Here is a 70,530-nt window from a genome sequence, read left to right as displayed (position 1 = left end):
TCCAGGTACTCGCAGCAGAAGTCCACTGCAGTCCAGATCTGCAGCAGGTGGGCCGTCTCCAGCACGTAGTCGATGTTGCCACCATCCAGCACCAGCTCCCCGCCGTACAGGAAGTCCACCACGGCCTTGAGCCCGATGTAGGAGGCGCCGATCAGCTCCACCTCCTTCTGGAAGGCCTCGCGCATGCCCAGGGTGAACATGGAGTTGAAGTAGTCACTGCACACAGCCAGCAGGTTGCGGTGGGCCGGCAGGCGCTGCTCGTCGGCCACCAGGACCACGTCGCAGAAGAGGCCGCGCAGGCGCTGCTCGTTCAGCCGCTGCAGCACCGTGCCCGAGTGCTCAGCCCAGCGGTACACCTGCAGTGGCGAGAGCGCCTGTCAGGAGGGGAGGGGGCCCCGGACCCACCTAGCACCACCCGACCAGCATTTAACACACAGCAGAATGAGAATGGGAAATAAAGTGCCAGAGTACCTTGCAGAAATTGGGGGGGGGATGGGGGTGGTGTGTGTGTGTGTGTGTCTGTGTCTGTGTGTGGCTATATATTTGTACTGGACTTCCCTGGTGGCTGAAATGGTAATGAATCTGCCTGCAATGCAGGAGACCAGGGTTTGATCCCTGAGTCAGGAAGATCCCCTGGAGGAGGGCATGGCAACCCACTTCAGTATTCTTGCCTGGAGAATCCCATGGGCAGAGGAGCCTGGTGGGCTACAGTCCATGGGGTCGCAAAGAGTCAGACATGACTGAGCAACTTTTAGTTCCATTTCTTTACAAATAAAATTTACTCAATCTTTCTTTTTTCCTTTCATCTCCCGCCCCCCTCCTCCTCTATAGACAGAATTCCCCAAAGTGTTCTTCATTCCCTCCTTTCCCGTCTCTGTGTCCTTCTCAGCAAGTGTGCGTCATGGCAGAGGTCTGCAAACGCTGTCCTGTGGGGAGGGTGAAGTTATGTGGGGCGGAGCCTCTCCAGTGGGACAGGAGTCGGTGGAGCCCCAGCTCCGCAGCCTCTGAGGCTCAAGCAGCCTCTGAGCCTCTGTTCCGGGTCTCATAAGTGAGGCTGAGTGTGTTTATCACCCAGGTTTGTAGGGGTCATGAGACAGAACCTGGTACAGAGCTGGCCCCATGGGAGCGGCAGCAGAGTCACCTGCTGGGCCCCTCAGTCCCCACAGAGGCGCAGTGCTGACACCTAGGCCACAGAGACCATCCAGCAAGGTCATGGGGCCCAGAGACTAACGTGCCTGGGCAATCTTACTTTCAGAAGCACGGCCTCAGCAGTCAGGGCCAGGGTTAAAAGAAACGTATGTAAACTGCAGGAACACTGTGCTACACACCGCCCTGGACACGTGACTGCATGCTCTTGTTCGAGCATCATGGGAACCCTCCAAGGGAGCGTCAATTATATTTCCAGATGAGGGAAAGTCAGGCTCAGAGAGACTACATCTGTCCAAAATCCCACAGTGACTGAGAGGCAGGGCTGGGATTTGAACCTATATCTGATTCCAGAGCCCAAACCTTTAATCACCATGCTACACAGGAATTAACAAATCAATTGATAGGAATAATTAATAGGAGTTAATTCAATACATTCAGGTTAGTGGACATTGATTGACTGTTGTCTGCCTGCCCTGGGCTTTTAAAGATACAAAGAGAACTCAGAATTTACATAACAGTTTCTAAATCCTGGATGGAGTAATCAGGATATTTCACACTGCTCTATTTACTCCCTATAAAAACAACAAGATGATTCAACATATGAGAAAACAGACCATTCAGAAACATCAGCAGGGTGATTCAAGGGTGACTGGGAAAAAGGGCTGGGCATTAAGTCTGGTGTGTGGGAGGCGGGGGTGGTGAGGCTGGGCAGGTGCAAGCAGCTGGCTGACTTGCACACAGGTCCCTAGAGGTTACTTCTCAACATGTGTTCTAAGGCAGGGGCTTAGTTTCTCCTTTCCTTCCAAATCTGCTCTCTACCACCTCCAATGCACCAGTAATGGGCCACTTTATTTCCCTGTGGTCCTTCCCGTCCAGCCAGTTCCAACATCCATGGCTCCATCCACATGAGTCTCAGGCAACATCCTCACATTCTGAGGACACCATGCAGCCAATCCCTACAGCTCCCTTCTCTTCCAAGTCCACAGAGCCAGGCTCGTCTGCCTAACATTACAGGGTGGCTTCTTGGAGGTCCACACATGGATATTTCTGCCTATTCTGGTTATCCAGAGAGCGCTGGGCTAGCCTGGTTTTGGCTTATAACTGAGCAGGAAAGGTCTGGGCTCCAGCATAAGCTGTCTTGGGGCCCCTCTTGGGTGCAGACTGAAGTAAGGAAATAAAAAGGCAACACAGGAGCGGGCTATCAAGTGACAGTGAAGGTTAGTGTCCTTGAGAAGCAATTGAGGGGCCTCAGGCGGGCTCTGAGCCCACCCTGGTCTCCTGGTTGCTTCCAAGCTGGCGGGGGCACTGGCACTATCACAGTTAAATAGGGGTACAAAGGCCCCTAGCTGCGGTGTGAAAAGGAAATAGCCCTGGGGAGGGGCAAGGATAGGGAGAACCCCGGAGGAGAGCTGCCATGGGGCCATCTGCGGCAGGCAGCCAGGGCAGACGGCTTCACTGCTTCTACAGCTGAGCCTCCAGGCTAGGTGGGCTCATTTAGTTCTTCACCTGGGTCTCCACCACAGCCTGTTTCCAGATGTTTAGTGTAGCAGCAGAGACAAGAACTAAAAACAGACAACCGTGACTTCCCGACTTTAAAGGGTCATCAGTAACGAGCTGCAGCACTTCACATAACTTAGAAACTCTGGCCTTCGACTTTCTCCCATGACGTGAACACTGTTCATTCCTCCATTTATTTTAGCACCTTCATCAAAGGCAAGGCAAGGTGAAGAAACACAGGCACTCAGGGTCTAATGCTGGGCAAACAGGAGCAGGTACGGGGTTGTTGCTGTTTAGTTGTGAGGTCGTGTCCGACTCTGCAACCCCATAGACTGTAGCCCGCCAGGCTCCTCTGTCCATGGGATATTCCAGGCAAGAGTACTAGAACAGGTTGCCATTTCCTCCTCCAGGGATATTCCCAACCCAGGGATTATACCTGTGTCTCCTGAACTGGGAGGTGGACTCTCTGCCGCTGAGCCTCCAGGGAGCCTGAGGTATGGGGTACTTGATACTAAAAGAGAATCCAGGGACTTCCCTGGGGGCCCAGTGGTTAGGACTCCTCGCTCCCGCTGCATGGGGTGTGGGCTCAATCTCTGGGCGGGGGACTAAGGCCCCACAGCCACGTGGCACAGCCAAAATAAACAAATAAACATTGGAGAATAAGGAACTCAGCATCAAACTGGAGCGGCACATTTTAGAGTAGATAAATGAGCAGTGGGGGCCACAGAATGGAAGACTCCACTGATCTGAGACAGGCAAGGTGAACCGCCACAAGCAGTAATTGGGGTGACCCTCCGAAGCAGCGTAACGAGAGCAAGGAGCAGGCACACACACCCACCCCTGACTCCACTCATACAAGCTCAAGGGCAGGTGAAACTGCTGAAAGCTGGGGGAGTGGCTCTCCCGACTGCAGGGACCTGGAGGGGTCTGGTAATGTTCTTTTTAACTTATCCAGGTTCTGGCCACACGGGTGTGTGATCAATGTCTAGAAACTCAAGGGCATGTTATGATTTGGGCACTTGGTAAATATGAAATGTTAGGAACATAAATACAACGAACCAAGGGATAGAGAAGCCTATTCCTGAAAGCTTCAATTCAAAGAGAAACAGGCTCAGAATCTGGCTTGAAGGGACAAAGGTTTCTGGCGCTGTCGAACTTAGAAAGCTACGCTGTCTCGGCAGCCAAGCTCCGAAACAAAGCCCCTTTGAGGCAGCAGTGAGACCTTTCTGGGTTTTCACAGCAGATAAAGCCAGGCTTGCCAAGAGCCTTCTCAGTCAGCTCAAATGGAAACAGGAGAGTTCTCAGGGGGATCAGCCTCCCCTGAAAATTACACCCCATGTTTCCTTTTCACACATCTGTTGAACCTCACTCCTCTTTTTGTCCTCATCTATAATTTGCTCGCAGCTCCCTTTATCTAAAATGGTATTTCTTCATCTTTCTTCCTTTGTCTGCTTTTAAAATATTTTTTCCCTACTAGCTTGCTATGTCATTTAAACACACAATATACAGTCTATATATCTGGGCACGTATTATATGTACTTTGAAAGAGTAAATTCTTTCCACACCCTCAAGAACACATTGCAGTTCCTTGTGAGCAATGTCAGCTCCATGGAGAATGCATGATATAGTCCAACCATGACATTTAATCGTCAAAAAAGGAGACTTTTAAAGAAAAGGACACTATTGATATTTATAAAGAGACAGGTATAAATGGGGACTGTCCCACAAACTGGTCCCCTGAACCTTATCTACAGCGGCTGTGGGGTCAAGGGCCACTCCAAGTCACCTGAGGAGTCTGCTAAAGGTTACAGATTACCAGGTCCTGCTCCCAGACTTGAACTTAGCAGGTCTGGGGTGGGGCTGGGTACATGTACTTCCAATGAGACACCTGTCCCCTCCCCCTTCCCAAGACGAGTCTGATGCAGTCAGCGTGACACAGGTAGGTAGCAGCGCCCTGGGGGCCCACCCTCCCTCACTCCTAGGGTCCCAGAAAGTCACGACCAGGAAAGGCTCTGGCCCTTCACATCAGGTATGCCAAGTGCTGCCCCCACTATAAGGCTGGGGGCTGGCTTCTTGACAGACATCTTTGGAGCCTCAGGTGAAAACAGTAATCCCATGTCATCCACCCTGTCCTGTACACCTCTCAGGGTCGAGGTGCAGGATAAAGGAGTCCAGTTGTGTTTCTAACATCCACCACTCCCTTCAACCCCCACTCTCTCTGATTTTATGATTTTTCCACTCCTTGCCTGTGCCACCTCTAGTCATCGTTAAGGAGATTAACACCAATGCCAAGAATAGAAAATCAGCCTGTACAATGAGAATGAGCTTGTTAGAAAACCCTCACGCTTCTTGGGCAATCGGCACAGTGACCCGTTCACAGACCTTTGAGGACTCGCTGATCTTGTACGGCCGAGACACTCGCGTCTGCCGGCTCCCCTCCATCATAAACGAGATCGCAGCCCTACGACAAGAACGGGGTTTCTGAGCATGTAGTATTAACTCGAGGTCATTCACAAATCGCAGGCTCTGCTGGCAGGTGTCAGTGACAGCAAGAGTGAAGGGAGGGGAGAGAGAGAGAACACTGTACTTCCAAGCACTCTGTCATGCCAAGTGCTGAAAACATTCGGGTGTTAAAATCAGACAGAACATGTAGGAAGTGTTCCCTTCTCACCTAAACTCCCACCACGTCTTGTCGCTAAGCTCACCTACAAACACCTACCTTTGGATGTTTGATCAGAAGGATGTCTTTCCAATAGATCAAGACCACAATATCAACAGTTGTCATTTTAGAACCCAGACTATGACCCTGGGACTACGTTAAGGGACTGACACCTGCTATCACATTAAACTTCCATCCGGCTTGACCAAGCTGATGTCACTTAACCCATTTCACAGATGAAGATGTTGAGGTCAAGGTCACAAAGCTAGTGAACGGCTGGGAATCAAACCTGAATCTGTTCAGCTTCAAAACTGGACAGACACGGGCCCTTGAATGGGGCCTAGGCTTTGAGAGTCTCATCCTTGTAAAATTTCGTGACATTCAGGATATGGTTCAGTGATGACTGCCAAGTATAAAATATGTTCTGGACACAGGCACTGTCTTGTTTTCTTTCTCACTGATTTAAGCCCCACAACATCACCAGGAGGCCAGCACTATTATTACCCTCAGTTTACAGAGGAGGAAGCTGTCATAGGGAGGGGAAGGAACTTGCTCAGCTTCACACTCAGGAAGCAGCAAGAGTCAGGATTCCAAGGTAAGGAGGCTTGCACGCTCTCAACCCCTAGGCTACTCCACCTGGCCATTAAACAAACACCCACAGGCAGGAAACCTCCGTGAGAGAATGGGGGGAGGGGATGGGGGTGTGCCCTGCCTGGAACATCCAAGATAAACTTGAACCAGCAATTTAACCTTTCTACACACTTCGTGGTGGAGTCTATGGCAAGGGCTGGTGTACCCACACCATGACAGGCTTCTTCCAGTTTTTGAAATGTCAATAACTCACTAAGAGCACAGAGCCGGGCTCCGCGGGACCTCGGAGGATGGGAGCACACGGAAGAAGGATTAAACCAGCAACATGGGCACAAGTCATATACTGGGACAGAGGGTTTACAGAGGGATCTATCCCCTGCTATCCGAGTTGAGAAGAGTCAGCTTTTGCTATTAAATAACAGTGAGACAAGGAGTCCAGCGCTGTTAAGATAATCAGGGAAGACAAGAGGGGGCTCCAGTGATGCGGGGGAGTAGGGGGTGGGGGCGATCCCGGTGCAGTCCACCCTGCCAGTTTCCTGGGGGGAAGGAAGGGATAACTAGATTTCTCTCAGCAAATCAGCAACTTTGTGACAAAGACCAGCTGTAGCCCTCCCCCCAATCCTTCCTGACTGCCCCTACGGTGCTGGGGGCTCAGAGACGGAAGGGAAGGACACCAGCATCCATCCTACACTTCATCCCTGACTTCCTTGTTTCACCCTCACCCTCACCCTCTGAGACAGGTGTCAGCGCCGCTCCTGATGCCCAGGCTCAGGTGGCCGTGGAGCCTGCCCAAGGTCACCCGCAGCAGACGGTCTCCACCACCCGAGGCAGCCAGCCAGGTCTCAGGTCTGCCTTCAGTGCTAAAAGCTTTGTTTTCTAGGCCAACGTTTCTAGAGAGAGTTCTCCCCGTGCGGAGGCTCCCTTTTGTCTGCGGGCAAGCGGTTCGGGGGCCCAGCTGGTCCAGGAGTGTGGATGTCAGGTGCCTCCTGTGCTTTCTGCAAGCAGGTGAGGGGTCAAGGCCATCCGCAGGGACGGTGGCGATACCCAGTAAGGCGCTGAGAGGTCTTTTACTAAACACGGAACGGTTTAGTAACGCCACGTCCGGGCGGCCGGCAGGTCCCCAGGGAGCCCGGGTTTCAGCCCCTGAAACCTGCCGGACCGCGGCGCTCGGGGGGTGGGGAAAACCGCGTCGTGGAGGTGGAGGTGGAGGTGGACCCGGACGGCCGCCCGCACTCACCGGTCCCGGCTCTCGGCGGACGCCGCCGTGGCTTCCTCGGACCCGACACCGCTAGGCGGAACCGCCGGCACAACAGCCGCCCGGGCGGGCTCGCGCCGGCCTCGAGGCTGGGGAGGGCGCGGAGCGGGTTGGCGCCCGGGGAGGGCGCCGGCGGCGGGACGCGGGGACGCTCGCCCACCTGGGCCGCGCGCCGCCGCGCAGGCCGCACCCGTCCCACCTGCGGGGGCGGCGGCCCCCTCCCCAGCCCCGCGGTCCTCACCGGCGCTCCGCCGAGCACAAAGGGCTCCCGCGGGCGGAACCGCGGCGCCGGCGACCCTCCCGGAGCAGGCCCGCCCCCCGCCCCGGCCCCCGGACGGCGCGCGGCTTCCGCCCCGGCCCGCGCAGGAGCGGGGCGCGCGCGCAGGCCCACCTGGGAGGGCGCGCTACTGGCGCGGCGCGGGGACCCCCGGCGGCGGGGCCGAGCGGGCGGGGCGGCGGGGCCGGAGCGCCGGAGCCCGCGGGCCGGCCGGGAGCGCGGCCATGGCTCCGCCAGGAAGTGCGAGGCCGAGGGCGGAGGCGCGCGCGGCCAATGGCGGCGTCCGGGAGCGGGTGGGCGCAGGCGGCGCGGGGGCGGGGCCTGTGCGGGGCGGGGCCTGCGCCGGGGGCGGGGCCTGCGCGGGTCCGGGCCTGCGTGGGGTCCTCGCGCACTCCTCGGCCCGCACACATCCTCGACCCGGGGACTCGCTCGCGGCCCCGGCGGGCCACTCGAGTCAAGCATCGCGACCTGCTTCCTGGGTGTCGACCGCCGTCCCAGGCGCAGGGACAAGGCGTGGACCAGACAGGCGAGATCCCGGGCCTGGGGGAGCTGAGTGCTGGGAGGGGGCATCGCGGGGGAACCTTTGCACCTTCACCCTCTTCCAGCCTTACTTCGGCCGGCCCCATTGCTTTCACTTACACCGAGGCCTTCGCTGCCCCCCTGTGTTAAAGTCACCATTCCTCTCTTCACTACCAAACAGCTCTGTGCTTGCTGCTGCTGCTGCTAAGTCGCTTCAGTCGTGTCCGACTCTGTGCGACCCCGTAGACGGCCGCCCACCAGGCTCCCCCGGCCCTGGGATTCTCCAGGCAAGAATACTGGAGTGGGTTGCCATTTCTTTCTCCAGTGCATGAAAGTGAAAAGTGAAAGTGAAGTCTCTCAGTTGTGTCCGACTCCTAGCGACCCCATGGACTGCAGCCTTCCAGGCTTCTCTGCCCATGGGATTTTCCAGGCAAGAGTACTGGAGTGGGTTGCCATTGCCTTCTCTGAGTTCTGTGCTTACCTCCGTCTAATTCTTCTCAATCAGTCCTTGTTCATTTGACTTACTCTTCTCTCTCCCCACCTGGAAACCCGCTGAGGCAGGGTTTGCTGCCAGCCCCAAGGCTGGCACCTGGTAGCCTCTTAACTACCTATTTGAGGAATAAATGAGCTTTAACCACTACGGATCTATCATTGTCTAACTTACACTACAGCCTGAATGAACCTTGGAAACATTATTCTAAGTGAAAGACACAGAAGAACGGGTATTGTATGAGTCCATTTATATGAAATGTCCAGAACAGGCAAATCCATAGAGATGGAAAGGAAATTAGTGGTTACTCAGGGCTGGGATCAGAGAAGGCAATGGCACCCCACTCCAGTACTCTTGCCTGGAAAATCCCATGAACGGAGGAGCCTGGAAGGCTGCAGTCCATGGGGTTGCTGAGGTCGGACACGACTGAGCAACTTCGCTTTCACTTTTCACTTTCATGCATTGGAGAAGGAAATGGCCACCTACTCCAGTGTTCTTGCCTGGAGAATCCCAGCGACAGGGGAGCCTGGTGGGCTGCCATCTATGGGGTCGCACAGAGTCGGACACAACTGAAGTGACTTAGTAGCAGTAGCAGGGCTGGGATGTTGAGGGAAATGGTGTGGCTGTTAAGGGATGATTTTGGGCAGGAGTGTGATAAAAATATTCTGAAATTCGGTCATAATGATGATTGCACAACTCTGAATAGATGAAAAACCACTGAATTGTACAGTTAGAAAGGGTGGATTTGGGATTTCCCCAGCGGTCCAGTGGTTAGGACACGGCACTTTCATTGCCATGGAGCAGGTTTGATTCTTGGTTGGGGAGCTAAGATCCCACAGGCCGCAGAGCACAAACAAAATTTAAAAAATAAATAAAAACTAAGGAAGTACTCAGTATCAAAAGGGACAAGCACAAAAGGGAAAACATTACCCAGTCGAGGAGAACAGCTGTCAGTACCTAAGTGCAGAGCAGCCCTGTGTTTTTTGCATGCCTGTGTTCTTCACAGATGCATGCCTGTGATTCTGTGTGGTGCAGGCCCTTTGGAGAGGTGTCAGTGAACTGCCAGCCCTGTCCCAAGAACAGCTGGGCCTGGGGTGGGGGGCGGGTGGGAGGGATAGGGAGGGAGGTGGTGTTGGGAATGGGGTGAGGCCTAGGAGAACTGCTCCTTGCAGCTGCAGCCCTAGCTCCCCAGGGAGCCTCCAGGTCCCTGAGTCTCTTGGAGGAGGGGGGAAGGAGGAGGGAGGCGGCTCTCTAAACACTCTTCTCACCAGAGGTTTGTCCTTGGCCCAGCTTTCCTCCCAAAGGCTGAGTAATCTAGAAAAATTGCAGCCCAGCATAAGTGAGCCACCCTGGATCACGTCTGCAAGTGGAGTTCTTGGCTCTGTCCCTCCAGTAAATTTGTAACTGTTTAGATTGGAGGGTAAGAAGCAATAGACCAGTAAATGGGTGAAGCCACAGAGGTTTGCTGCCCAGGCCTTGGTCGTCCCTAATCTCAGATTAAAAGAGAAAAGACTTTCTTTCCCTCAGTTGGCATTTCTGCTTTCTGCTTCCTTCTCCACAAAACTTGCCTCCCCAGCTGTGCCTGGATTTGGGCCCTGGCTTGGTGCCAACTGGACCAGCTGCACCATGTGCCTCCATTTCCCACCTCCAAATGGGATAGCCTTTGTTCCTTTTGTGGTGTTGACAAATTAATACATGATGAATGAATGATATAATGAATGAATGAATAATAAATGAATTAATACATGCTGACACTTCCAGCAGTGCCCCGTGCATGTTAGTCGCTCAGTTGTGTCTGACTCTTTGCGACCCATGGACTGTAAACGGTTAGGCTCATCTGTCCACAGGATTTTCCAGGCAAGAATACTAGAGTGGATTGCCATTTCCTTCTCCAGGGGATTTTCCCAACCCAGGGATCAAACCCGGTTCTTCTGCATTGCAGGCAGATTCTTTACCATCTGAGCCACAGGGAAGCATAAAACCCCATGCACAAAGCTCCATAAATTTGAACTTTTGTTGATGATGCCTGTCTACCAGTTAGAAAACTCTTCCTTAGCTGAAGACTTTGTTTCCTGTTAAAATAGAAATCATTTGAAAATGGATTCTGAGTCATTGACACCTCAGCATTCATTCATCAGCTTCAGGCGCTTTCTCAAGATCATGTTGTTTCATGACTAGAGGGAAAGGAAGAAGCCAGCCCCTAAGAAGGTTAGAGAGAAGAGGGGAGGGGAGGCAGATATGAGGCACTAAATGTACCCGAAGCTTCCTGCGTGTCTCGGCTTCTCCTGGAGCTGATGCTGACTTGGGACCTGTCAGGTCAGAACTGCTGGTCACTTACTGCTGAGGTTTCTAAGGAAGCTGGCCTTGCCCACAGCTTGACTCTGTGTGCCCTGGTTCCCTGTTTGCCAGCTGTGAAAATGAAATGCTTGGCATTTCAGGCTTGCACAGCTGGCTGTGGTCCAAGGTCAGCAGGTAACCCTGACTAGCCATGTCTCCCCTGGAATCTTCAAGCCTCTCGTGTGAAACCCAGCGTGTGGATAAAAGCCTTCGCAGAACTGTGTGGCCAGGAGAACCACATAAGTAGTACAATTACTCGTGATTCATTCACTGCTACACCCCCCTGCCCTTCCTGATGGAATTATAACTGAAAAAACTCTCAGTGTTTTCATTTGACTTGGAAAACCTGGACCTGGTATTTGGTATCGGACTAAGGTGTTGCGCTCTCAAGCTCTAGAGCTGTGCTGAGCCATTTCTATTTCAATTAGTTAGAATTACACGAAATTTAAAATTCACTTTCTCAGTTGCCTTACCTCCATGTCGCATCCTGACTAGTCACCTGTAGCTAGTGCGTAGCACAGATTATAGAACAATGCCATTTCTCAGAACATTCCAGAGATGCTGCCCTAGAGGAGCTCTTATTAACTGCATGACTTTGAGGAAGTTACTTGTCTCTCTGGGCCTCAGTTTCCTCATCTCCAAAATGAACACAGATAAATAAAATGGTGGGACTTGCCTGGTGGCCCAGTGACCAAGACTCCACGCTCCCAATGTAGGAGGCCTGAGTTCCATCCCTGGTCAGGGAACTAGACCCTACATGCCACAACTAAGTGTTTCTATGCCCCAACTAAAGATCCCATGTGCCACAACGAAGACCTAGCGAAGCCAAATAAATAAATAAATATGAAAAAGTATATAAGTAGGTAAAATTGTGACTCTTATAGAGCTGCCATAGGGGTGGGACCAGAGTCCCTATCTCTAAGAGTTATCTTGAGGATTAAATAAAATAGAACAGGCAAAGCATTTAACAGGACACATTCCAAGTTCTTGAGAAATGTTCATTCTGTTATGACTACTAATCTGCCCAGCCCCTTCTCCCACACCCCTGCCACCTGATGGTAACAGATAGCACGCATACCTCTACATCTGGTAGAGTACGCATGGCAGATATTGCTAACTGATCACAGCACTTTCCCACTGGCCCAGAGATACTGATGGGATTCTAGGAACAGCCTGGAGCAGCATTCTCAGACACATCCTTTTCAACACCTCTTCCAAGCTCCCCCATGAGCTGCAGGCCCCCTTAGTTCCTGTCTATAGAGTTCAAGCTCAGACTTCAGGCCCAAGCCTGACCCTTCTTAGGGAAAAGAGCAAGTGCCTGGTTGATACCTTGTCAGCCAAGCAGCTGGTCCTGCTTTGACTTCCTGCCAGCAACTGGCTTCTTGCTCCAATGCTTCTTGGAATGGGGTCCGGCTGTGTTCTCACCAGGGTTCCTGCAGTCTTGAATATCGTTTGTCTCCTTTATTCAAGAAAAGTGGATTGTCCCTAGGTGGCCAAATAGTCCTGGCCAGAAACATTTGAGTGAAACCGGGCCTGGCATCCGAAGTGGGAGAGAGAGACATGAACTCGCAGTTGTAATATAGTGAGATAAGGGGAGGGTGGAGGCTGGCCCCCAGTCGTCGGGACCCCACGGAGGAACACTAGGTCCCCAGGGAAGGGGCTGCTCCATGGGAAGGGGTGTCATCCTTCTCCATCTTTGAACTGCCTGTCCCTGCCTTGTTCTCCCCCACTGCAGGGACTGACCTGGACAGCCCACCCTGACTCAGCAGGGCTGTCCTCTCTCTGGATCGACCATCATTTTGGTTCTGGTGGTTGCATTCATTCAGTCATTCATTCAGTATGCCACGTGGTTGCAACACGTGGTGTGAAGATACCAGAGTTCAGCCCTTGCTTCTACCACTTGCCAGCTGTGTGACCTTGGGCAAATTACTCAGCCTCTGTACCTTGCTTTCCTCCTCTGAGAAATGAGGTTTACAGTAGAGTCTACCTGCCTCCCCTTCCATGGAGAGGGCTTAGCATGATGACCTGTGTGTGATACTGGCTCACTGATATTTTCATTCACACATACATCTTCAGATCCCCAGAGACTTTTTTTTTCCCTCTTTTTTTGCTCTGTTGGCATGGTTAATTCCAGGAATGAACAATTTTTTTTTTTCAAATGCTAAACTTCCCTGGCACCCCCGAGATAAAGCTTTTCTGTACATGACAAAACTGTGGGGCAGTGACCCCCGAGCTGTGTTTGAAAGGGTAAGTGGGAGATTCTAGGCAGATGAGAGTGGTGAAGGGGGTCCCAGGCAGAGGAAGCAGCCGGTGCAAAGACCCGGAGGAGTGAAGCAGTGGACAGTGGAGGAGGAATTCGGGTTGGCTGGACATGGGGTGTTTGCAGGGGTCCATGGAGGGGAAGCTGGACTCTATGAAAACAGAAACCCTTTGGCAGTGAGCTGGGTGCCTGGCTAGGGTGGTTGAAGTAGCTTTACTTGTGTATATATGTATGTATTATTTTATTGAAGTATAGTTGACTTACAATGTTGTATTAATTTCTGCTGTACAGCGCAGTAGTTCAGTTATATGTGTATGTACATTCTTTTCCATTATGGCTTATCACAGAATATTGAATACAGTTCCCTGTGTCTACTGTAGGACCTTGCCCCTACCCTCTCCCTCTGACCCCCTTGGTGAGCTGGTACCAATACGGCCCTGGCTGGAATGTCCTTCCCCTGCCCCTTTCTTCTGAATCAGTCTCAGAGAATTCATAACACCATAAAGGAAAAAAGAATTATATCAGTGATGCCAGTTGGCAAGTGGGGTGGGCTCTGGTTGTTACCCATCTGCTTGTGCTCAGATTCATTCTTCACTTTCTCTGTGTCCTAGAAGTCTGACCCTGACGGAAAGCATCACCTGGGCTCCCTCCCCTGTGACTTCCTATTGGGTTCAACCAGGGGGAGGCACCAGATGGAGACTGGAGGGCAGGAGGAGAGAGGTGGGGAGCTCCCTATAGTCCCTAGATTCTTTTCAGGGACTTCCCTGCTGGTACAGTGGCTAGGACTCTGCACTCCCAGTGCAGGTGCCCCGGGTTAGATCCCCGGTTAGGGAACTAGATCCCACAGGCGCAACTAACGGATCCTACATACAGTATGAAGCCACAACTCCTGAGCCCCTGTGCTTAAGCTACTGAAGCCCACACACCTGAAAGTCTGTGCTCCACAAGAAGAGAAGCCATTAAAATGAGAAGCTCATGCGCTGCAACTACAGAATAGCCCCCTGCTCACCGCGACTGAAGCCCGCGTGCTGCAATGAAGACCTTGTGCAACCAAAACTAAAATTAATTAATTTAAAAAGGGACCCTGCATGCTGCAATGAAGACTGAAGACCCTGAGTGTCCCTCCTAAGACCCAGTGCAGCCAAATAAATAAATGTATTCTCATGCTCAGTCATGTCCGACTCTTTGCGATTGCGTGGACTGTAGCCCACCAGGCTTCTCTGACCATGGGATTTTTCAGGCGAGAATACTGGAGTGGGTTGCCATTTCCTCCTCCAGGGGCTCTTCCCCACTCAGGGACTGAACCTGCAACTCCTCTGTCTCCTGCATTGCAGGCAGATTCTTTACAGCTGAGACACCCGGGAAGCCCTAACAAGTAAATAAGTACATAGATATATACATACACACTTATTTCAAAAAATAAATTCTCTTCAGAATCCATCTAATGTCCCTTCTGCTTGCTGTCAGCACTCTGACTCCAAACACTGGGAAAATTTGCCTTTCAATCTATTTATCTGTCAGTTTTCCAAAATGGCTTATAGAATAATCTGCTTTCTCCCTCATGCTGTCAACATGGAGAACCTGAACTTCTGGTTTAAGGGGAAGAGAAACCTGAACCCTCCACCTTACATGGTAGGAAGTACATGAGGATGTACAACCAAAAGACCTGGCACTTGTCCTTAAATGTGTGTGGCAATGTCAGCTGGCTGAGCCTCAGTCTCCCCACCAACAAAATGGGCATAATAGAGTGACCCTACCAATCAGCCTGTAGCCAGCAATATGTCTAGTATTGTGAGATCACAGAAGGAATATTTATTGAATGAAAGAGCACATGATGGATGACCAAGTAATATCAGCTAATACACACACACAAAAAAGGCACTTTGAGTTTCAAAGCTTTTAATTTTTTTCAAAGCTTTACTTGAGTTTCAAAGTTTTAATTTTTATAGTTATTTTTTAAAGACACTCTCTTAACTAGCTTTCATTTAACTGACTCACTAGGTTAATGAACTTGTCCTATTTCTTCTGTGAAACACACGTGCACACTGAACTCTCCACCCACATACTTCTTTCTCACCTTTCTCCTCTACCCTTAGGCAGAGTCAGTGTGTTTGCTCCCAAACTTGTGTATGGCAGTTGTGTTTATTATCATCAATTATTGATTCCATTAAATGTTACAGAAATCATGGAAACATGAGGGTAAAAAGAAAGAATATTGTCTCTATGAAAACGGAAATGAAACTTGGGAAAACTTGAAGCCACTGATTAAGGAAATTGACATCAAATGAACTGTAGAAACCAGGGAAGAGAAGGTGGAAGGGACTGTGAACTCCAGGTAAAGGGCTTCATTCTGCACATTGATGGTTTTGAAAGATTCTTTAGGTTCTCTAACCACCATAAAGAATGGGAAACAAGAAATCATAGTAGAAAGTTATAGAAGGTCCATGCAAGAAGAAAGATACACGGCTATAAACAAGAATGAAATAACGCCATTTGCAGCAACATGGATGGACCTAGAGATTATCACACTAAGTGAACAAGGTCAGAGAAAGACAAACACCATGTAATATCACTGATCTGCAATCTAAAAAATAATACAAGTGAGCTTATTACAAAACAAACTCAGGCATAGCAAATGTATAATTACCAAAGGGGGAGGAGGGATAAAGCAGGGATTTAGGATTACAGATATGCACTACTATATAAAACAGGTAAACAAGAACCTACTATCTGGTACAGGTAACTATATTCAATATCTTATAATAATCTACAATGGAAAAGAATCTGCAAAAGAGTAGATACAAAATAACTGAAGTACTTTGCTATACATCTGAAACTAACACAATATTGTAAATCAACTATACTTCAATTAAAAAAAAATACACTAGTGTATTTCAGCCAGCCTGTGCTCAAAGAACGTATACATGCACTTGTTGCTGCTGCTGCTGCTAAGTCTCGTCAGTTGTGTCCGACTCTGTGCAACCCCATAGATGGCAGCCCACCAGGCTTCCCCATCCCTGGGATTCTCCAGGCAAGAACACTGGAGTGGGTGGCCATTTCCTTCTCCAATGCATGAAAGTGAAAAGTGAAAGTGAAGTTGCTCAGTCGTGTCTGACTTTTCGGGACCCCACGGACTGCAGCCTACCAGGCTCCTCTGCCCAAGGGATTTTCCAGGCAAGAGTACCGGAGTGGGTTGCCATTGCCTTCTCTGGCAGGCTGCTGTTACGGGGTGCTAAAAGCCAAAAAGATGCTTATTTTAACAAATACCACAGAAAATTGTGGCTTTTTATTTGCATGTTGTTCACATTAATTTATTCCTCTCTATAGACCTTCTCTGGATAATAGTTTCCCTTAGCCAGCATAAAATAAACACTTTGGGAAAAAATTTATTTGACCCTGAAATTATATTTTAAATGTCCTAGGGAAAATTATTGTTTAAAGGAATTAAATGATAGCTGTTTGTTTGTTTGTAGTGGAACCAAGAACCAAAATTCTCACATATTATATTTGCTTAAAGTCAGGCCGATCCACATACATGTTCCTGTCTGTGAGAAACTTACAGCCTGTGAACGGCTAAACACATCACACCACACCAGGGGAAATAACACAGGTTTTCACAAAGCAAGCTTAAGATTTTAACTGACAATACCGGATCCCCTGGGTTACTGGAACTTCTTTGTCATGTCAAAAGTAGAAGCTAGTTCAAAATAGCAACGGTCACTAGATCAAGAAATGACTCTCACAAATCCTTTGCTGTGATGGGGAGCTCCCTACCTCCCAGGAAAGCCAAATGCATTTCCATCAGAAAAGAGTTTTCTTCTTCTCCTTTTTTTTGTTAATCAATATATTTTGAAAATTGAACTATAGTTGATTTACAATGTTGTGTTAATTTCTATGAAAGAGAAAGAGCTTCTTTATATTGACTCCAACTCTGTCTTCCTGTAACTGGGTTAGATCTGCTCCCAGGAGGGTAATATAAGACTACCTGCAGGACTTCCCTGCTGCTTCAGCGGTCAAGAATCTGCTTGCCAATGCAAGGGTTGTGGGTTTGATCCCTGATCTGGGAAGATCCCACATGCCACAGAGCAATTAAGTCCAAGTGCCGCAATTACTGAGCCTGACCTCTGGAGCCTGCGAGCCACAGCAGAAGTCACCACAGTGAGAAGCCCATGCACAGCAATTAGACAAAGAGAGGAACCCCTGCTCGCTGCAACTAGACAAAGCCTGTGCGCAGCCACAAAGACCCAGTGCAGCCAAGTCTGTCTTTCTTTTTTTAAAAGAACACTATTATCTGCTGTAAGAGGGACTTCCTCCCAAGTGAAGGGGCAGTTCCCCTATCCTCCACAAAACCGCTCTCCTACAGGATAAACCACATCTGTGGCTTCTCATCCCTCCCAGTGTCTGCTGGGGTCCTCCTTTAAGCACAATCCCCACATCAGAACACAATTCTCAAGGCGTGGTCTGACCAGCTCGACCATGTCTTCTTCCCTGGTTCTGGACATTAGAACGCCTCCTCCTAACTACCCTCCGCCTCCTCCTAACTACCCTCCTTGACCCTGAAGGGCTAGGGGGATGGTGGTGGAGTGGGAGAAGGGGGTCCCCCTTGCAGGTTGCTGGGTCTGATAGTGGGAGACCCTGGTGAGAGAGTGGAGGGCAGGAGGGAAGAAGCGGCAGGGGTATTTCTACCCCTCTCTGGAGCAGATCTCCAGTAGCCATGCCTTCTCTGAGCTGCAGAATCCCTTGGGTAATCTCAGCTCTACTCTAGTGTCCCCCAACCCTGTCTCTCTGACCCAGGGCTGTCACCCATCTCTCGGCTGTGGCTGATTTCTTGGAGTGCTTCACCAACCTGCTGGACTTCTCTGCTCTCTGCTGTAGTCAATATCCTGCATTCAATTCTTCCTGCTTATATACTCCTCCACTCGCTGAATGAGATCTATATATACAGTTTCTGTTTCCCGGTGGAGTTTTGTGTGCTACTTCTAGTAAGGCAATTTAAAATTTCATACTGATTGGAAAGGGGAGGGGGAGGGTGGCTGGCACTTAAAGTATCAGCTGCTTTTTGGGACTTGCCTGGTGGCCCAGTGGTTTAGACTCTTTACTCCCAATGTAGGGGGCGTGGGGCGTGGGTTTGATCCCTAGTCAGGGAAGTAAGATTCTCATGCTGCATGGGTGCGACTAAAAAAAAAAATTTTTTTTTAAGTAGTTACTTTTATTGCCTTTGATATGATTTTCCACATGTGGTCCTCACTTCATGGAAGAGGAGACTGAGGCTCAGGAAGGGAATGGCAGGGCCAGGGTTTGGGAGAGAAATTTTCTGAACCTTCAGCCATTAGACCACACTGCCCCACTCAGAGGCTTGGACCCACCCTGCCCTTACTCACTGGTAGATAAAATCCTAGATCACGTTGCCCTTCCAGTGTCTTCTTGCTGGATTGCTGGAGTCCAAGCGGAGTTCTCTCTGAGTGACTCACAGTTCCTGAGAAAGACCATTTGGGAGGAGGTAGGTATTACATTCCCTCTGTCAACAGCTCACCACCTTCACTTCCCAAAAGCTCAGGGGCCCTCTTTTCAGAGATTTGACAATGAGTGAGCTCAGCACCGATTCTATAAATACCTTTTTCTATAAATATCTATTCCATGTAAGGCACCTACTTCAGAATGACAACCACCTTGCTGAGAACAGCAAATTTCAGGCTTATGTTTTATTTCCATCTCTAATTACAGCTGAGATGGGATTTCTTTCTTCCTTTCCTTCTTTTAATGTAGAGCCCCAAGGAAAATGTGGGATCCAGGACACTGACCTTCAAAATTCTGTAGGTTATTATTTGCAATGACAGAAACAAAGTGCATGCAAAAATGATGGTCTTAAAAAGTCAGCACAGTGTTTCTAGTATGGAGCACACATAGCTGAGTTACTTTGGGTCAGTTTCACGGTGTCCAGACTCTGCCTCTTCCCGGGGAGGCTCAGACCCCTGACGTCATGCCGCCAGGGTCCTAACAGTGTCTCTGCAAGGTTCTTGCTGTGTGACCTGGGGAGATGGTGGCACCTCTCAGCGCTTCAGTTCCCTCCTTTATGTTGCGGCGGTCAGTGACACTGTCTTCTTGGGCTGACGTGAGAATCACTTGAGAAAATGGTTGTATAGCACTTAGCATGGTGGCCGGCACGGAGAACACAACCCATAGGAAGCTATTACTCACTCTGCATGAGTGCTAAGTCTCTTCAGTCGTGTCCGACTCTTTGCAACCCCATCAAAGGTAGCCCACCAGGCTCCTCTGTCCGTGGGATTCTCCAGGCAACAATACTGGAATGGGTTGTCATGCCCTTCTCCAGGGGATCTTCCTGACCCAGGGATGGAACCTGTGTCTCTCTTGTCTCCTGCGTTGGCAGGCAGGTTCTTTACCACGGAGCCACCTGGGAAGCCCCCTGATTACTATCCCTAATACTGCATAATATAGTTACTATATCATGAATAGGGTATATAGGTGCTATATTAATAATATATCAATATAAATTATATAAGTTGCCTATCTGGCTTAATGGTGGCACTCAAAAGAGGCAGTACCAGTGAATTGCTGGGGAACCTGCCTGCACTGGTCTCTGACCATTGTCCATTTTCTGGGTCATTAACAGACTTAAAAATTTATTTGTCTACTGTCTCATTCAGAGAAGGCAATGGCACCCCACTCCAGTACTCTTGCCTGGAAAATCCCATGGATGGAGGAGCCTGGTGGGCTGTGTCCATGGGGTCGCTGAGAGTCGGACATGACTGAGAGACTTCACTTTCCCTTTTCACTTTCATGTATTGGAGAAGGAAATGGCAACCCACTCCAGTGTTCTTGCCTGGAGAATCCCAGGGACGGGGGAGCCTGGTGGGCTGCCGTCCATGGGGTCGCACAGAGTCGGACATGACTGAAGCGACTTACCAGCAGCAGCAGCAACTGTCTCATTGCCCCTCACCACTCGCTGTCCCCTTCTTCTCCCCTGCCTAATATCACAGGGCTGGGTCCTAGCTTGTCCCATTTATAAAAATATTTATTTATTTATTTACTTTTCTGCATTGGGGCCGGGTTGACACGTGTGGCATGTGATCTTTAGTTGTGGCATGTAGGATCCAACTCCCCAACCAGGGATCAAATCCGGACCCCTTGCTTTTGGAGTGCAGAGTGTTAGCCACTGGATCACCAGGGAAGTTCCCTTCCTTTGTGTATTTTTATTACCTTAAAAACTAATTTTATTTGTTTATTTTTGGCTCTGCTGGGTCTTCATTGCCGCGTGAGTTTTTCCCTAATTGTGATGAGTGAGCTTCTCCCTGCGGTGGCTTCTCTTGTTGCGGAGCACAGGCTCCGGGGCACAAGGGCTCAGCAGTCTCAGCTCCCGGGTTCCAGAGCACGGGCTCAGTAGATGTGGCCCACAGGCTTAGTTTCTCTGTGGCATGTGGGAATCTTCTGGGATCAGGGATCGAACCTGTGTCTCCTATACTGGCAGGCGGATTCTCTACCACTGAGCCACCAGGGAGGTCCCCTTTCAATATTTTTAAATTTGGTTACCTGTCTTTTATTTTTATTAAAACTTGCCTGAATTCTACTAACTCTGGGCTTTCCCAGCACAGAGTCATTGCTTTCTCTCCACTGTCCAGGCCTACTTGAACTGAGTTTTCATTTGGGCTTCCCTGGTGGCTCAGAGGATAAAGAATCCCTCTGTAATGCAGACAATGCATACAGGAGAACTGGGTTGCATCCCTGGGGCAGGAAGATCCTCAGAGAAGGGAATGTCTACCCACTCCAGTATTCCTGCCTGGAGAATCCCATGGATAGAGGAGCCTGGTGGGTAGAGTCTGTGGGGTCACAAAGAATCAGACATGACTGAGCGACCAACGCTCACGTGTTAACAAGTAAGAAGACTATCCACGCCAAAGTGGCTTATCTCCCTCCAAGACGGTGATTCCCATGAGGGCACCGAGCATGTTGTCTAGTTCAAATATGCATGCAGGCAGCTCTTACATGTAACATTGTTACTGCTCAAGTTTAAGAATCTAGAGATGAGATTTCACAAAAAGATTCAGATTTTTTGCTCTTCTTAGACAACTGGAAGGCTTGGGCTCATCATGCCAAGATTCCTGCATAGCAACTGGGACAGATCTGAGAACCAGCGGCTCTCTTTAAAGGGCAGTTCTGAAGATGAAACTGACACCCAGAGGAGAATGACCTTCAGGAAAAAATGTTCTTGGACTCTGTACTTGGCTCATTCACATTACGTGCCTGCCCCCTACAGGCAAGTGTGTTTGTGATCCCTTTAGACACACAATGGGCCCAGTGCCAGGAATAAGTGAATGAGTGGATGGATAGATAAGTGAATGAACAAATGAATGAATTTATACCTGCTCTCAATTTTTTTTTTTTGGTCCCACCATGTGGCAAGTGGGATTTTATTTCCCTGAAGTGAAGTCGCTCAGTTGTGTCCGACTCTTTGCAACCCCATGGATTGTAGCCTACCAGGCTCCTCTGGCCATGGGATTTTCCAGGCAACAGTACTGGAGTGGATTGCCATTTCCTTCTCCAGGGGATCTTCCCAACCCAGGACTCGAACCTGGGTCTCCTGCACTGTAGACAGATGCTTTACCGTCTGAGCCACCAGGGAAGTCCTTTATTTCCCGAGCAGGGATCAAATCCAAGCCCCCTGCCCTGGAAGTACAGAGCTACCGATCACCAGGGAAGCCCCTCTCCCAATTCCTAACAGGGTAGCTAGCACCTTGTTGTTGTTGTTCAGCCCTTAAGTTGTGTCCAGCTCTTTGTGACCCCATAGACTGGACTGCCAAGCTCCCCTGTCCTTCACTATCTCCCAGAGTTTGCTCGGATGCATGTCCGTTAAGTCAGTGATGTCATCCAACCATCTCATCTTCTGTCCCCTCTTCTCTGGCTGCCCTCAATCTTTCCCAGCATCTGGGTCTTTTCCAATGAGTCAGCTCTTCGAATCAACTGGCCAAAGCATTGGAGCTTCAGCTTCAGCATCAGTCCTTCCAATGAATATTCAAGGTTGATTTCCTTTAGGATTGACTGGTTTGATCTCCTTGCTGTCCAAGGGACTCTCAAGAGTCTTCTCCAGCACCAGAGTTTGAAAGCATCAGTTCTTCAGCACTCAGCCTTCATTATGGTCCAACTCTCACATTTTTACATGACTACTGGAAATACCATAGCTTTGACTATATGGATCTTTGTGATGGTTTGGCAAAATGATGTCTCTGCTTTTTATTACACTGTCTAGGTATATCATAGCACATAATATATGTCAAATATTTTGATTTGATTTTTCCTAAAGAAACGTGAGTTTGATTAGATTGATTTTTATATTGTGTGGATCTCAGATTTAAACAAATATTCACACAGCACATTTATTACTGGTGCGCAGTTTATTGTTCTGCCTTAGCTGGGCATGTTGACCTCACAATGCTCAAAATCAGGTTTTGTTTACACTTTCAGTCCAGTAGAGGGCGACAGCAACTACGAATAGGATAAACACAGTTAAAGGTGGAACCGTCAAGGCACCCAGGCAGGGTCCCTGAATTCTGGAATCAAATTCAGACTAGAAACCACTTTGTTGTTGTTGCTTAACATTCTTAATATATAGTGCATTCATATGCTCAAAAACAGAACAGAATAGGTAGAGGTAAAATGGTATATGGTAAAATCTCTCTCTTCTCCTCTTCCCTTTGTACCTGGCTTCCTTCCTCATCTCCATCTCAGGTACAACTCTTTTTATTTTTCTTTTGTGTGTTCTTCCAGAGGTATTTATGAAAGAACACAAATATCTCTGTACTCCCTCCGCCGACTTTAAAAAGGTAGCCGCACAAGAAGGTGTTTTGGGCATACTGTTCTGGACTTTGCTTTGTTCCGTCATGATGTAGACTCTCTATCATTAATGTTCTATCATTAATGTAGACTGTAGATCTGTCAGTAACAGTGCATAGAGAGAAGCCCCCTACTCTTTGTTTTTCCAGCTTCAGATTTCTCCATGGCACACCTGTATCATTATCTCTTCATCCAGCCCCCCATCAATGGGGGACTTCTGCTACTAACAGTAAAGCTCAGTGATTCAGTTCAGTTCAGTCGCTCAGTCGTGTCTGACTCTGTGACCCCATGGACTGCAGCACTCCAGGCTTCCTTGTCCAACTCCCTGGAGCTTGCTCAAACTCATCCATTGAGTCAGTGATTACTTGAATGATGATTACTCAATGATTACTTGACTGTGTCTATAGCAGCAGCCATCAGCTACAGTTGCACATGAAAATGATGAAAGGGGATTTAAAAAATCCCACCCCTTAAGTCATACTTCAGATGAACTACATCAGAATCTCTGAGTGTAGGACCAAGGCACACGGGGCGCCCTATGTCCTGTTGATGTTTCTAGGGGAAACTGGCCAAGAGCACAGAGATTTCCAACTTTGCTATATATTGACAAGTGGCTTCCATGCCTGGTTGTGCTCACTTGCACTCCCACCAGCTTGTATGAGATGGCCTGGGTCTTCATGGCTTCATCAACAAAGCATGCTTGTCAAATTTTGCTCTTTGCTAAACTGTTAGGTTTTTTTTTTTTTTAAGTTATCTCAGTTTTGCTTCAATTTGCATTTCTCTTATTAGGGCTTGAGATTGAACATCTTCTCATTGTTTAAGAGCCTTCTGATCTGTCTGGTCATATCCTGTGCTCACTTTTCTTTTCTCTGCCTTCTCTCTGGCTGTGCCACAGGGCTTGCAAGATCTTAGTTCCCCAAACCCAGCCCTCCTCACCTCCCCAGGAGTGGAAGCATGGAGTCCTAACCGCTGGACTGCCAGGGAATTCCCTCTTTTTTCGAGGTTGGTTTCTCTACATGTCAGTGAGATAAATTTTTCCTGATTTGAGTTGCAAATACTTTCTACTGCTCTACTGCCTTGTTTTGTTTTCTTTTTCTTCCCCTCGAAGAAGACTTTTTACATATCTGAATGTATCTATCTTTTGTTATGGCTTTTGGATTTTGAGTCATGGTTAGTTTGGTTTCCCATTCCAATCTTATAAAGGAAGCTTCCCATGTGTTCTTATGGCACTTTTGTGGTTTCCTTTATTTACAGGCAAATCTTCGATCCTTTTGGAATTTACCCTTATCTGCAGTGTGAGGTATGGATCCATCTTTGGTTTGATTTCTAATAGCTAATTATCTCATTATCTTCATCAGGGAGCTGCTTTGAACTGTATCCAACTGGAATTGTTTTGCCTTTTAATTTACAGCAATACCAGCTCCTACTTTTCCCACTCACCTCCCCCCATGTGTCTGTTCAATGCTTGATTGATTTTTGTTTGTTTACCATTGATAATTAATTTTATTATTAATTAAACATTGTCCCTGACCTTTGGGGTTTCTATTTACGATTTATTTTAGTTGATAACCAACAACAATGACCTTTTGTTGAATGTCTAACATATTTGTTTACAAGTTTCATTAAACATTAATCATAAAGCAAACCTATGATGTCAGTTGTAGTTGTTGTTTAGTCGCTATGTGCGACTCTTATGTTGTCGGTACTATTACTATCCCATTGGAGGAAAGTAATCAGAGAGTTTTTGAGGCTTGTCCAAAGGCCCACAGTTAAAAAGAGGCAACACTGGATGCAATTCAAGAGCCGAGTCTTGGGGGGTCCAGCCTTTTTACTTGCCTCAACCCTGTAACTGGTCTTTGTGGAATTATTGCAGGAGGGAATGAATGAGTGAGTCAGTGAGGGAAGGAAGAAGACAGAATGAGTCAGCTCCTGCCCTCAGTGGAACCCAAAGGGGGAGATAAGATGTGAATGCAAATAACCAGAGCACAGAGTAAACAGTGATCCCACCAGTGTTTCAGAAGCAGTCCACTTTCTATCCCCTCCTATTTAACAATCTTACTTCTTTCCGATTTCTCCCTACCTAGAAACCACGGAGCCCAACACTGGGGCGGGGCAGTTTGATGCAGTAAGTCACCCATGTGGAGCTTCCCTGTGGAGCTCTGCAGCCCAGGAGCCCTGGTGGGGAGGAGGGAGGTAGAGGAAGGGATAGGGAGGAGGGGGGATGCAAAGTGAGAGAGAGAGAGAGGACAAAAGCTTGAAGACAAGGAATAGGAAGGAGGTAAACGGAGTTGTTGTTTGGGGGCGATAAGGAGGACTAGGGGTAGGAGGTGGGGGAAGGGAGGGGAGGTGGGAATAGGGAGGCAGGAGGGAGAAGGGGTTAGGGAAGTGGGAAGAGCAAGGGGAGGAGGTGAGGTGAGGAGCGGGTAGTGAATGAGGAGGGAGACTCGAGGAGGGAGACTCAAGGAGGGAGGAGGGAGAGGAACTAGAGAGAGGGAAAGGAGAAACAGGGCTTGGGGAGGAGGAAATGGGGGAGGAGTTAGGGGAGTGGGAGAACATCGAAAGGGTTGGGGGAAGGAGAAGAGAAGAGGAGGAGGAAGGAGAAGGGGGGAGGGAGAAGAAGAGGGGAGGAGAGAAGGGGAGGAGGGCGAAAAAGCCCCCCTCTCCAGCCCCCTTCGCAGGGTTGCGCAACCCACTCGGGCTGGTATTGGCCGCTGGTGAGTAAAGACGCCACGCCCCCGATACGCGCTAAGACCAATAGAAATAGGGGGCGGGGCTTAATGCGTCCTGGAAGGCCAATGGGCGAGGGGGGCGGGACTGCGTGGCCTGGGTCTAGCTTGCGCTCCTCGCGCATTCGGAGCCACAGCTGCTCTCGGAGCTCGGAGCTCGCCTTCTCTCGCTGCTGTTGCCAACCGCCCGCCCGCTTGCCCGCCCGCCTTCCGCGCGTCCCCGCCCCGCTCCGCTCCGATCCCTGCAGCTGGCCCCAAGCGCGCTCATCTTTCGCTGCGAGCACAGTATCCCCACTGCGGCCCCGCGGCGATGGCCACCAAGATCGACAAAGAGGCTTGCCGAACGGCGTACAACCTGGTGCGCGACGACAGCTCGGCCGTCATCTGGTGAGGAACTTTGCATTGCTCTTCGAGCCCCGCTGCCTGAGCTCGCGAGGGCCCTGGTGCGCTGAGCCGTCTTCCAGACGGGACGGATTAAGGGTCATCCCCGTGCGGTCTCCCCGCAGCCTTAACCCGGGACAGCGTGGAAAGCCAGCGCTGGCTTTTCGCTAGCCAGAGCATCTCTTAGATTGTTCTGTGGAAGCTCGGCACCGTTCAGGCACCAACGCTGATGTGTATGTGTATGTGTGTGTTTTTCTCTTCTCCCAATCCAAAGGGTGACTTTTAAATATGACGGCTCCACCATCGTCCCCGGCGAGCAGGGAGCGGAATATCAGGACTTCATCCAACAGTGCACAGGTAGGGAGACACGCCTTCTGGGGGACTCCCGGTCTTTTGGAACAAGGTCAATGCTAGGGAGGAGCCTGAGGCTACCCTGGGCGCCCCCAGCGCTGGAGGAACCAGATTGGAGCGTTCTAAAGCCTCCACAACGCCTTCTCCCGTCTGGGCATCCAGAACAACCAGAGGTGACCGGCAGCCTCCTCCCTCTCACAGTAACCTTTTCAGGCGGGACAGCTCCTTTGCCCCCACGGTCACTAGCTTTCCACCGTTAACTCACGGAGTTCCATACTCCAGGGTCCAGCCCTCCCGGGTTTCCCCTTTCATCAGTCAGAGAGCCAAAATAAAAACAATCCTGGTGCTTATCGAAGGAGAAAGGAATGGTTAGCGACAGCCCCCTCCTTTCTCCTGCCGTCATTGTCCATGTGCTGGTGATGTGTTTTTGTTTGTAGAATATAGAGCAGAATATGAACACATACATGCCATATGATCCCATTTATGTGAAATTTTAGAAAAGGCAAAGCTAATCTGCAGCGTGAAAAGTCAGAAGAGTGGTCCCGCTTGTGGGTGGCTAGCCACTGACTGGGAGAGGCACATGGAAGGTGGGGTGGGGTCTCAAGGGGTTGGGAATATTCTGTGTTTTGAATATTCTGTATTTTGGGAGGCAGTTACACAGGTGTGTACATATAAGAAATCTGTCAAGCAAAATCTTCAGGATTTGTAAACTTTGTGCCTTTCCCTGGGTTGTCTTGAATCATTAAGTGGAAAAACCACATGCAGGTACAACCACAACCTCCCGTCCTTGCCCCCAACACACACCACTGAAGCAAAAGGCCCAGCATCACTGGCAATAAGCCCCTTTAAAGCTAAGATTGGAGGATGGACTCTTTTTCTGGGCTCTGGGCTCTGGCTTGGAAATAGATATTTTCAGACAAAGGCAGTACGGCCTGAAAGTTAGGGTGGGACCTAGAGTCAGCATGGTGGGTTTGAATCCCCTTGTGGCCGCTTTCTAGTTGTGTGGTTTGGGGCAAGTTACTTAACCTCTTGGGGCCTTGGTTTCCTCCCCTGTAATCTTAGAGGGCTGTCGAAAGGATAGGTGAGTCAGTGCCTGTACAAATGACATGGTTGTTTGTGAAATAAAAAAAAAATACAACACTGTGCTCAAGATCACGCAACGGCCCCTTTTCTTTATTCAAATTACTATTTTGAATTTATTCTAATTCAAATAATATCTATAAAGTGTCTGCTGTGGGCTGGGTGGTGCTGAGATTTACCATCCCTGCCCCCCCCCCCCCCCCAAAAAAAATCTCCCAACTAAAACATCTCCCAGAGCTACCTCTAGACCTTCACTTACTGCTTTTGGACAGGATTGTTTAAAATGTTGTTTAGTTAAGTCGTGTCCAACTCTTTTGTGACCCCATGGACTGTAGCCTGCCAGGCTCCTCTGTCTGTGCAATTTCTCAGGCAAGAATACTGGAGTGGGTTGCCATTTCCTTCTCCAGGGGATCTTCCCGACCCAGGGATGGAACCCAAGTCTCCTGCATTGACAGGTGGATTCTGTACCACTGAGCCATCTGAGGAACCCTTTGTTTAAAAGCAGATGTGTAAAGTACTATCACAACTCACATCTGCTGAGGTGCACGGGGCCAGGATTGAAAGCCAGGCCCCTGACTCAGGAACCCTGTCTCTCAGCCACCTCTGTCCTTTCACCACCGTGATGCCTGCTTTCACAAGTGGAGTAAGTGCAGACTCCTGGGGTTTGGTGTATAACTGGGAGGTTCAGCAGTATTTTTTGCCTTGCCGGCTCTGAGCTTTTCTCACAAGCCAGCTTCCTTCCTCTCTGGACAGTAAAGTAGCAGTTTCCTCCTGCTAGCCATCCATCATCCCCACCCCCAGCCATCAGACTGGGGTCTTCTCCTCCCACCCACCCCCCAGCTTAGGAAGCTATTGTTCTGTCCATTGAATAGGAGAAGGTGACCCCAGGAATAAAGAGCATCCTGTGAGTGGATTCTGAATTGGGGAGGCTGTGGTCAGAGAGCACTTCCTCCCTCCCTGGGGCTTTGTGGTTTGCTACTCCATCCCTTCCCCCAGTGATAGGGATGGCAGTGGGGAGGGCCTGGTGGGAGAACTAAAAATGCTTTCCCTGCTGCTTGTTGAGATTATGAATGGGCCGTGGGATCTGAAGGCTCCGTCTGCTCTGGCTGGAAGTCCGCCTTCCTTCCCCAGCCATCTGTTGGACAAATGTATAGGCGAGCTATGGTTGCCATGTCTGCTCCTGTTTGTCTTAGGAAAGCCTGTTCCATGGTGCCACTGTGTCCTCCTAACCCAGTGACCAAGGATTCGGAACGTTGACTAGTAACTTTCTACGTGCAAGTCACTGCACTGGGCACACCTTGTCTCCGTTTGTGAGCTTGCTTCCCTTCTGTAGGTGGGGAAACGGAGACCCAGAGAGGTTAAGTGACCCGCCTGCAAGTCACAGCAAGGTCGTGGCAGGCCCAGGCCTTGAACCCGGGCAGGGTGGCTTTGAGGCCTGTGCTCTTGACCTCTTCTCACTGAGAAAGTGGTTTAGAGGCCCATTTCTGAGTCGTGGAGCATCTTTGCTGGACAGCAGGTTCTGGTTGGGGCTGGTGGGATTGTTGGCAGTTACAGAAGGCACATATGCCTATTCCTGTGATGCGGGGAGGCCTCTCCGTGGCCCTCATCTCTGGCCAGGTGTCCTGACAAGCCGGAGGGTCTAGTGCTCTTGGTCTGGCATAGCTTTCCTATTTCCAAACCTCTCACAAGGTCACAGGGGACCTGGAAGCCTAAAAACAGTACCTGGTTGCTCCTCCGTCTGCCCTGGGGGAACGAGGGGGTTGGAGGGCCCCCCCACCCCCACTGTGGGCTTTTTCTCCTCCTTGACATCCTCACCATCCCCCCACCCCCGTCCTTGCTCTGAAATACCCTCTTTTGCCCCTCCTTTGCCCTCTGGCTACTATCTTCCTTCTGTCCTTCCCTGGGGTTCTTTGGAATGGAATCTGCCCATTAAGCCTCTCCCTGTCACCCCTCCTCCGCCCCCCAGGCTGGCCTTTCCTTGTCCCCAGGCGCTGGTTCCTGAAGGTCATGAACTGGAAGGTCGCTGGGCCTCCCGTGTCCTCCGGTTTCTTGCTGACAGGATCTGGAGCCCTCTGGGCCCCGCACTGGCTCTTCCGGCGCTGGCCTCACCTGGCCCCTTCCTTCTGTACTGGCTGCTCCATCACCGCCTCTGCTGTTGCTTCTCACCCCAAACTTCAGTCCCTGTGGGATGCTTGGATCTGTCAGGTGCAGTGAGAGGAGCCCGGTGCAGTTAGCTTACCCACTCCCCCAGCCCCGAAGAAAAGAAATCAGTTTCAGCTTCTGTGGTTGGAAAGTCCAGGTAAAGTACTAACTGCAGTTAAGGCTGTCCGAACTCACCCCCCTCTCCCAGCCCTGTTTTCTTCCTTGATCGCTTGTCTTGGGGGCAGGAGGGCAAGTTCTCCCTGAGCGGTGATGTGATAACCTCTAACCAGCCGGCTTCCAGGCTTCGGGGAGGAGAGAGAGACCGACTGCCATCGATTTCCACAGAAGTCTCCAGACTGACAGACTCTAACTGGGTTCGTGTGTGCATGGGAACTAATCCCTGTGATTCTGGCTGACTCTACCTGGAGCAGTGCCCATGCTTGGAGTGGGGGAGGGGCACCCCACCAAACCAGGAGACAGTGGGGGAGGGGTAGCCCCACCAAACCAGAGGTAGAGTTGGGGAGAGTGGGTTCCTAAGGGAAGAGTGAAGGCGAGGGCATGCTGCTTGCAAAAGAGGGGCAGACCCAAAAGAGGCCCATGGTCGCCCTTTATCGCAGCAGTCTCTCAGCCCATGGTCTTTCTTGCCTTAAATTCATTCTATCCCCCTCCACCCCCCAAAATGGGAGTGAAAGTGAAATTGCTCAGTCGCGTCTGACTGTTTGCAACCCCATGGACTGTAGCCTACCAGGCTCCTCTGTCCATGGGATTTTCCAGGCAAGGGTACTGGAGTGGGTTGCCTTTTCCTTCTGCAGGGGATCTTCCCAACCACAGGGATTGAACCTGTGTCTTTTGAATTGGGGGGTAGACTCTTACCACTGAGCCACCAGTGGTAAGCCTACAAAGTAACTTTTCCTAAATTGTGGGTCTCCTCAAGTTCCTTCTCTGCTCATTAACCATCTATAGCTCCCATCTGCCCACTAAGTACAGGCTGTCTACTTGGCCTTCCAGTCTGTCTGTCCCCAGCTGCATCCCCTGTGCAGTAGCTCCCACAGCTTCCTTTGTGCACCTGCAGCCTGACCCTGTGTAACACTCTCAGTCTGCAGGCCAGTGATTCCCTCTGGGTGGAATTCCTCTCCCCTGTATCTGTCCATCTGAGACTGAGCCAGCAAACCCACCTAGTGCAATCCCTTCTGTATTTCAACAGCCAGGACCTTTGGAATCAGAGAAATTCTAAATTCGCATCCCAACTCTGTCTCTTGCCATGTGACCTCAGGCATTTCTTTGTCTGTGCCACAGTTTTCTGGTCTGTAAAATGGGGGTTCTGATGGTGCCTGCCTCTGATGCTGACTGCGAAGGTTCACTGAAGTTATATGTCTAAATGGAGAGCCCAGACATAGTGATGCAGTTGGCTGTTGTTACTCTTACTTTTCTTTTTTTAACTGTCCTAGTCATATTGGTTGTTGTTACTATTACTTTTTATATCATTATTTCTGTTCTCCTAGCGTTTAGGATGGAGAAGGCGATGGCACCCCACTCCAGTACTCTTGCCTGGAAAATCCCATGGATGGAGGAGCCTGGTGGGCTACAGTCCATGGGGTTGCAAAGAGTCAGACACGACTGAACGACTTCACTTTCACTTTTCACTTTCCTGCATTGGAGAAGGAAATGGCCACTCACTCCAGTGTTCATGCCTGGAGAATCCCAGGGACGGGGGAACCTGGTGGGCTGCCATTTATGGGGTCCCACAGAGTCGGACACGATTAAAGCGACTTAGCAGCAGCAGCAGCAGCGTTTAGGATGACAGTGTCCTTTCTGCTCTGAAGTTTCTTGTGCATGCCCTAGCTCAGCAGACAGTCAGCACTCAACTCTGAGTTCACTTAGTAGAGGTGCTCAACCCCAGACTGGCACACAGTAGGTGCCATGTGGGCATGCTTGAAACCTTTGACCCAGGTCTGCATGCAGTAGGTGGTCAGTACAGGGTAAGAGGTGGTTAGCACAGTGGTTAAAGGTCTAGGCTGCTTTGGATGGTCTGGGTTCAAATGCTTGCCAATCAGGTGACCTGAATTATTCACCTGCTCATCCTTTTGCTATATATAATGTGATTATTAGGAGGATTAAGAAAGCAAGCTCATGGTGCCAAGGATGTAGTCCGTTCTCCATAAATGGTAGTCACTGTGATTGTCATTTCATTGGTGGAATTTAACTGATGTGGAAGTAAAGTATGTGACCAGAGAGATGAGGGGAGGGAAGAGATGATGGGGAATGGGTACTGAGCTGTCTGGAGGGTCTCTGGTTGCCCTGACAGAACCATGGGGAGTGAGGAGGAGCCAGGGCTAAGCTGGGAAAGGAGAAAGGAGCCATTTGCCAGACTGCCTGGTGGTATGATCTCTCTGATCTCTGTAGGAAGGGCTTACAGATCATGTGTATGTGTTGGGTCAATGGCTCAGGGTGTCTGTGAAATGTTTTTTTCCTTCACCTTACAAGTGGTACAGGTCTGTGGCAGAATATTCAGAAAGCAAGATTAAGCAAAAGGAAGAGAGTAAAAACCAGATATAATTCAAATGTAGTTTAACACTCAGAAATTTGTTCCTTCATTCATTCATTTCCTCCTTCCTTCCTTCGATCGACTACTCTGTAGGTTACTGGTCTAGGCAGTGAGGGTAAATCTAGAAGCAGAGAAAGCCCCTGTTCTCATGGTGCTGATGTTTTATTGTCATCACCCAGCCCTTAAAGTGGCTCCTAATCTATCTCTCGTATAAATGTAACATTGTTTAACAGATCTTTTATTGATGAACTGACCCCAAAATACTCTATTGCAAGCATTTTTATTTTAGAAAGAATCTAGGCATCTGGGAATGAATCCAGTTTTCTGTTGGTACAGATTTTAGAGCCAGTCAGTTACGAGCATCGATGGTAGAGCCAGGGTGTCTTGCTTTGACTCGTAGCCTTGCTGTGCTGTGTGACCTTGAGCAAGTCTCCCAGATTCTCTGTTTCTTCATCTGTAAGATTCAGTTAGTGATTGCACACTGGGTACAGGATTGCTAAAACTGAGGATAAATTGACATGATACACGTAAAGCTTATAGGCAATGCCTACTGTACAATGGGTGCTCAATTAATGTGGTTATCAGTAACATAGAACCTTGCAGCTGCTTCTCAGGGACTGAGTTTGGCAGCGGGATGGTTAAGGAAAATGGGGGTGTCTTTACTGTTAAAGGCAAAAACATTCATTCTAACGCTTGTTAAAGAACAGTAAGGCAGAGACTTCCCTGATGGTCCAGTGGTGAAGACGCCCACCTTCCAATGCAGAGGGCATGGGTTAGATCCCTTGCTGGGGAATTAAGATCCCATATGGTACATAGGAGAAGGCAATGGCACCCCACTCCAGTACTCTTGCCTGGAAAATCCCATGGACGGAGGAGCCTGGTAGGCTGCAGTCCATGGGGTCACTAAGAGTCGGACACGACTGAGCGACTTCACTTTCACTTTTCACTTTCATGCATTGGAGAAGGAAATGGCAACCTGCTCCAGTGTTCTTGCCTGGAGAATCCCAGGGACGGGGGAGCCTCGTGGGCTGCCGTCTATGTGGTCACACAGAGTCGGACACGACTAAAGCGACTTAGCAGCAGCAGCAGCATGGTGCATAGCGCAGGCAAAAAAAAAAACAAGAACAATGAGGCAGACTTTATTCAGAGGACTGTTGTGATAGGTGTAGGGACCACCACAAGGGAGAGAGTTCAAATTCAACTCTGAACACCACAAGGAGAAGTGGGAATTTGGAGTCAAGGAGCCAGGTAGGGATCAATGGCTGGAAAGTTACCAAGAGGAAGGGTCTGGGGTGAAGGGAGAGCTGGCTAAACTGACTTAACAGGATTCTTGCTGAAGGCATGCCAGGGATCAGACATCACCGGGAAGAGTGAGAACAAGGAGTCTGATTAGATATTGAGGGGTGATCAGATATGGCGGACAGGGAATTCTGGCTTAGTTGACTTGGTGGGATCCTTGCCAAAATCAGTGAAGGCCAAGACGAACACAGAAGTCCAGAAGTTGAGACCCAGGTGAAAAAGAGCTCAGAAGAGCGTGGTTAGAGTTCAGTCAAAGAGAGACTCTTCGCTATTATTGCAAGAGGGACAGGTTGGGAAAGAGACAAGTTCGGCCTCTGCGTGTGCCGCTGTGCAGCACACATACGTAAGTCGGTCTCTCTGTTTTGCTCTTCTGCACTGGACTTTTTTCCCCAAGCTGCACATATGCATTTTTTTCCCCTCTAGCTTTACTCAAATTTCTAAATTTGAGTGAGAAAGGAAGGAGAGAAATTATCTAGTGAGTCAAAGGGAATATGAGGTCAGAAGAAGCTGTAGAGCTGTGACAGGGCTTTGGACCTTGTAAAGTGCTAAACAGTCTGTCTGTCATGCAATCAACAAACGGGGATTGATTGATACATTATTTCTGTTGCTCCAAAAACAATGCTGGGTGGTGATTCTTCAGTGGTACCTGAAGTGCTCTGGAAACATTATTTTCACAGTTTTCTGCAAAATTCAGTCTCCCGCTGCCTTCTTGGCTCATGCATGTGTTGTTGGGGGATCCTGAGCCGCGTTGTGTGGCTTCTTTGTGTCATAAGATGCGTAGGCTTTGTAACAGCTCTTCTGGGTGATATTTCCATTTGCTGTGGAGTTTGTGGCCATACCTCCGTGGAGAAGGTTGCTAGATATCCCTTTCCCTGCTAAGTAGGGTGTCTCTGCTTCAGCGAAAGTGTTCAGTTAGTTGAAATGAATTGAGTTTTCCCTCCTTGAAAGTCTTTTTTTTTTTTTTTTTAATGTATTTATTTATTTTTTCCTTGAAAGTCTTTAGACGTTAATGCAAACCTTTAGAAATTATTGCTGGTGAATCATGTAGATGTTACATCCATCTCCTCATCTCCCACCGTTTTTTCACCTCGTTACATCCTGGCATCCCACCACCCCACATCTGGAGCCTGGCACCCCATGCCCAGGTCTTCGGTCACGTCCTGGTGGCCACATGGAGTGGACGTTTCTTTGTATTGTTCCCTTTCTCTCCTTCTAGCCTTCGGCAGTGACGGCTAGTTACTAAAAACGTGGTTCTCCCTTCCGTCTGCTTCTGTACTGCAAAGCTCACCTACTTCTCTTTTCCTGTTTCTCATCTCCTGCTCTCACTTCCGTCTGCTGGTTCTGCTTCCCTTCGTGCCCCAGAAGTGTGGGTGTTTCCCAGGCGCCACCCACGACCCTCGCTTTTCCTTCTCCGGAGCATTTCTTGAGTGCCAGCCCTTTGCCCAGGACTGAGTTGACTCCTTCTGAACCTGGTGAGCTTGCAGTCCAGGTAGGGGTGGGGAGGTGGGGAGAGCTTTTCTCTCCCCTTAACCTTCTGTCGCTTTTGCCCACAAGGTCCAAATGCTTAGAAATGACCCAGAATGCCTGTTAGGATGGGATGCTCAGCAGCTCACCCCTCTCATGCACATCCCAGCACATGATTCTGACCCCATGGATGCCAACTGCCCTGCACTAGGTAGGCGCTTTGCATGTATTAGCTCATTTAATTTTTCTTACCCGTGAGTGGTGTGTATGTAATAAGAACAATGACACCAGAGTAGGAGTCATCTCCATTTTACTGATAAGAAATCTAATTGTTTCCTCAGAGAGTCCAAAGTCACTTGTTAGACTCACATATGACCGAGAACAAACTAGTGGTGGCAAGTGGGGAGAGGCGAGGGAGGAGGGGCAAGTGAGGGGTGTGTCCTAAGTCGCTCAGTCGTGTCCAACTCTTTGCAACCCCATGGACTGTGGCCCGCCAGGCTCCTCTGTCCATGGGATTCTCCAAGCAAGAATACTGGAGTGGGTTGCTATTTCCTCCTCCAGGAAATCTTCCCGACCCAGAGATCAAATCCAGGTCTCCTGCATTGCAGGCAGATCCTTTATCACTGGGGAAGATAGGGGTAGTGGGAGAAAAATGATTATTATGGGATTTTATGACATCATGTGGGAAACTTTTGAAGGTTGTAAAGCACTACAGAACTTAAAGAATCTTTCATTCAATAATAAAATAATAAAAAGTCACTTGCTTGTGATGGTTCAGTAGGTAGAGAAATTGGACTTTGAATCCAGGTCTGTGTCTGAGGCTGCACCACCCTGCCCTCCCCCTTCCTTGGAACTTGTGCACAGTTTTCCTTCTTTTGGCGTGTCCTCATCGGTCTTGCTTTCCTGGAGGACTTCTATACATCCTTCAAGGCCCAGTGTAAATATCCCCTCCACTCAGATGGCCTCCTTGCGTTTGTGATGTTCATCCCATTCTGCGGTGATTACGTGTGCATCTGTTTCTTCAATTCAGTGGTGAGATCGTGGAAAGAAGGACTTTTGTCTCTCTGGTGGTGGTAACCTCAGTGAAGCATCCTCACCCCTTACGGTTACCTAGTCCTAATCTCTTTTCCCCCAGTGCTTGTGTCACTGTCTTGTGTGGACCCAAGTCATGGGTAGCAAGCCCTTAGCGACTCCCCAGGCTATATCCAAAACAGGAGCTTTCTGGTATCTGGTGTTTGACTCTGCTGCTAGATAGAATCTGAGCTCCTGGGGGTAGAAAGCTGGTTGGCCTGGTTCTCTGCTGTGCTGTCAGCACCTGGAACAACACCTGATCTCCCCAAGTGTGTGTTGAATAGATGAGTGAACACGGTCCCCTGAGATGTGTGAGAGCTGAGCTCACCCCTGGACAGTCCACCGTGCCCTCTGCCAATGTAACAGCCCAGTGGCCTGTATGGAGAGTCTTTAGGTGCTGAGGCTCTGAAACCCTTGTTCCCCTCTGGCCTCTGGCCCACATTCCTGCCCTGGAGCCCCTAGGTGTTTTCCTCTCCAACTGAATTTGATGGCCTTAGCTTTTCAGATTCTGCTCATGGCCTCAGCAGGGCCAAGTCCCCAGAGGCTTGTGTGTAAGGCAGGGCTGTTAACCTTAGCATTTTCTGTTTTGTTTCATCAGTGCATTTGAAATTAACTTGCCTGACATCCTGTTTTAGTTCTGGGCTTAATTTCCGGTCACCTGTCTCATTTTTCTTCATGCACTTATTCTTTTTTTTTTTTTTTTTAATCATTTGTGCATTTCTGTAACTGTCCTTGCCAATCACAAATTATCATAATCCTTAAAAATAATGACTAACACTGGGCTTTTGTTGTGTCAGAAATTGTGCTGAGGTTATTGTATCAGTTTCCTACGGCTGCTGAAACAAATGACCACAGACTCAGTGGTTTAAAACAACATAATTTCTCGTCTTAGATTCTGGAGGGCAGAAGTCCAAAATCAACCTCACTGAACTAGCATAAAGGTGTGGGCAGGACTGTATTCTTTCCAGAGGTTTGAAAGGAGAATCTGTTTCTTTGCCTTTTTTGGCTTCTACAGGTTCTGCATCCCTTGGCTTGTGGCCCCTTCCTCCATCTTCAAGGCCAGCAGTATCTGGATGAGTCCTTCTTATGAAGTCATCTCTTTGATTCTTCTGCTTTCCTCACTTTCATATTTGAGGACCCTTGTGATGACATTGGGCCTACTCTAGTCATCCAGGACGATCTCCCCATGCTGAGACCCTCAATTTAATCACACCTGTAAAGTCCTCTTTGCCATGTCCAGTCACAGAGTCACATGTTCTGGAAATTAAAGTATGGACATCTTTGAGGGCCACTGTCTTGCCAGCCAGAGTCATTTAATCCTCACTTTATTTCGTGACACCATGGCCCCATGTGGTACCAGGGTCCTATTGTCATTCCCATTTCACAGACAGGAAAACTGAGGCTCAGAGCTGAGAAAGCACCTACCCTGGGTTGCGTGGGGATGGAACCGTGTTCCTTACCCAGTGTCTGCCCTCCTGGCCACCACTCCTGACACCCTGCTGCTTCCCAACACGTGGAGCTGAAATTCTTTTGAAACAAGGAGGGAAGACCATGGGCGAGCTTTTTTCTTTTTTCCCCTTCTCCTTCCTCCCCCAGTTTTGTTGAGAAATAATTGGCGTGCACCACTGTATGAGCTTAAGGGGTACAGCATGATGGTTTGGTTTCCATGTATCATGAAATGATGACCTCAATAGGCTTAGTTAACATTCATCCTCTGATATAGATACAATAAAAAGAACAGAAAAAATATTACTTTTCTCCTTGTAATAAGAACTCTTAGGAGCTATTCTCTGAACAGTTTTCCACAAGCTCTTTTTCTGAAAGCCAAGGGGCAGACCGGAGGCCTGTGCCTCTGGCTGGAGGCACATTTCTAACAATACACAGCTCAGAGGTAATTTTTCTGCCTTTGTTCAAGTGGAAAACCTGTGATGGTCTCTGGGGAGCAACACTGCTTAATCAAACGCCTCCATTTTTCCTAGGAAAGATTTCTGACTCTGTTGCTTTTGACTGAAAGGATGGCCCTTGGAGGTCATCTGATCTGACCTGGAAGTAGTTTTCTTCCCTTTTTTGGGCTATAATTCTACCCTGACTCTAGAATGGAGTGTATTGTTTAGGATTTGAAAATAAAGGAAGCTGCTGGCCAGGGGCCCCTCTGGGTCACATGCTGGGGCTTCTGGGGAGGAGGGAAAAGAGTCAGACTTTGTGCAGCCCCTGTGAGCCCCCTGCCTAGTCAAGGAGGGCCTGTGTTCACTCTGGTGAGCTCTTGTAGCCCTGAACTGGAATGCCACTTGCACTGTTTTTTAAATTTTATTTATTTATTTACTTTTGGCTGTGCTGGGTCTTGGTTGCTGCAGCTACATGCAGGCTTTCTCTAGTTGTGGCGAGGACGGGCTACTCTCTAGCTGGGGTGTGAAGGCTTTTCATTGTGATGGCTTCTCTTGTTGGGAAGCATGGGCTCCAGGTGCGTGGGCTTCAGTAGTTACAGCCTGTGGGCTCCATCGCTGTGGCACACGGGCTTAGCTGCTCTGTGGTATGTGGGATCTTCCCGAGCCAAAGATTGAACCCATGCCCACTGCATTGGCAGGTGAATTCTTATCTATTCTTATCTGGACCATCAGGGAAGCACATTAAAAAAATATATAGTGAATATATATATTGAATATATATATAAATATATTGAAATATAGTTGATTTACATCACTTGCTCTGTTCTTGATTTGGCAAAATCTAACTGCTATGTTGTTTGATTTGGGGAAAGTAACTTTTCTTCTTTGGCACTTTGTTACACTCATTATCCAACAAATGTATATTGAGGACCTACTATGTGCCAGGGACTCGGGACACTAGGAAAGTTGAGCGATCCAGATCACAGAGCTTACATTCACAGAAAATGCAAGGGAAGCTAATAAACAATCTAGCAAATGTGATCATTTCAGAATGAGATGAGTGCTAAGAAAATGAAATGAAGCAATGGGCCAGAGACACATTGTGGGGAGGCCGCTGTTAGCCAGGGTCGTCAGGGGAGGCCTGAAATGGAGGGGACATGAAAGCAAGACCTGAATGAAAAGGAACTGAGCATGCGGGTACCTGGGTGAGGAGTGACCTCAGCAAAAGGGGAGGGCCTCAGACCATGCATCCTGTAATGGTCCAGCTTCCAGGATATGTAAAGAACTCATACAACTCAACAAGACCGGTAACGCAAGTGGAAAGTGGGCAAGGGATCTGAATGGACATTTCTCCAAAGGAGACATACACATGGCCAGTTACACATGCAGAGATGCTCAGCATCAGTAGTCGTTAGGGGAATGGAACTCAAACCACAGTGAGATGTGACTTCACACACACTAGGGGGCTGTGATAACAGGTGTTGTAAGGTGTCGCGAGTCAGAACCTTCGTGCATCGCTGAGGGGAAAGAGAGCTGGTGCAGGCACCGTGGGAAACAGTTTGGCAGTTCCTGAAAGGCTAGGCCTAGCTCTTTCACGCCTTAGTATCTACCCGAGAGAGATGAAAACACACAGAAACTTGTGCATGAGCGTTCACAGCAGCATGATTCACAGTTGCCCCAAAGTGGAAACCACGCAATGTTCATCAACTGATGAAGGGATACACAAAGTGTGGTCCATCTGTTAGTGGAATATTAATCACCCACAAAAAGGAATGGAGTACTGATTCATGAGACAACATGCTGCTGCTGCTGCTAAGTCGCTTCAGTGGTGTCGGACTCTGTGCGACCCCAGAGACGGCAGCCCACCAGGCTCTGCCGTCCCTGGGATTCTCCAGGCAAGAACACTGGAGTGGGTTGCCATTTCCTTCTCCAGTGCATGAAAGTGAAAAGTGAAAGTGAAGTCACTCAGTCATGTCCGACTCCACGACCCCACGGACTGCAGCCTACCAGGCTCCTCCATCCATGGGATTTTCCAGGCAAGAGTACTGGAGTGGGGTGCCATTGCCTTCTCCCAGACAACATGGGTGAACCTTGAAAACATATTGCTGAGTGCAACATAATGCTGAGAAGTCAGATGTGAAAGGTCGCATGTCGTGGGATTCCATTTATTTCAAGTTTCCAGAGCAAGCAAGTCCATGGAGATATAAAGCAGGTTTAGTGGTTGCCAGTAGTGAGCATGAGGGACAAAGTGTGGCTATTCATGGGCACCAGGTCTCCTTTTGGGGTGATGAAAATGTTCTAAAATAGACAATGGTGATGGTTGCACAACCTCATGGATATACTAAAAACCAGTGAATTTTACACTTAAAAGGGGTGACTTTTATGGTTTGTAAACCTCTCAGTTTTAAAAAGTAAAGAAGAAAAGGGGTGGGAGGAGGGCAGAAATCCAGCAGGTGATGGCCTCGCAGTGTACAGGGAATGGGGTCAGAGGTGGGGCTCAGGGCCATGGCCACGGCTCTGATTTTGCCTGAACAGCGTGCATTTTATTCCCACAACTTTTGTCCACGACCTTGTGGAATTTCGCCTTTGGCCTTCCTGTGGTTCATTACCAGGTTGGCATCTCTGGTTCTGCCATTTTCCTCTTCATGTCAGACTCGCCTTTCCCCAGGGCGGCTGTGCGGGTCCGTGTGCTCCAGATGCACTCAGCCCCGCCATGTGCTTGCGCGTGAACTCGGTCTCGCGCGTGAACTCGCTCTCGCGCGTGAACTTGCTCTCGCACGCTCTCGTTTCCCGCCTCCTCTGTGCGCTCCGCCATTGCCGTCCACATCCTTATCGTCACCCTGTACCATTTTTAGTGCCTCTGGCTCTGTGCCAGGTTCAGTTCTGCGCTTTCCTTTCCGCAATTCAGATGAGGATTGATGACGAGACCCGGCACCAGTCCCCACGGCTGGGTTTTCATCTTCTAGTCCAGTGCCTGGCACCGAGCTGGTGTCCAGGGGGGTATTACATTGCTGGCAACCTTTCCTCAGAAGTGGGTCCTTAAAATGGGAAAGTCTGTCTTGGATATTCTTGTGGGTTAGTAGCTATGTGAATTAATAAAAGAGTGGGATGAGTCAGCTGTAAATGTGTGGGTGAACTTGAGGGCTGCAAGTGTCAACAGCCACAGGGGGGCGAAACCCACTTGTGTGTTTGTCCCCACCACGCAGGGGGCTCTGAGACAGGGACTGAGAAGCTACCCCTCCCACCCCCAGCTTAGAACATGGAGGATCAGAGAGGGGATGCCATGGGTCCCTGGTCACACAGCAGAGAGAGGCAGAGCCAGGGCTTGAACCCTGGCCTCCTGGCTCTCTGAGCTGCTGAGGGCTGGTGTCTGCTTTGTTCTTGTGGGGCACCGTGCTTGGTGATGCGAGCAGGGAAGGGAGAGAAGAAGCCCCACGTGATGCAGGCATTGCTAATCCTAGCAACACTGTGGTGTTGGGCTGCCCTTCCCATGCACTTTTATTTACAGGGCACCTTTGTCCAGATCAGTCAATTGCTACCTGATTCTCATCTGATTATTTCTGCTGGTCTCTTCATTAGAAGGCACACCTTTAAAATCCAGGGAGGGGATTGGTTTTATTCTTACAGGACAGAATCTCCCACTGAAGTGACTCAGCTGAGGACTGGGGACTGAAATGCTTCTAAGCTCCTAAGATAGATGGGCAGAGGCTCCTCATTTACTCAAGAAATGTTTATTGAGTGTGGGCAGTGTGTCAGGTACCATTCTGGGTCCTAGAGATGTCCTCCTAGGGGACAAAATGCTTGTCCTCCTCGTATAGGGATGAGCAGACTTGAGGAGCCCTAAGGGATGTCATTCTGAGCCATTCAACACTTGTTTTACACCCAGTAATAATAAGCCAATTATATGCCCCTCTAGCCTGTGGCAAGTCACAAAGAGAGCGGCTGGTAGAGGAAGGCGTTTTGAACTTGCCCACTGAAGCTGGTGCTCTTGTCTTTGGAGTTCTGTTAGAATTTAGCCCTTAAGTTGTTAACATAGACCACTTCTTCGTCTTTATCCTGTTAGCTTGATGAATTCTAGGTCGTCCTTTAAGACCGAGATCAAACATCACGGCCTCTGTGAAGCCTGCCCTGATCACTGGCCCCCAGGCAGAGTTAATTTCTTCATTTCTTTGATGTTCCCCTCTGCCCTGTGATGCCTTGCGGTCATGGTGCTAACTTCACTGTATTCACATGCTTAGTTTTTATTTTTTTTGCCCTGCTAGATTGTGTATTCTTGAAGGGTTCGGATAGTATCTTATTCAGCAGTCTTTGAACCACACATTGTCAACAAGTGTTTGTCAAACGACTAACAGCAACGGAAGAAACAGAAAAACTATAAGAGAACGCAGAGCATGTACCCCAGGGCAGTTAGTGCTCAGGCAATCAGGCACTGAATCCTTCAGTGTCTCCAGAGTGTCTCCTTGTCAACGAGGCCATCGTGTACTCATAGCCTTCAGAAACTGGTTGCAACCACTGGTTCTCTAAGTCAGGAGATGCAGTTGGGTGTAGCACACTGACTTCCATTTAAGGAAGTAAAAGTAATCACTAAAAAAAAAAAAGTTCTGGTGCTTTGTCACTGGGGGAAAACCTTCGGCTGTCCTGATCGGTTCAGTCTCCAGATCGGGTCCTTCCCTGAGGGTTCTACTGAAGTAATCATCTTTCTTTTCCTCTGGCTATCCTGTACTGCATTTTCTTGTGTTCTGTGTCAGACTAGGAAAGCGGGGTCATTCATTTCACAAAAATCCAGTGGGAAAGGAGTCATTTGAGATATCTTCTGCCTTGAGGAAGGGTGGGACAACGAGTCAGTGTGCATGGGCTGTGAGAGCTCATATGCAAGGGCTGTGTACACATCCATGGAGCCCTTGTCCTCTGTGTCAGAGAGGGGCCGTTTCCCCTGCTTCCAGGTCCTCGTCTGTGGCCGCCTGGGCTCCCCTGTCAGCAGCCCACTGGAAATGATGCAGCTGTGGCTTCTGTCCAGCTGTCCCTCCACCCCAGGCAGCAGGATGTTTGAATTCTTTCCTGTTTCCTTTCATGCCCACTCTGGGGAGCTTGCTTGGTGGAAGCTGACAGCTCAGCTTTTTTGGTGTGTGGGTTGTTTTCTTCCTTACTGAACCTTGTTTGCATAACTTCTTAGGGAGTCTATATAAGGTAAGGGCAGCTTCAGCCCGACTCTGGGGCAATTTCCTGCTGTCTCCTTCCCCCTTTCTTTTGTCTTGCTCTGAACTTCAGTGTTGGGTGGAAATTATGAGATGGTTACTTCTCTCTCTTTTTTCTTTCTGTTGACCGGTAGATGTTTTGTTGGGTGCCTGCTCTGTGCTTGGCACTGGAGATGTGACATGAATTGGACAGGTATGGAAGCAGCTAAAAATATCAAAGGACGTGCCCCCAACCTTTTGCTTAGGTTCCATAGAGAGTTTACTAGGCTATTTTGGTGGTGAGGCAGTTTTGTTTTTTGCTTGTTTGTATTTCTAGTTATTCTACACCTCATATGTGCTTTGTGTATAATGAAAAAAAAATTGCTCAAAACATTTGCAGAAGTGTGAGAGCGTCACACTGCTTGGCTCGTGGCAGCATCTCAGTCTCCTTTAGGTTTTGTCTTCTGGCCAGTGCCAGCTGTGGGAAGAGGCAGAGGGGAAGACAGGTCTTTTGGGGAGGAAGATGAGGGCCCTGGACCCATGTGGATCCTATGTCAGGGTCGCCATGGCGAGAATATTGAGTGTGACGAGGCAGACTCTGCCCCTCAGTGATTCCGAACCTTAGGAGATTTCCAGTGTGGCTGGGAGGTGTGGAGGAGGGCAGGGAGTCCTCGAGAGCTTGGTGGGGATTGTGTGTCATTCATAGATTTGGGGATGATTTTTAGAGCAGCTCATCCCTGAGGCCTTGGTGATTCCAGAGACACCTGACCTCCCTTTTCTCTTCACTCTTCCCATGCCCTCTGTGGTCACGTCTCTCTCTTTGTATCATTCTATGTCCTTCATACCCCCTTGCAGGATCGAGGAGGGAGACAGAGGAGGGAGGGGGAGGAAGGGGCTGCAGAGGAGGGAGCACCAAGTGACCACTGCTGGCGTTTCTGAGCACAGTTCTGCCAGGCAGCGTCCCCAGAACTTTACATGCAGTGACTTTATGCTGCAGATCAATGTACTTAATATGGGACGACGAGAAGCCTTGAAAAGAGGAACAGGACTTTGAACCAAGTGGGCCCTGTGTGGGGTCTCTAGGTCCTGGGGGTCCTTAGGGCTGTGGGATTGGCTGGTGCAGGAGATGTTTCACACTGATAACCCATCCTTGACCTGTGATGAGGCTACATAGACCAATGAAAGGGTCAAGTTCTTTTGAGAGGGGACTTCTGTTAACACCCTATAAGGACCATCTCTTCATGGACAAGACTCTTCCTGGGTGGGAAGGGGAGAGTGTCCACAGCCCTGAATTGAGGCCACCACAGTGAGGGCCCAGAGGCATTGCCCAGAGGGCATTGACAGTCCTCAGGGATGGGGGTCCCGACCTTGTTTTGTCATTGGTTGATGGCTCCCCTGAGATGGGGCTCTATGTGGTTTTGTGATGCATTTGGGAATCCTTGTTAGTGATGGCTTATGTCAGTAGACACGCAGAGGTCACTGAAAAGCTCTGTTACTAGTGCCGTGATTCAGCAGCCCTTTTTCTAGAGACCACTCTTCTTTGTCTCGGGCTGTGGGGTTCGAGGGGAGGGAGAGTCTCTGGGGGACAGTCCCGGTGGTCTTTGATGGTGAGATGCTCAAGGAACCATGCCTCGAATTCTATAAATTACAACATTGAGAAGACAGACCATACAGGAAGCTCCTTTGTATGATCACTTCCTTAAAATGAAAGGGTGTGGGTGGGGAGGATGGCGGTGGGGCTGAACCCTGGGCATTTCAGCTTTTCCTCCCACAAGACCCTTGTCTCACCCTCTTTCCCAGCCAGGGGAGAGCAGGTCCTCCGAGTTGAAAACCCCATCTTCCAGTCTCCTCACCTCATCCTCTAGGTCAGTGGTTCTCAGGCTATGGAGGCATAAGAATCTCCCCCAGGGTCTCCTTGAAACTCACTTCTGTTTAAAAATGGCCCCATTCCTAGAGTTTCAGAATTCAAGTCTAACGAGTTCCTGGGAAATGATGTTACTGCTGGTCCGAGGAACATACTTTGACAGCTGCTGCTCTAGATGGAACCAGGGGAAAGAGATGTCTGGTTTCTTGTCACTTCACCTCTCTGAGCCTCAGTTTCTCTATCTGTGAAGTAGGATTGTGGGCAGTGCTGACCAGACGGAAAGGCTGGGATGAGAAAATGTGCAGTCACACATAAATGCTTAGGATGGCACCTGCCGCACAGCAAGTGCTCAGTGAACGGCTTCTGTTATCTTCAGGACCCTCGTTGGTCTTATCTGTGCCCCCTAATGCTTGGCACTGTGCTTGGCATACAGTAGGCCCTCAAGAAATCTTCATGAGACGAGCGGTTCCATGACCATGTGCCTAGGAGGGCCCCTACTTTGAGACCCAGCAGAGTGAACGTTAATTGGTGGAGGCAGAAAGCCAGCTCAGAGGCTGGGAGGTAAGGAGGCTATCCCCTAGGATTTGGCAGTGGAGGCCACTGTGGACCTCATTTCACCAGACAGGTGGGGAGAGAAATAGAGTCACCAGCCCCATCAGCCAAGCCTTTCACGCTCTTTCTTTTTCATTTAACCCTCAATATGCCTTATGAGATATATGTGACCCATTTTGCAAATGAGGAAATTGAGGCTTAGAGGCATTCAGGAATCTGGTCTTATCACGGAGCTGGGACGGAATGGGGATGAGTTTCCAGTGGATTCCAAAACTTGGACTCAACCTGATGCTGTAGACCAGAATGTTGAAACTGAATGGTTCAGGGGGCAAGCAGGTGTAGACAGCTGTTCCGGGACCTCTCTCAGAGGGGGCTCAGGGTGTGTCCTCTGATGTGAATTCAGGGCCTGGGTCCCCCCATTGGGGTTATCCAGAGCTGCACCTCGACTCCTCTACCCCTTCAACCCCAGACTGGAAAGATGTGCCACTGAATCCCCCCAGTGCCACCCCAGGGGTGGCAGTAACCTCAGGACCAATCTTCTAGCCAAGTTTGCTGGCCTAGTGTGTAGGCGCCATCACATCATTCACACTCATGCATGAGCATGCACACACACACAGACGGGCGCACCCAGACACGCTTCATATACATGTATGTGATGAGGTCAAGCTCTCCCTTCCAGGTGATACACCCATGCGCACATCCGTGTTTGATCTGCCCAGTTTGTTCAGAGGAGGGAAGTTAGTGACTAAATGAGAACTTCCTCCTGCGTTGACTAGCTGGAGGTCAGATGGGCTGAGAACCTCCTTCAGGAGGCATGGGGGCTGGAGGTCTGTGTGGGCAGCTGTGCAGAGGTCGCCCAGACCAACAGGTTTTTCAGGTCAGACTTTCCGCTGACTTTTCAGTGTCATGCCACATCCCGAGCAGCGGACATTTGTAAGCAAAATGTGACCCTCGGATTTTCAAAAATGTCAGCAATCTTCTCAGCCAGACCATTGTCAGATAAGCACCAAACAGCCATCCAGGAAAGTGGTCTCTCCTGCTGTGATAATTTAAATGACATTGGCCTGCAGTCCTGGAAGATCTTACGGCTGGCCGTGTCCTCGGGGGTGGGGGTAAGGCGTCTGTCCTGTGACAGGTCCTAGGCTGGTACTTGGGACACACGATTTGTAACTTTCTCAGTGGCTTTGGCCAGGGACGGAGCAGCTGGGATCCAAGTGTGGTCACGGGATCCCAAACATCCAGACTGACCAATGAGGTAAAGGGAAATAGAGTGGTTGCTGTGGAAACAGGCTGCAAGTTCTTTTGCTGGTGTTGTCTTGGCATTAGCAAGTCAGGAGGCATCAGATGTGTGGTCCGCCTCCCCTTCAAGTCAACGCTGCAATTTAATTAAACACTTTGGAACTGCTTCTCCTGTTCCTCCAGCAACACTACTCAGAAGAGCGTGCTGGCTTCCCAAACTCAGCCTCCAGTGCCAGGAAATACCGGGGAACGAAAGGGCTCCTGTACCAGCCGTGCGTGGCTGTGTGAGTTTCAGTTCCTCGGCCCCACCAGCCCTATTTCCTGTGCTCACACCTCAGCCACAGCTCCACTCCAGGGAGAAGGTTCTATCGGGTCGGGCCAGACAGGTTTCACAGCATCCCATTTTATCCTCATGGCTGATGTAGAAGAGAGGTATAAAATCACCTAATTTGGAAACATCCCAAAAGTCCATCAGTGGGTGCATGGATGAATAGAACAGAATGTGGTCCATCCATACAATGGAGTATTATTCAGCCATAAAAGGAATGAAGTACCAGAATTCCCTGGTGGTGCAGTGGATAGGAATCTGCCTGTCAATGCAGGGGAGTTCAATCCCTGGTCTGGGAAGATCCCACATGCTGTGGACTGACATGCCGTGTGCCACAGCTGCAGAGCCAGAGCTCTAGAACCTGTGAGCTGCAACTGCTGAAGCCGGCAAGCCCTGGAGTCAGCACACTGCAACTGCTGAATTCTGTGCACCTAGAATCTGCTCCACAACAGGCGAACCCACCGTGATGAGAAACCTGCACACCACAATAAAGAGTAGCTCCTGCTTGCCGTTACTGGAGAAAGCCCTTGCAAAGCCATGAAGACCCAGTGAAGCCAATAAATAAATAAAACCTTCAAGCTATTAAAAAAAAAAAGGAATGAAGTGCCGATCATGCTGCCACATGGATGAACTTTGCCAACATGCTGAGCTGAAAGAAGGCAGACACAGAGACCACATAGTGTATAGGGTTCCTTCCATCTGTGAAATGTCCAGAGAAGGCAAATCCAGGGACAGAAAGCAGCTGAGTGGTTGCTTAGGACTGGGGGGACGGGGGAAGGGTGAGGAGTGATGGCTGGTGGGTAGGGGGTTCTTTTGGGGGGCGATGCAGATGTTCTGGAATTAGACTGTGGTGATGATGGCACCATATTGCGTACGTCCTAAGTGCCACTAACTTGTATGCTTTAAAATAGTTAAAATGGTGAATTTTTTGTGGTGTGACGTTTACTTCCATAAAAGAAAAAATGGGGAGGACCAAAAAAATCACCTCATTTTTCAGATGAGGCCAACTGAGGCTCAGATGTTTGGGGATTAAGTCAGGTTCCTCAGGGAGTTAGAGATGGCGCTCATGTTGTCTCCGGTTCCCAGACTTCTCCTTCCTCATTTCTCACAACCAGTTGGGGCCCCAGTTGTTGTTTGGTTGCTAAGTCATATCTGACTCTTTGCGACCCCATGGAATGCAGCACGCCAGGCTTCCCTGTCTTTCACTATCTCCCTGAGTTTGCTCAAACTCATGTCCATCAAGTCAGTGATACCATCCAAGCATCACATCATCTGTCACCCTGTTCTCCTCTTGCCCTCAGTTTTTCCCAGCATCAGGGTCTTTTCCAGTGAGTCAGCTCTTTGCATCAGGTGGCAAAGTATTGGAGCTTCAGCTTCCGCATCAGTCCTTCCAATGAATATTCAAGGTTGATTTCCTTTAGGATTGACTGGTTTGATCTCCTTGCTGTCCAAGGGACTCTCAAGAGTCTTCTCCAGCATCACAGTTTGAAAGTGTCAATTCTACAGCTCTCAGCCTTCCTTATGGTCCAGCTTTCACATGCATACATGTGAGACATATATCGGTCACTAAGCTTGTTAATTTGGCCCATGAAGGGTCCCTGAGACCCATCTCTCTTCTCTGTCCTCACCGCTTTGTCACCCACCGACCCCTGTGGTCAGGTCCTGGGATGGGCTCCCACCAGCCTCCCATGGCCAGATGGGGAGGGGCAGTTCCCTAAAGGAGGAGAGCTGGGCAGACACACCTGAGACACACCTTGGCTCCAGGCTGGCTTGTCCTTGGTGCATTACCTTGGGCATGTCACACGACCTCCTGGCTTCATCTCCCAAACGGTGGTTTGGATGTAGATGATGGTGACCATGATGCCCCCCGTGGCCCACCTCCCCGCATCCTGATGAAGACCTGGTGAATACTAACCCACAAACTGAAGGGTGCTGTGTCCGTGTGAATGGCGATTATGATCTGTTTCCTCTAAGAAAAGCCTGGATATAGAGTTTGAATCTGGAGTCCATGCCCTGTCAAGCGCTGTGTCTTAGCTTCCCCGGGTCAGATTGTTCCCTGCTAGACTGGCTGGCTTGTTGTCTAGGATGAACTTGGGCTTTGAGGTACTAACCAGCCAGGGTGGACTGTCTCCATCACACCCAGAGGCTGGTGGTCTTGGTGGCTCAGACAGTAAAGCATCTGACTACAATGCAGGAGACCCGGGTTTAGTCCCTGTGTTGGGAAGATCTCCTGGAAAAGGAAATGGCAACCTACTCCAGTATTTTTGCCTAGAAAATCCCATGGATGAAGGAACCTGGTAGGCTTACAATCCATGGGGTTGCAAAGAGTCGGACATGACTGAGCAACTTCACTTTCACTTTATACTTTGTGTGGGATTCCACATGGAGGCACCTGGAATGATTCTAGGATCAAGACGCCTTGGTTTTTGTTTGTTTACTTATTTATTGGCTGCGCTGGGTCTTTTTTTCTGCTTGAGGGCTTTCTCTAGTTTGAGAGCGGGGGCCACTCTTTAGTTGCAGTGCTCCGGCTTCTCACTGCGGTGGCTTCTCTTGTTGGAGAGCACAGGCTCTAGGCCACGAGGGCTTCAGTAATTGCGGCACAGGGGCTCCAGAGTGCAGGCTCGGTAGTTGTGGTGAAGAGGCTTAGTTGCATCTTGGCATGTGGAGTCTTCCCAGAGCAGGATCAAACCTGTGTCCCCTGCATTGGCAGGTGGATTCTTAACCACTGGACCACCAGGGAAGCCCAGGATGCCTTGGTTTTAAGAAAGTAAAGTCGTGAAACCTCAAAGCATGATCCTTTGACTAACAGCATCGGTATGCCCTCGGAGCTAGTTAGGAATGCAGACCCCAGGGTCCTGTCCTAGACGTGCCGAATTGGAATCTGCGTTTAAGCGAGATGTCAGGTGATTCAGATGCACACAGTGCTTGGGAAACGTAGCTCCACGAGTCACTGGGTCCCCGAGAAATCCTAAAGCCAGCAAGAAAAAGCCGTTTGAGAGCATGACCTGAGTCAAGGGCCAGGTACAGGATGATTAACCCCAAACCAGCAGCACCGACTCGATGGACACGAGTTAGTGATGGACTGGGAAGCCTGGCGTGCAGCAGTCCATGGGGTCGCAAAGAGTCAGACATGACTGAGCGACTGAACTGACTGAGCAGCAACCTGCATCCCGGCCATCACCAGGGAGGGGCTGAATCGAGACTTCATTGATAACTGCAGTTGACATGTGAACTGTTTAGGGATTAATCTGAGTAAGGATATGTGATGCCCTCAACTAAAAGGGCTGGATTTTGGTGCAAAACTGAAAGGGGTCCTGATTAAACGGGGACACAAAGTATGTCTGGAGATTGGTGCTCACCTGGCTGCGTCTGGGGGTGGTCCGTTCCCCAGGGAACACTGGGTAACCGCTGGAGACGTTGTTGGTGGTCATCCTGGGCTGAGGGGTGTGATACTGGCATGGAGGGGGCAGAGGCCAGGGTTGCTGCCCAGTCCTCCAATGCACGAGACGACCCCACCAGGAAGACCCACCCAGCCCCAAATGACCGGAGTGCTGAGGTAGAGACACATATGCGTGCACACACACACACACACACACACCCCAAGTAACAAGCACAACACACCTAGTGGAAAAATGCTCAGAATTCTTTATTGGCCTGTCTGGCCACAATCTAAGAATGCCCAGGGAGCCCCAAGCTGAATTCCAGGCCAGAAGCAGGGCCACTGTCTTTGTTCCCTGCCCTCTGACCCCAACTTGGTTCCTGTCTCTCTACTGTGTGGCTTTCCTGTTCCAAATAGGGCCTCAAAGATTTGGGATAAAACAGTTGACAACCTTTTGCTCCCTGAATCAGATTCAGAATTTGAGGCATGACTATCAGAGGGGAGGGCAGGGTGGTGGGTGTGGCAGCCAGAGAGGCCTGGGCTCCCTCTGGCTGTGCAGCCTCGGGAGCATCCTGGGGCCCTTCTGCACCTCCACCTTCCGTCTGTGAAGTGGGCATTTCCGCCTGCAGCACTGTTGTTGGGATCCAAGGAGGGAACGGTGGCTCCTTCTGTGTCACTCTGGGTGCCCTTAAGATGCCTGGAGGGTGTGGATCTGGGTGTTCTAACCGAGCCCCATGCCCTCCTTTTGCTGTTGGTGCAGATGACGTCCGATTGTTTGCCTTCGTGCGTTTCACCACCGGGGATGCGATGAGCAAGAGGTCCAAGTTCGCCCTCATCACATGGATCGGCGAGAACGTCAGTGGGCTGCAGCGCGCTAAGACCGGCACCGACAAGACCCTGGTGAAGGAGGTGGTGCAGGTAACCATCTTTGTGTTCTCTTAGGGTCTGGGGGGTGGGGGTCACATTCCGCAAAGCGTCACCATCCAGTAGGGACACAAGGGGCAGGCTTGGCTCCTTGGTCCGTGACTTTGAACGTGGCGTGCTAAGTCCTTGGACCACTAGCGACACTGGTGAGAGATACCCCATTTGTGACCCTGACCATCGAATACTAAAGACGTGGTGGCTGGTGTCTACCTTTCCGGGTCGGGCAGGCAGCTCATGGAGAAGGAGGCTGGAGGAATGACAAAAATGGCGCCACTTCCTGTGGGTGACGGAGGGCTTCCGGCGTGGCCGTGAGGACGCAAAGGGAGAGTTCACGAGTGCCCGCTGAATGGTGTCTAGCACGCAGTAGGAGCGCAGTGACACTTGGTGAATGAATAAATGTCAATCACATGGGCACCAGCAGGGGTTTAAAGATGACTTTGATGACCCTAGAATGACAAAGGCTGCATCAGTGCATCAGCAATGGCAAAGATCCCTAGACTGAGTAGCTGGGCGCTGGTGGTAGCTGATTTACTCCTGCGTCCCTGTTAGACTAGAGGAAGAGGGGAAAATAGTGTACCCTTGGTTTTGTCCCTGGAGTTCTAGACAGCTCTACCTGTAGAGCTTCCCATTTTAAAGTTTTTTATTTTTGCATTTTGGACATAACAAAAATTGACACTATTGGAAATTTCCAGAGCAGGTCATTTGAAGCTAGGGCATGGGGTCATGCTGAGAAAAAAAAAAATCCAAATTCTATGGCTTCCTTGGTGGCTTAGTGGTAAGGAATCTGCCTGCCAGTGTAGGAGACGTGAATGCAATCCCTGGGCCGGGAAGATCTCACATGTTGTGGAGCAACTAAGCCTGTGCACGGAAACTGTTGCGCCTGGGCTCTAGAGCCGGGGGGCCACGACTACCGAAGCCTGTGCGTCCCAGAGCCCGCGCTCCTCAACAAGAGAAGCCCTCGCACCCCAACTAGAGAGTAACCCTGGCTCCCCGCAGCTAGAGAAGAGCCCCCGCAGCAGTGAAGACCCAGCACGGCCTGAAGGAGCAAGTCAAAAAATCATGGAAAAAATCCAAATTCCAGAAGGATAGACTGGGGCAAGGGGGTGGAGGGGAGAGGGTTTTCGACCCACCTAAGGGATCTCCATCTTGCAGAAGGATTTCCCAAAACCCATGATAGGGGGTGGATGGCTAACTGGTACAGGGCTTCCTTAGAGGGGATGAAAATATTCTAAACTGTTCTAAAACCTGTGGTATTGGTTGCTCATATCTGAGAATATACAAAAAGCCATTGCATCCTAAAAAATAAGAAACGCACACACAAAAAAATCTGCCGAGTGCAGTGTGGTGTCCTGGACTAGATCCAGGACAGACTGGTGAAACCTAGAAAAACTGGTGAAATCGGAATGAAGTCTGGGGTTTAGTTAGTAGTCATGTTCCAGTGTTGGCTTCCTGGCTGTGATAAACATACCACGGTAACTTAAGACGTTCACAGTTGTCAAAATGGCCGTGGGGAACGTGGGAACTCTTGGTGCTGTCTCTTGCAACTTTCCTCTAAATCCACAACTATCCCCAAATAAAACTTCTGTTAAAAAAGTAATAATAGGAGAGAACTCCTATCATTCCATTATTACGGCCGATTTTTCCTTCTCTCCTCCCAGTCCTGTGGGTGAGCACACTCCCCTCTGCATTGCTACAGTCACAGCCTATGAATCACACCTAATCAGCTTCTTTTTCCTAACATAACGTAATTACATAAATTATGTGTCTGTAGAGTCTTTGTAATGAACGTTTTTCTGGCTGCCGACCGTCCGGTTTCACAAGTGTACTGTGATGGATTGAAAATCCCCTTGGTGTTGGCCTCTTGAGTTGCTTCCCATTTTTATTGTTATACATAATACGTTCCAACCAACATTTTAATACGTGCAGCTCCTTGCTGCCCTACACTGAATCGTTTCTTTAGTGCGCCGTTTCAGGAGGGGAAGTGTTCCAGAGTTAACAGGGGTGAGAATCCCTTTAAAAAGGAATAGGCTAGGACTTTCCTGGTGGCCCAGTGGTTAAGACTCTTCACTTCCAATGCAGGGGGCACAGGTTCAATTCCTGGCCAGAGAACTAAGTTCCCACATGTGCTGGTGTGGCCAAAAGTAAATAAAATGAAAATTTAAAATATTCGAGCCAAAAATTAAAAAATACCTATATATTGCACATTAAAAAAAAAAAAAAGGTATAGGCTGTCAAATTACCTCCTAAAGGGCTAGCACCGTGCCTGGGATGTGGTAAACGTTCCATAAATGTCATTCACTTCCTAGCCTAGTCAGCATTACCAGCAAATACTGCAGCTGGCACCCTGTCCAGCCCTGGCACCCTTTCTTTGGGCAGCCACCTACTCAACCCCTCGGGCTGTTTTTCTCCTGGACAGTTGGAGGCTTCAATGGTTAACCAGCTTTCAAGGGTCTCCTTTGTGGCAACAGAATGGAAAATGCAGAAGAATGCATGTCCATGATCAGAGGTCTCCCGTTGGACTCCACCATCCACGCTTAGCCCTCTCATCAGTCAGCCCGGCGTGGCTGGAAGAACAGCACAGACTGGGAGAGGGTGTTTGCTGGGGCGCGTCCAGTGGGGGTGGTCTTTGAATCTTGCAGAACCCCTGTTTTCTTTCCATTTTTAAGACTGTGGTAAAATGGAATAACATAAGATGTTAGCCCTTTTAGTGTGCCGTTCAGTGGTGTGACATACATTTAGTGTTGGGCGGTCACTGCCATTGTCCAAAAATTCCAGAGCTTTTTAAATCACCCCCAAAGGAAACTCTGTCCCTAGTAGCAGTCTGCAGAGTTCCTGTTACATCTAAAACTCTTCTCAGTTTGGTGAAATGGGTAGAGAGTGGTTTGGGGAAATGTGATTCTTTGGTGGAAAGACTTCAGTCGGGAGTACTGGTTATAATTCATTTGTTTGTAAACTCTAACATATTGCAGCAAAATGGGAATTGCTTGGCTCTCTGAACTAGGAAATGCAGGGGTTGCCAGCTTACGATGTGGCTTGATCTGGAGCTGAAGCTGTAGCTTCTTTTCTTTTCTCTTTTCTCTTTCCTCTTTGTGTGGCCCCAGGTGGCTTCTGTGCAGCAGAAATGGTCCAGGCCTGGTGGCTGTTCTGGGTCTTGATCCCAGGGGAAGAGAGAGTCCTCCTCCCTTAGTGTCAATCATTCCCTTAAAGTGATCCAGTTGGCCCAGCTGAGGCCACATGCATGTCCTGTGGGGCCGGGAGGTGTGGAGCCTCATGACTGACAGCTCCGAACTGATTCCAGTTGTTAAAAGAAAAGGACGCTGGTATATGAAGAGCATAGCGGATGCTTGCTTGATCTTGAACTGCAGGTGCAGTGTGATATTTTGACCATTACCTTTTGCATTTCCCACCTCTTCATTTAAAAAGGTTTATTGGGAATTCCCTGGTGGTCCAGTGGCTAAGACTCTGAGCTCCCAGTGCAGGGGGCCCGGGTTCGATCCCTGGTCAGGGAGCTAGATCCCACATGCTGCAACTAAGACCCAGAGCAGCCAAATAAATAAATAAAAATTAAAAAAAAAATGTTTAAAAAGGTTTATTACCTGAAGCTGTTACAAGACCTCACATTTATACTACAGTTGTAAATACAGCCATTTATGTTACAGAGGGTCGATTTTACTGGTGTAATGGTATCTTCCAACAGTCATTAAAATCATGCTGATGCTGGCAGGTCAGTTTTCCCCTCTGCTTAGTGGGGACTCAGAGCAGGTGTTCTTCAAGGGGTCTCCAGATGGCCCTTCTGGATTCCTTGTCTTGGGGACAGGATCACATCCCCAGCTGCCTTTTACCACCATTTTCATGTGAAGAGTAAATGGATTTTTAATTTAAGATTTAATTTAAGCCTTTTTTTGGTAATAATAAAAATATTCCACATCCTTATGCTTTGTATGAAATGTTCAGTTCAGTTCAGTCGCTCAGTAGTGTCCGACTCTTTGAGACCCCATGGACTGCAGCCCACCAGGCTCCTCTGTCCATGGGATTCTCCAGGCAAGAATGTTGGAGTAGGTTGCCGTTTCCTTCTCCAGAGGATCTTCCTGACACAGGGATCGAACCTGTATCTCCTGCATTGGCGGGTGAATTCTTCACCACTGCACACCAGGGAAGCCCATAAATGAATGTGGAGCCACTGAAATCGAGAAGCATGGGTCTTTATGCCACCTGCCTGCTCATGGGCAAGTCTCTCTCCCTTCCTGGGCCTCAGTTTCCTCATTTAAAGATAAGTTGGATTGGGACTGCCCTGGCAGTTGACTTTGCCTTGCAGTGCAGAAGGTGTTGGTTCGGTCCTTGATTGGAGAGCTAAGATCCCACATGCCTCCTGGCCAAAACACCAAAACAAAACACAGAAACAATCTTGTAACAAATTCAATAAAGACTTTAAAAATGGTCCACATCAAAAAATTTTTTTTCTTTAAAAAAAAAAAAAGAATTGGATGAGTTGACCTGCTGTGTCCTGTTCTGTTTGTATATATTCTGAAATTGTTTCATCTGTTTAGGGGGTGCTTTGTTTATCACAGTGTATTACTTTTAAAGGAACCTTTTACTTTGTCAGTAGAAGAGACAGTGCAGTGCTGTGGTCTGGGGGTGTAGCCTTTGGAGCCAGATGGAGTGAGCTCAGGTTTCAGGCCTGCCATTCAGTGTGCAGCCCCGGGCAAGTTGCTCTCCTCTGGGCCTGATGTCTGAAGCAGGGCTGGTATAGAATCTGCCTCCTGGGGTTGTTGTGGGGATTGAATGAGCGACTATCAGGAATCGCAATTAGAACAGTGTCTGGTAGCATCCTGGGAGTGTAGTTGCGATTACTTCCAGCTTTCCCGGTTCGACACCACTGTGATACACAGCTTTCTGGTTGCCCTGGGGGCTGACAGGTCCACATGCTGAGTCCCTAACCTGGGACATGACTCTTGATTTTGAACCATCATGCCTAACTATCTTACAAATGGCTTGGACCAAAGTCACATCCGTCAGCAACACAGGAAGGTTCCAGCCTCACTCACCGTTGCTGGTGCTGACTTCAAAACAATCCAAACCTCACCTGGGGCCTGTGCCTGGGTTCATCAGCTAGGAGAGTAACCCTAAGTGTAGCCCTGAGCAATAAGACTTGTATCAAGCCATGGCTAACAAGCAGCCGGCCCGGGGCTGGAGCCCCAAGGAGTCGAAAGTCAGGAGGTTTAATGGCGGGTCCCTAGTCTGTGTTCAGAGCCAGGCTGGCCTCTGAGGCTGCTGGAGAACAGGACGAGGCCAGCAAGGCTGGGGGCAGCAGCAGGGTGCCAGACTGGGCGATGATGACACCCAGACTTGGGCCTGGAATGTGCTGAGTGGACAGGGTGCGTGACTGCCTTGTCACAGCCGTCGTCTGCTGCACAGAAATGCCTGGCTGGTGCCTGCGACACAGCACCCAGCCCATTGTCCCGGCGCCGCTGCGGGGTGAGAGGGACAATGCAGCGGCCCCGCCAGAGACCAGCCCGCGCCGGGCCAGGCTGTCTCGATTTAGAAACAGACTCGGTCGATGGAGCATTGTGCTGGCCTTGCAGAAGCTCTGTCCTCACGTGGTCCTTTTATCTTTTTTTGTTTTTGAACATCATATGAATGCTCACGGAACCAATTACCCGCAGGTACATCTCAGCTTGCAGCTTTGGGGAGAGAACAGCAGGGAGTATTTCCTCTAAGGGGAAGTGGAGGTGGGAAGGACGGGCCTGTCAGTGACAGCATGGAGCCATCAGTGTAATGTGTATCCTGAAGGCTTCTGAACCCCAGGAGCAGGGGCAGTTTACGTGCTGGACCCGTCCACCCACAGGGCCAGGACCAGATGTCCTAACTCTCTTACAGGGGGGTCATGTTTATGTACAAGTGTGGTAGTTATGTTAATAACAAGAGTTTTACTGTGCCCTTGCCTTATGCCTGGCACTTTGAAGGACTTTCCACATATTGAAATTATTTCTTCTTCACTAGGCCAGTTCTGCCATCATCTGCATTTTATAAATGAGGAGTCTGAGGACCGGGGAAAGTTGGGGAATTTGCTCAAGGTCCCCTGTGCTTACTGACTGGCCAGGGACCCCGACTCCGTCACTTCAGCCCACTGCACATCTCCCAAAGTCTTCTAGCACCAGGAAGAATGTTCTGAGGCCAACATACCTTTTGGAAACTACTTTTATAGGCTCGCATGACACATGAAAGGCTCTGAGAAAATCTGCAGGAAACAAACATCTTACATTTATTTTTAAAAATACTGACCTGGTTCTCAATCTTCCTTGATGTTAGAACTTTTTTTTTTTTTTTGAAACTGGAAACTGAACATCATTTCACAGTGTTTCTTTATTTTTTAAATACTGCTGTGTCAAATGGAAGAGATCATGGGCCTAATGGGAGTGAGATCCAAGTTGATATTCCAGCTTTACTAACCTTTCGCCCTAGTGAAAGTGAAAGTCACTCAGTTGTGTCCGACTCTTTGTGATCCCATGGACTATAACAGTCCACGGAATTCTCTAGGCCAGAATACTGGAGTGGGTAGCCTTTCCCTTCTCCAGGGGATCTTCCCAACACAGGGATTGAACCCAGGTTTCCTGCATTGCAGGCGGATTCTTTACCACCTAAGCCACAAGGGAAGCCCCTTCCTCCTAGGACCTCGGGCAAGTAACTTTATCTCTAGAAGCTGTTCTCACTTAAAGAGAATGTAGATTCTCACAGAGCTGTTGGAAGGATGAAAGGAAAAACAAAGGGAAAGTTTTCTCCTTTTAGTGACTGATGAACTCCTGTTCCTCCTTCACAACCCTGATTTTTTATCCCATTCTCCTACCAGCCTCAATCAAAATTAATTGCTCCTGTGTTTGTACTGTAGCTCAAATTCCTTGAATTATAATTAAGTGGCCCTAGAAAGTAATCTCGAGGGCAGGGACCATGGCTGCTTTATTTGCATTTCTCATGCCTAGAAAAGTACTAAAACATGGTAAAATGTGAAGAAATAGATCTGTTCACGTAGGCTCTAGTCTGTGCCTTATTCTTATTCTAGGACAAAAGCTAGTAAATGTTCAACAACTGCTCTGAAATTAAGCTGTGGAAGCCATTTGCACTCAGGGAGGGGCTTGAGGGTGGCTTGGGATTTCCACAGGCTCCTCTTTTGTTTCAGGGCAAAGCAGAGGTGAGAGCTGTTTGGATCAGCAGGGAGAACCCCTGTACCTCGGTGTCGGGAGATTTATGGGGTTGCTGCCCCCGCTTGCAGAGCATCAGTGCTGTGCCCCAGCTTAGATGCCTCATCCCTCTTTGAAAGGGCTGTTTTTATGGGGAGCTTTATGCTTCTTCAAGCCTGTGGTTTGGCCGTTTATTCTTCTCAGAACCAGAAAGGGCTTTTTGTGCTCATGTGTTTCACCTGGGCCTGGACTCAGACAAGGGCGCTTTCCGGTGATCGAATCCTGTATTGGAAACATAGGGACTTGCCGGGTGGTTCAGTGGCTAAGACTCCATGTTGCCAATGCAAGGGGCGTGGGTTTGATCCTTGGTTGGGAAACTAGATCCTATGTGCCACAACCAAGATCTGGCACAACCGTATATATATATACGGTTTTATATATATATATATATATAAAACACACAGATAGACACACACACACACACACACACACTAAAGTCCCAAGCTGCCTGTGAATGGTCGTGCCGGGATCCTGTGTGGAGGGGCAGGTGCCGTTATGTGTCCAACGTACAGATGAGGAAACTGAGGCTTGGAGGGGTGCCGCCTCGAGCCAAGGATGAGTGTCAAGACAGAAGCCAGATGATGGGGCTCAGAGGCCATTTTAGTCCTGGGGAGGGCAGTGGGGAACGTGGTTCTATGCTCTTGCTACCAAGAGGTTAAAAGCTCATGGGAGAAAGAGGAAGATGCCCACACCCTGAGCCTGGCATGTAAATGCACGTCGCTTTCACAAGTTGAGAGCTCTGCCAGCTCTCAACGGGTTTAGTGATGGGCTGGGTGCCCGTCACTGAAACCCTAGATGGGTCCCAGCCCTGGGCCAGCCGGCCTTGGCATGGTGCCTGCCTGCCGCCACTCCCCACCCCTGCAGTGGTCGGCCTCCTGGTGTCCACACAGTGGTTCCTGACACTCGCAGCAGACGGTTTCTACGGACTGGGGACATCAGACTAGAGCCGTGCAGGTCTCTACTGAAGGAGCCCAAGCGCTGAGTCCAGATAGGTCCCCAAGTGTGCCCCGCACACCCAGTGCTGCTGTTGAGACGGCTGCCTGTGCCCTCGGCCGCTGAGCCTTTCAGACCTTTGCTCCCTCAGTCTCTTGCCTTGCGGGACCACCCCTACCTCTGCCCTTCTCTTGTCGTAGCTTATCCCCGGCACCCTGCCTTTTGAGAGTCCCTCCTAGAACAAGCTCCAGGCTCTCTGTTCTTTCCCCTATGATGGTTTATCCCCAGGCGGTGAAAAAAATGGTTAGGACAAAATGAAGGACTTCCCTGGTGGCTCAGACGGTAAAGCCTCTGTCTGCAATGCGGGAGACCCGGGTTTGATCCCTGGGTCGGGAAGATCCCCTGGAGAAGGAAATGGCAACCCACTCCAGGACTCTTGCCTGGAAAATCCCATGGATGGAGGAGTGTGGTAGGCTACAGTCCAGGGGGTCGCAAAGAGTTGGACACGACTGAGCGACTTCACTTTGCTTCACTTCAAGTGATGGTTAGTCACACAGCTAAGTCTGCTAATTCCCCTGGAGCCCTGGGTGGGTGATATGTGTTATTACAAAGCATTGCAGAGGTGCAGGGTGTGTCCTTTCACGTAACATTTCATAGATGCTTTCGGTTTTTGTAATTTTAATGGCTGAATACTATTCTGTTCAGTGGACGTGGGATTGTGTGCGTGTGTGTGTGTGGTTTTCATCCTCCTGATGAAGACCTTGGTGTGGAATTAGACGTGGGTTTGGGCCTCAGCCCCACCCCATATGTGTGTGGCCTTGTGCCAGCTGTGTCACTTCCCTGAGCTTCAGCTTCCTCTGAAAATTGGGGATGATAATATCTAACTCATAGAACTGTAAAAATTAAATACTGTGTATCCTAAGTGCCTGCCGTGTAGGAACTGTTCAGTGTAGGTGCTATTTACTTATTCACTCAACTTTTGTTGAAAAGTAGAAGCAGTCTGGTATTTACTGACAGTGAACATCTGTGAGTATACACGTTGTCATTTTTTAAAGATTCTGTTGAATTTTTTCCTTTGGGAAGAATTCCCAAAAGTGAGTATTGCTGAGGAGCAAGAAATACTAACCGCTTTTTATGGTTGAGCAATATTCCGTTGCATGTATGCTCCACAGCTTCTTTATGCATGCGTCTGTTAATGGGCATTTATGTTGTTCCCATGTCCTGGCTATTGTGTAAATGGTGCTGCAATGAGCATTGGGGTACAGTGGTCATTTTGAACTATGGTTTTCTCAAGCAGTTATACTCCAAGTTAAAAGAAGAAAGACATGTTAGCCACAGCTTCAACCAGGCAGAAATTGAAGTCCTACACTGGGTTAATATTTCTTGTCAGTTGATTGATAGCAGAGGCTATTTGGAGGTGTGGATTAAGAAGGATTCTGAGGTTAAGTCTGGACTCAGTGGGAAAAGTGCCATGACTGATTTGTGATGTCTGCCGTGGGTACCAGAGGAGAGAGCGGAGCTTGTTCCTCCCTTCTTTTTATGTATATGTATTTATTTAGCTGGCTGTGGCAGCTCTTACTTGCACTTGGGGTCTTGTTGTATCATGCAGACCTTCCATTGCAGTGCTTGGGTTTAGTTGCCCCGGGGATTGAACTCATGTCCCCTGCACTGAACCACCAGGGAAGCCCCCAGTTCCCACATTCTTACCATCCTTGATCTAGATGGAGCCTTGTCAGAAATCAGGCAAAGTGGAGTCGGGGCTCTTGTAAATATCCACGGTCAGTGTTGGACCTTGAGCCCACTCGGAATGCCACCGCATGCTCCTCTCTCGTCCTTTGTCCCCTCCTGAAATAGGGTCGTGTCATTCCTGACCTGTGACAATGATGCAGGTGCCTTCGTTCCCAAATTCTGTCAATCACTGGACCATACCCTTTCAACCAACTTGTTTTTCCCTTGTCTATGATGGCTCATGCCAGTTACAGGAACCTTTTCTCTTTTAGTAAATATACCCCACTAGAAGGACTTTTAAAACCTTGGTCTCTGAGACTCTGTAGAATAGTTGTAGGAGGGAAGATGTAGGGGGCCCAGGAGGAGTTGGCAGGTTTGAAGCTGTGCATTTTCATCTGGCCCATGTTCCTTGGAAGGGTGCCTTTTCTCTTAGCAAGATGCGGGCTGCTGGGGACCAATTGCTTTTCTTCAGCACGCCAGGGTCTTTGGTTTATAATTAATCTTCGCCCACTTGGGGAAAAGATACATTATTGTGGCCAGCATGTGTCCCATCCACCCTTTGCCCCATCTCACTGCCTACACACACTGCCCCACCTCACACAGGTGGCAGGGGAGGTTCCATCCCCCCCATTTTTGCAAGAGTTTGGGATGGGCCTGAAGCCAGCACACAACCTTCTTTCTGAAAGTCATGCTCAAATCCCAGAGTTGACATTTCTGTGTTGGTTTCTCTCACTGCTCCTTGGATTCTGGTGTCCAAGGTGGAACTTTGTCCCATGGGCTCTGGAGGCTCAGGTGCAAATCCGAGGATGGCTGGTGGGGAAAGAGACAGCAGACCCACCATCCAGACCGCTTCTTTCATGGAGATGGAGACCAGGGCCTAGAGCCATTGAATGCTTCCTGCAGGGCCTTTTAGAGCCCTCCTGGTTCTTTTTCTCTGCTCTGAGACTGTCAGAGGGACCTGTTGGTATCAGATTTTGACTGCCCAGGGCCTCAGAGAGTGTCTGGCATATAGTAGATGTTCAGTAGGCAGGTGTTAATTGGAAGAATGATTTGTATTAACTCTCATTATCTTAGGATATGATGAAGGTCACCTCTCCTCCCTGGCGCCGCCTTGTAGAAATGGGCATTGCTGGCATCACAGACTGAACTCATTTTTTCTCCCCAGACTTTCCCGGCATCTGTGTTCTCTGTGTAGGGTAGCAACTCATCATGGTCCTTATGTTCTGGGTAGAAGACCAGACACACTTCTGCCCCCACAGACCTCCTCTCTGTCTTCCCATGGCTAATTCTGTCCCCAGCTTTTGAGTGAGCAGCTGGATTTGCTGTCTTCCTTCTGCAAGGGTGAAGAGAGCCTGTGTCTCTATCTTGGTTATTCTGAGAAATTCCCCAGACTTCCCTTCATTAAAAAGTAAACAGTGAGGATAGAGAAGTTAGTGTGGGTGAGGGAAAGGGAACTTAGCCTCACCCTATACATTTGCTCCTGAGAAGGCAATGGCACCCCACTCCAGTACTCTTGCCTGGGAAATTTCATGGACAGAAGAGCCTAGTGGGCTGCAGTCCATGGGGTCGCTAAGAGTCGGACACAACTGAGCGACTTCACTTTCACTTTTCACTTTCATGCATTGGAGAAGGAAATGGCAACCCACTCCAGTGTTCTTGCCTGGAGAATCCCAGGAATTGGGGAGCCTGGTGGGCTGCCGTCTATGGGGTCGCACAGAGGCGGGCACGACTGAAGCGACTTAGCAGCAGCAGCAGCAGCACCATACATTTGCTCTGAGCATTTCAGAAAACTTCTTTAGAGCTCATAGACTGCCCTAACAATCTTGAGAATGAAGAAAATCCATGATCTTGTGAAATATTACCTAATCCTTCTTGAGCACTTGCTCTGCGCTAGGCACACTCATCAGATCCTTACAGGATGTAGGTCCTCTTACTGTCCCCACCTGAGAGAGGAAACTGAGGGTCAGGTGGGTAAGTTTCTGGGGAGGGTCAGGCTGCTGGAAATGCACAGGGCAGCCGTCTCAGTACGTGGCCCAGGCCACTCCCAGTACATTTAGGACCAAAGCGGGGGCTTAAACCCAGGCAGTTGGGGGCCATTTAAAACCAAGATGATTTTGGGACTTCTCCGGCAGTCCAGTGGCTAAGATTCCACCCTCCCCATGCAGGGGGGCTGGGCTCAATCCCTGGTCGGGGAACTAGATCTCACATACAACTAAGAGCTTGCATGCCGCAGCTAAAGAACCCACGTGCCGCAAAGAAGATCCAAAGATCCCGGCTGCTGCAACTAAGACCCAGCACAGCCAAATAAATAGTATTTTAAAAGTAATAAGAGTGAGATGATTTAAAACCAAGGATGGGAAACTATAATATGCCCTTTTTAGACCAGCCTTGCAAATAGATTCTTGACCGTGTATAGAGCACCACTTCCTAATCCTTGTCCTTCTCTAGAGTTGCCCTCCTTGGAAGCAGACCAATGTCCATCCTGTGTCTTTGAAGTATGAGCTTAAATGCTCTTGAGAAACATCCCGGGGACAGAATGTGTCCTGAATTTGCTCAGTGTGTGTCTCCAAGCCATCTAGGAGTCCTGGTTAGCTGGATGAAACGTCTTCCTTTGAGAAGTCCTGCCCTGGCAGAAAAGGGAGAGACCCTGTCTGCAGGCTGTCAGCCAGGGACACTGAGTTCCCAGACATGACAAAGGTCTTTCTAGAACTCTAGGTGACAGTGCCCCCAGGCCAGCCCATGTTGCTTTGAAGTCCTTGGCATGTGGCTCCGGCAGCCTGAAGGATGTGATGGCTGCTGGCATGGGAGGGGCGCACAGCCCACCCGGTAGTATGTCGGGGCAAGAGGACCTGTCCCCGGGGCCCTAGTGTGATGCTGCTGTGTTCCCTGGGACAAATCACTCCCCCTCTCTGAATCTTTTCCTTGCTGCTGCTGCTAAGTCGCTTCAGTCGTGTCTGACTCTGTGCGACCCCATAGACGGCAGTCCACCAGGCTCCCCCGTCCCTGGGATTCTCCAGGCAAAAACACTGGAGTGGGTTGCTATTTCCTTCTCCAATGCATGAAAGTGAAAAGTGAAAGTGAAGTTGCTTAGTCGTGTCTGACTCTTAGCGACCCCATGGACTGCAGCCTACCAGGCTCCTCTGGGATTTTCCAGGCAAGAGTACTGGAGTGGGGTGCCATTGCCTTCTCCAGGGTCTCTTCCTTATTATCTATCAAATGAGGGAGTGAATGTCAGGGTGTCAAAGGCTCTTTCAGCTCAATGCCCCCTCACCCTGACTTTCTTTGGTTAACCAAGGTACACGTAAAGGAAAACACGTATATCTTAGGTGTACAGTTTGATGAATTTATGAATTCTAAAATTTGCAATTTTTGTACATACCCGTGAAACTACCGCCCAGATCAAGACATGGATCCAGCACCCACCCACTCCTGCCCCAGAGGGCTCTCCTCCCCCTGAGCCAGATCAGCTCTAATATTTTATGATTAATGTGTCTGCTTGACTGAGCACATTATTCTTTTATTTATTTTTTAACCTTTTATTTTATATTGAAAGATAACCGATTAACAATGTTGTGATAGTTTCAGGTGCAGGGCAAAGGGACTCAGCCATACATATTTTATTTTTCATTCATTCAGCTGCTCTGGGAGCAGCTCACGAGATCTTAAGTCACAACACTCGAACTCTTAGTTGTGGCATATGGGATCTAGCTTCCTGACCAGGGAACGAACCCAGGTCCCCTGTATTGGGAGCGTGTAGTCTTAGCCACTGGACTACCAGGGAAGTCCCTGAGCACGTTATTCCTTCAGGCTCTTTCCTGTTCTCTCTGGATCCGGACTGCCACTGGCCATGTGTGGCCGCAGAGCATGTGAAGCCTGGCTTGTCACACTGCTGTGTGCTGAGTGCACTGGCTTTTTGAGATTCAGTATGGAGAACAAAATTACTTGTCCTGGTGTGGCTTCTAGCAAATTTACGATTCCCTATGTGTTAGCGTTGCTCTGGGCCGCGCTGGTCTCCTTTCTGCGAGGACTTGCGCCCTGCAGTTTGCAGCCTTCGTGTGGCCTGCCTCTTCTCCGGGAGGTGTTGGTGGTACCTGGAGGGTGCCAGGGACTGTGGCTGAGAGTCCAGGGTGTGTGCATGGTGGGGGGGGGGGGCCTGCTTTCTGTAGATGTGTTCTTTGTGGTTTTCAGTGTGGGCGAGTCCTTGCAGGCCCCTCAGGTCGTGGCCTTTGCTCCTACATTGAGGTCTGGCTGTCCGCAGAATCATTTTTGCTGTTTCTGCCGGGTTTTGAAAGCTGACATTTAAGCCCACTCCCCAGAGGTGGTGGCGCCTCCCTTGCCATGTTGAATGCCCGCTCTGTGAGGACCCTGGAAGGAACAGAGGTGGAGAAGTGTACAGTCATTTGGGGTTGGCTTAGGTTGACTCAGACCTTTGGGGGACTTTCTGCGGAGTCCACACCCTGAGGCGATCTCACCTTTTTGAAGCCTCTGCCCTCCACAAACTCCACCCCAACATCCTGTGGTGGGGGAGCCCCTCCAGGCCCGCCAGGACCACCTCTATGTGGCCGGCCACTTCCTGTCTGCCCTCCGGAGGGAGGGGGCTGCTTCCAATAGTAGGGATCCATGAGGCTGCTTGTCTCTGTACTTTCGTTTGAAAGAATCAGTTTTTGCAAACGTGTCAAAAATTTTTGGTTTTAAGCATGTCTCGAATTCTCAAATGTATAGGGTTTGAGTTTTATTTTTGCAGTTTGAGACATAGATTTTTTTTTAAACGTAATTTTGTTCATTTACGTTTATTGTTATGCTGTATTTCACTGGGTTCTGCTACAGTGGTTTGCTTCTTTAGCTATGATTCGATTTCCCATATACTTGTGGTTTTAAGGGGGACTGTGCTGTGTGCACTTTGACTGTGGATTTCTTAGACCTTATCAAACCTCTTCTTAACCTACATTGTCTAATGGCTAACAGACACAAGCGCAAGTGTTCTTGTTTCTCTAGATAGCCATATATAGCTATCACGGGCAGAGGAACTTTGGAACTTCCTTCTATAGCATCTTGAGCTGTGGGGCTTCCTCCTCCTGGTTTGCTCTTCACCCCTCCCCCTGCTGCTGGGGTCAGGTTGAGAAACACCTTATTTCTGGGTTCCCTTTTCCGGCTCTGCCGTTCGCTGTGTTCACTCTATGCTGATGACTTACACAGACCCTTAGCAGCACAGTATGGCAGACTGGGAGTAGAAAAGGATGTTGAGTCATCTGGGCTGATTACACAATCTCTCCAAGTCCAGCCCGTGGAACTTATCTTTAAAAACAACAAAAAAGCTAATATACTGAAGGAGGATAAGCGAGAAAATGTGTGAGGCTACACCTGGCACCTATTAGATGCCTGATAAATATTAGCCTCCCCTTTCCTCCTTCCTGTTCGTGTTCTTGGTGGCTTGGCATGTTTTGTGAAACTTGACCTTGAGATCGCTTCTGGTTTAGTCATTCTTTTTTGTTTCTTTCTCCCTCTTTTAAAAATTGAGGTGAAACTCCCATAACATAAAATTAACCACCATTAAAAAATACACAATTCAGCGGCATTTGGTACCTTCACGGTGTTGTACAGACACTACCTGTATCCAATTCCAAAATATGTTCATCACTCCTAAAGGAGATGGTGACGCTTTTAAGAAGGCCAGCTTTAGGACGTCCATCATGGTGCAGGGGATAGGAATCCGTCCGCCAATGTGGGGGACATGGGTTTGCTCCCTGGTCCAGGAAGGTTCCACGTGCTCTGGAGCAACTGAGTCCATGCGCCCCAGCTGCTGAGCCCGTGTGCCTAGATCCTGTGCTCTGCAACAAGAGAAGCCACCGCCGTGAGAAGCCCGTGCACAGCAACGAGGACCCAGTGCAGCCAAAAGTAAAAATAATAATAACAAAAATAAAAAGAAGAAGGCCAGCTTTAGAGTCAGCTGTACCTGCTAGCCATGTGACTTTGGGCAACTGTCATTATCTCCAGCCTTTGTTTTGTCATCTTCACAATGGAAATAATATTGATTATTAATATGTTACAGGATTTTTTAAAAAGCAGCTTTATTATGATATAATTTACACACCACAAAATTAACTCACCCTAAGTCTGCAGTTCAATTATTTTTAGTAAATTTACAGGGTTGTGCAACTATTATTGCAATTCAATTTTCGAGCATTTCCATCTTTTTCTGTTCCAATCTCTAGCTCCTTTTGTCTCTCTGGATTAACGGAATCATACAATATGTGGTCTTTCACGTCTGGCTTCTCTCACTGAGCGTAATGGTTTGTTCTTTTTTTTTGAGCATAATGGTTTTAAGGTTCATCCTTGTGGTAGGCTGAATCAGCACCTCACTCCTTTTTATGACTGAGTAATATTCCATCATATGGATAGACCCTATTTTGTTTGCCCTTTCATGTGTTGATGGGCATTTGAGTTGTTTCCACTTTTTGACTGTTATGAATAGTGTTGCCATGAATGTTTGTGATTACAAGTGTTTGTGTGGACATGTGCTTTCATTTCTGTTGGGTAGCTATCTGGGAGTAGAATTGCTGAGTCATGCTAAAAGGTTTTAAGAATTAAGTTTGCTAATGTGTGGCACTGCCTGGTCACTTAGGCCCTTTGTATACAGTGGTCATTGTTTACATTATTTCCTCACGGACTCTTTTTTTTTTAATGTGGACGATGTTCTGACCTTCAGACTTGTTATTCATATATTGGTAACTTCTCCATATTCTTACCTGTCACCATCCTGACATTTTCCTTACAGCAGTTTTATAATGCATGTATTCAAATACCTCTTGACTCTTCATGGCTTAGATCACCTGCTTCACTCATTCAAGCCACACACATTTGCGAGAGCCTCGTGTGTGCTGGGTCTGTGGGGTTTTATGGTGGACACATGTATACCACAGCAGCTATAGCCGTTTGGCTCATCACTACAGCCCCATCTCATGGCACCATGTTTGTTGAGTTAATGCACACAATTCCTCCACCTTCAAATAACTGAGTGTGGCTGGAGAGCCCTGTACAGCCTTCACTGCATCCAGTGTCTGGGCTGATCACTCAGACCTAGGACCAGAGGCCCCACTTCACAGGAGTGTCTGAAGCTATCTTGTACCAGCTGATGACAGCCAGTCGTGCGTCTCTTCCCAGCTCCACTTACAAGCTCCCGTTGATAGTTTGTAATCAGCCAATGTGGGGAGATTTATGCCAGCCATGGAAATGGGTAGAAGGCTACCATCCACCCCTAACCCCTTTTGTGAGACAGCCTGGTGTTAAACATTGACCAGCAGACCAGCCTGCCTTTCCAACCTCCTCTTCAGTTATTCTCCTAACAAGATGGGGTTTCAGGTGAGGAAACGGAGGCACGGAGCGTTGAAGGAACTTGCTCAAGGCCGCACAGTTGGAAAATGACAGAGCCAGAATCTGAACCCAGACCTGACCCTGGCCTTTCTGCGTGGTCTCGGGGTCTCTGATTTCCTGATCTCTGGCCCGTCTTGTTTTTTCCTCCTGCAGAACCGTTCTGCCCCTAGATTTTCGTTCTGATCATTTCTTAGCATTTGAGTTGCCAAGACTTCCTGGTGTGTTGCCTGAGCAACACTCACATCCCGTCCCCTCTCTTTTAACGGGAACTCTGTGTTTTATTTTGTTCCTGCAGAATTTCGCCAAAGAGTTTGTGATCAGCGATCGGAAGGAGCTGGAGGAAGATTTCATCAAGAATGAGCTCAAGAAGGCGGGTGGAGCCAATTACGACGCCCAGACGGAGTAACCCCTCACACACCCCGCCCCTTGCCAAAGTCATCTGCCTGCTCCCCAGGGGAGGGGACCGCGGCCTCAGCTACCAGCCCACCAGCCCACCAGGGAGAGGAGACGCAATGAGAGGCGACGTCCACCACCCCGTCCAAAATCCAGCTCCCCTCCCCACTTCCCTTGTGCACCTGCTGTGTCCTAGCCCCGAAGCTCATTGAACATCTTTCTTTTCTCTTTTATTCTTTCTCCCCGCCCTTCTTTCTTATTCTAAAGAAAAATCATTTTGATGCTAAGGTCACGCACATCATCAGATCAGAGGCGCCTCCTGTGGTGACCCTTTCCTGATATTTCTCTGACGCACAAGCAGCCTGCCCGGCTTCACCCACCAACCTCGTGTCGCTTCTGGCACCTGGGTCATGCTGCTATCTCGGTTTTCCTTGGCGCCTGCCTGCTTCCCGCTGAGGTGACGGCTGTGCCAGGAGCCATGCCCTCAACAGCAGCCTTTACAAGCACACATGCATCCCGCTGGCCAGGCTCACACCCCTGAGAGTCGCTCCAGAGTCCCCCCCATCCCCCCCATTCCAAGTTGCCTAAGCTCCATGCCCATCTGAGACGGTGCTCGGTGGAGAGAAGCGCAGGCCTGACTCAGACCAGACAAGAAGAGAGAAAATTTGCCTTAAAAGTTGCCTGGCTTTGCCATCGGTCTGAAGTGGCCCGTTCCCACCCTCTTGATCGAAATCTCACAACGTCGTAGAGTAGGGGCAAAGGTCTAAGTCCAGATTCAACAAGAGGAGTCTTTCAGGGGTCACCTCCTGGGCTCCCCAAGTGATGAGGACGTTAGGGAGAGAGGTCCGGGGTGTGGGATGGAAACTGAGGTCCAGCCAGTCAGCAAGCACAGCAGGGGACAGAGCGTGTGCAGCGGGAGCCCCGCCCTCGCGGGACCAGAGTCTGTGGGTTTAATCCTCGGTGGCATCAGAGCGGCCCAAGGATTTCCTTTTTTGTCAAAGAAAGATGCGATTGGCTTGGTTGTTCATGAGCACGTTTGGTAGCGTTCTTTTTCTCTTTTCCTTGCTCATTTCTTTGGGGGAAGTCTGTGCTGCGTTGGGGTCGTCAAGAGCATCTGCACTCAAAACGGTTTACAGAAATAAACAGTTTTTTTGTTTTTCAAAAAACAAAGCTGTCTGATTGGTGTTATAAAGCTTCTCTCTTTCCTGGAAAGATGAAGGCGGTTGTCGTTTCAGATTTTAATTGGTCTTCACAGAGCTCTTGGGGGCTGGTTGTATTCATATTCCACAGCTTGTTCAATTTTAGCAATAACCGTAAGAAACTGGTGCTGTTTGGGATTTCCCTGGCAGTCCAGTGGTTAGGACTCTTGAGCTCGTAGTGCAGGGGCTATGGGTTTGAGTCCTGGTTGGGGAGCTAAGACCCCACATGCCATATATGGCGTAGCCAAAAAAAAAAAAAAAGTGCTGTTTGCATCCCCATTTTATGGAAATCGAGGGTCAGAGAGACTCAGTGATTCACCTGTGGCCTCCCAGCTGGCAGGTGGGAGAGCTGGGATTCGAACCTGAGTCTCCAGGTGGCTCTGGAG

General features: G+C 49.3%; 2 protein-coding genes across 5 annotated transcripts in view; one reads left to right on the top strand and one right to left on the bottom strand.

Annotated features, from left to right (window-relative positions):
• The window catches only part of KLHL36 (kelch like family member 36), a 16,191-nt gene extending 8,519 nt beyond the window's left edge, over positions 1-7,672 (bottom strand). For 2 of the 4 annotated variants that reach the window (XR_006056068.2, XM_060397884.1), the window contains exons 1-4: positions 7,134-7,421; positions 6,625-6,891; positions 5,029-5,107; positions 1-356 (exon numbers count right to left, since the gene is read on the bottom strand). The exon at positions 1-356 is cut by the window's left edge and continues 718 nt beyond it. Coding sequence is in view for 3 of the 4 variants with exons in the window: in XM_060397884.1 (XP_060253867.1) it covers positions 1-356; positions 5,029-5,091 (419 nt within the window). In the remaining variant the exon portion in view is untranslated. Of the gene's footprint in view, positions 357-5,028; positions 5,108-6,624; positions 6,892-7,133; positions 7,422-7,542 lie in introns of those variants that run through there. The other 2 variants (XM_042231515.1, XM_027977689.3) reach the window with 2 other exon arrangements.
• Positions 7,673-25,733: 18,061 nt separating this feature from the next.
• On the top strand, positions 25,734-70,115 carry COTL1 (coactosin like F-actin binding protein 1). The gene is made up of 4 exons (XM_004014943.4): positions 25,734-25,993; positions 26,262-26,344; positions 51,122-51,279; positions 68,848-70,115. Exons 1-4 carry the CDS (start codon positions 25,917-25,919, stop codon positions 68,956-68,958), a joined length of 429 nt encoding a protein of 142 aa, XP_004014992.1. The 5' UTR covers positions 25,734-25,916; the 3' UTR covers positions 68,959-70,115.
• The last annotated feature ends 415 nt before the right edge of the window (positions 70,116-70,530 follow it).

This window comes from Ovis aries, chromosome 14 (genome assembly GCF_016772045.2).
Source record: "Ovis aries strain OAR_USU_Benz2616 breed Rambouillet chromosome 14, ARS-UI_Ramb_v3.0, whole genome shotgun sequence".
In the NCBI taxonomy this organism is placed as follows: domain Eukaryota; kingdom Metazoa; phylum Chordata; class Mammalia; order Artiodactyla; family Bovidae; genus Ovis; species Ovis aries.
The sequence above is the reverse complement of the archived record's forward strand: the minus strand, read 5'-3'. Positions and strand labels throughout refer to the sequence as shown.

Excerpts from the sequence above, each read along its gene's own strand:
- COTL1 (XM_004014943.4), top strand. The coding sequence starts at position 25,917 with ATGGCCACCAAGATCGACAAAGAGGCTTGCCGAACGGCGTACAACCTG. Across the intron at positions 26,345-51,121 it reads CTTCATCCAACAGTGCACAG|ATGACGTCCGATTGTTTGCC; the intron begins GTAGGGAGACAC and ends CTGTTGGTGCAG. Across the intron at positions 51,280-68,847 it reads TGGTGAAGGAGGTGGTGCAG|AATTTCGCCAAAGAGTTTGT; the intron begins GTAACCATCTTT and ends TTGTTCCTGCAG.